The following is a 72089-nucleotide window of genomic DNA, read 5'->3' on the forward strand; positions in this document are numbered from 1 at the left end:
ATATTCTATCCCCCTCGCTATGAAGGCCAGCATCCCATTCGCCTTCCTGATCACCTGCTGCACCTGCAGACTGGGTTTTTGCGACTCGTGCACAAGGACCCCCAGGTCCCTCTGCACAATAGCATGCTGCAGCTTTTCGTCCTTTTAAATAGTAATCCCTCCTATTATTATTTCTGCCAAAGTGGATAACCTCACACTTGCTAACATTATACTCCATCTGCCAGGTCCTCGCCCACTCGCTCAGCCTACCCAGATCCCTCTGCAGACTTTCCACACTCTCCTAGGAGAGAGGTAAGTAGGGGATTAAATCCATTTAATCCACACTGAATATTTCACAGCGAGTTATGGAAAATGCTTCATTTATATATTATTGGAACTCTGGTCAGCTTTGAACGGTTAGAGAAATATTGACGTTTTGGACACAGAGGGAGCATACAGCTCTCACACTCAATGTTGTAAGCGCTCAGCACACACCTCACTTCACTCACCTTTGTTTGATTTATTGATTGAATTTATTATCGTGCACTGATACAGTGAAAAATATTATTTTCCTGCGCACAAAGCATACCATTCATAGAGTACATAGGGGAGAAGGACAGGAGAGGGTGCAGAATGTAGTGTTACAGTCACAGCGAGGGTGTAGAGAAAGATCAACTTAATGCGAGGTAGGTCCATTCAAAAGTCTGACGGCAGCAGGGAAGAAGCTGCTCTTGAGTCGGTCGGTACGTGACCTCAGACTTTTGTATCTTTTTCCCGACGGAAGAAGGTGGAAGAGAGAATGTCCGGGGTGCAGCGGACATGCCAAATTTCCTTCGCCTCCTGAGAACGTAGAGGTGTTGGTGGGGCTTTCTTAACTGTAGTGTCGGCTTGGCGGGGGGGACCAGGACAAGTTGTTGCTGATCTGAACACCTAGAAGCTTGAAGCTCTCGATCATTTCCATTTCATTCCCGTTGATACACAGGGGCATGTTTCCTGAAGGCCGTTACTATTGCTTTATGTGCAAATCGCTTCAGTCACACCAGTGGAGGGGTGGGTGGGGGACTACGCGGATGGAAATCAGCAGAATGTGGCAACCCCTGGGTACCTGGGCAACAAAATATCTCAGGGTGGGGGCGCACGCTTCTCAGACTGCAGTTGGTCCCCTGCTGAGTTAAGAGGGAGTTGGAAAAGCTGGTGAAGGAGAAGGGAATAGAATAGAGGAATTATTGGGAGGAGGAGAATGGAGAAGGTGGGCTGCATCTCTGCAATACATTTGATGTCATTTCTACCGTGTGTGTGTGTGTGTGTGTGTGTGTGTGTGTGTGTGTGTGTGTGTGTGTGTGTGTGTGTGTGTGTGTGTGATAGAGAGACTGTGGAAGTGTTGATGTTAATAAATGTAATGTTGCCCCTGTGAGCTGCCACAGTGGATGAACAGAACATTCATTGTTGAGAAGGCACCTTGTGCCAAAAATAATTAAATTAGGTCTCATATTTAATTTCATCTTGGAAAGTTGTTGCTAACTCTGAACTTTGAGCCGCGAATGTCATCCCTGCTCATTCAGCTAGTAAAACTGGCTGAAAGTTTGGCTTCCGTGCATCAGTTTTGGTTTAAACGCTGTAGGAAAGATGAACGTTTAATAATTGGATAAAATTCCCCTGTATCCATCCCTGTTAATGTATGACCAGCGGATGAGCAACTGTTAAGACACGTCAAATTCTGACGTTTACCAGCTGAAGGGGAATCCGAAACTGCCTGTAACCCATTTCTGAACTCAGAAAATTGCTGATGGTTACAGAATGAAAGGAGTCCATTCAGCCCATCGCTCTCTGGATGAGATACGCTGCTCCTTCCACTTAGCACCTACGTTAGCCTCCTGACAAGGTCTACCAGGACTAGGGGGCACAGCCTCAAGATAAAGGGGGGGCGGTTTAGATCGGAGTTGAGGAGGAACTTCTTCTCTCAAAGGGTGGTGAATCTCTGGAATTCTCTGCCCGTTGAAGTGGTGGAGGCTGCCTCGCTGAATATATTTAAGTCACGGGTAGATAGGTTTCTGATAGACAGGGGAATTAAGGGGAGAAAGCGGGAAAGTGGAACTGATCCACGACAGATCAGCCATGATCTTATTGAATGGCGGGGCAGGCTCGAAGGGCTAGATGGCCTACTCCTGCTCCTATTTCTTATGTTCTTGAGGTTTGTCAGTTCACGGTGGCAGAGTGGTTAGCACCGCTGCCTCACAGCGCCTGGGAACCGGGTTCGATTCCCGGCTTGGGTTTGTGTGGAGTTTGCACGTTCTCCCCGTGTCTGCGTGGGTTTCCTCCGGCTGCTCCGGTTTCCTCCTACGCCCCAAAGATGTGCAGGTTAGGTGGATTGACCGCACCAGTATCGGGGGGATTAGCAGGGTAAATGTGTGCTGTTACGGGGATAAGGCCTGGGTGGGGTTGTGGATGGGACAGACTCGATGGGCTGAATGGCCTCCTCCTGTGCTGATTCCATGATTTCTACTTAATTCAACACTCAAAGAGTATGATTGGATTATAGAATTCCTACAGTGCTGAAGGAGGCCATTCAGCCCATTGAGTCTGCACCAATAACAACCCCACCCAAGCCTTGTTCCTATAACCCTTTTACTCTTGCTGGTCCCTAAGGGGCAATTTAGCATGGCCAGTGCACCTAATCCAAACATCTTTGGACTGTGGGAGGAAACCGGAGCACCCGGAGGAAACCCGCACAGACACGGGGAGAATGTGCGGACTCCGCACAGACAGTGACCCGAGCCGGGATTCGAACCCGGATCCCCGGCGCTGTGAGGCAGCCGTGCTAACCACTGTGCTGCCTTCAATCTCCTAGGCTGCACCTTCCCAATGCTACAGTGCTCTATCTGAGTGGAGTTACTTCTGTTGGTTCTTTAAACTTTAACTGTTTAACTCGGAGCACTTTGTTTACTCTTGAATTCTGAGCAGTATCTCGGTCTCATTCTCTTAATTTCTGTCGTCTTAAGACATTCTTTCTGTCCCAGTTCCCTGGTTATCTGGACTGTAGCTGGTTCCTTGGAGAATTTGCAGTCCCTATCCTCTCCAGTCTTTCGTCTGGCAGAGTTCAAAGTTGTTCGCTCCCCTGCCTTCAACTGCAACATATCCAGCTGAAACTCAAACTTAAAACCTTTTCTACCTTTCCTGCCTTACAAGGGCCTCCAGTTGCTAAGCAACCACTGCTACTGCTATTTATCCTTCATACTGTAACCCTCTCTCAGCACAATAGAATCACAGTGGCACTTGAAACCAATCCCCACATATAGAAGCACCTTTGAATGAACCTAAGTAAGCTTTTATCCTTCCAGACACAGAAACAATAATTTAAACACACTCAAAATTATAGCTTATTTCTCATGTTTACAGATACACATTTGGTTTGATTTGATTTATTAGTCACGTGTATTGGGATACAGTGAAAAGTATTGTTTCTTGTGCGCTATACAGACAAAGCATTCCATTCATAGGGGACAAGGAAATGAGAAGGTGCAGAATATAATGTTACAGTCGTAACTAGGGTGTAGAGAAAGATCAACTTAATATTAGGTAGGTCGTTTCGAAAGTCTGATGGCAGCAGGGAAGAAGCTGTTCTTGACTCAGTTGGTACGTGACCTCAGGAGTCAAGGGACGTCAAGGAATTAGCTCAGCAACAAAGGCCTACAGCACCGCGATACTCACTACCCTCCTGTACACCTGTGAAACATGGACTGTGTATCGAAGCCATGTAAGACAGCTCAATCATTTCCACATGACCTGTCTTCGCAGAATATTACACATCCGATGGCAAGACAAAGTACCAGACACTGAAGTTCTCTCTAGAGCAAGTCTACCATCAGTCCACACACTGCTGATGAGAGTGCAGACCCCGTTGGCAAGGTCATGTCACCCGTATGCCAGACCAGCGCAAACCCAAGCAGTTCCTTTTTGGGGAACTCTCTGCTGGAAGACGCTCACATGGAGGGCAGAAAGAAATGTTACAAAGACACACTCAAGGCCTCCTTGAAGTCACTTGACAAAGACACGACCACCTGGGAAACGTTGGCACAAAACTGCCCTATTTGGCGCTGCCTTGTCCACAAGGCCTGCCAAGCTCACCAAGCAAGGTGTATTGCTGAAACACAACTTAAACACGAGCTGCGCAAGTCCAGAGCCACCAGCGCAATAACTACAGTGTCTACACAAGCCTGCCCAATATGTGCCAGGACATTCTATGCCCAAATTGGCCCAATTTTCGGACACACCACAACCACCTCAAAATGATTGATGGTGTCGAGGTCCGCATCAACGTCGATGGACAAACAACAACAACGTGACCTCAGACTTTTGTGTCTTTTTCCCGACGGAAGAAGGTGGAAGAGGGAATGTCCGGGGGTGCAAGGGGGTCAGGGGGGGTGGATGTCAGGGGGGTGGGGGTTGGTGGGGTGGATGTCGGTGGGGTAGACACAGGGAGGGTTGACTGGATGCCTAGCTGTTCGGGCAGCACTGTAACACGGTGGTTAGACCTGCTGCCTCACAGCGCCAGGGGCCCCGGTTCGATCCCAGCCTCGGGTCACTGTCTGTGTGGAGTTTGCACATTCTCCCCGTGACTGCGTGGGTTTCCTCCGGGTGCTCCAGTTTCCTCCCACAGTCCGAAAGACGTGCTGGTTAGGGTGCATTGACCCGAACAGGTGCCGGAGTGTGGCGGCTAGGGGAATTTCACAGTAACTTCATTGCAGTGTTAATGTCGGCCTTACTTGTGACAATAATAAATAAATTTTACTTTACTCCCCCATGTTCTAGCTCCACCTATTTATTCTCCTGCCATATGAATGGTATGCTTTATCTGTATAGCGCGCAAGAAACAATACTTTTCACTGTAGCCCAATATATGTGACAATAAATCAAACCAGACATCCCAATGTCTAACCTACAGCAAGACCCCCACCATCAACTGATTGAGTTGAGGGTGTGTGTGTGTGCGCGAGAGAGCGTGTGTGTGCGCGAGAGAGCGTGTGTGTGCGCGAGAGAGCGTGTGTGTGCGCGAGAGAGCGTGTGTGTGCGCGAGAGAGCGTGTGTGTGCGCGAGAGAGCGTGTGTGTGCGCGAGAGAGCGTGTGTGTGCGCGAGAGAGCGTGTGTGTGCGCGAGAGAGCGTGTGTGTGCGCGAGAGAGCGTGTGTGTGCGCGAGAGAGCGTGTGTGTGCGCGAGAGAGCGTGTGTGTGCGCGAGAGAGCGTGTGTGTGCGCGAGAGAGCGTGTGTGTGCGCGAGAGAGAATGAGTGAGTGTGAATGAGTGTGTGAATGCGAGTGTACCCTACAGTACAAAAAGAGGCCATTTGTCCCATCGATCCCAGCCAGGCCCTATCCCCACAACTCCACGTAATTACCCTGCCCATCTCTCTTACGCACAGGGAAAATTTAGCACGGCCAATCCACCCAACCCGCACATCCTCGGAGTGTGGGAGGAAAACCCACGCAGACATGGGGAGAATGTGCAGACTCCACAGGTGGGGGTCAGTGGGGTGGAGGTGGTAGTCGGTGGGGCTGGGGTGGATGGGGTGGGGTGGGGGGGGTTCGGTGGGGTAGGCAGAGGGAGGGTTGACTGGATGCCTAGTGACCCAAGGCCGGGAATCGAACCCGGGTCCCTGGCGCCGTGAGGCAGCAGTGCCAACCACTGTGGCACCGTGTTGCTCTCCCAGGCGTTCCAGGGCAATTGGGGGGGGGGGGGTCAACCTCTTCTCACTAAAGTGAGAGCCACCAGCCCGGTTTTTAATCATCAGTACGAGGGTACACTCAAGTTGACTCATTGGATCAGGAAGACTTTCAGTCACCCGCTCCGTTGAGCTCTCGCACGCACAGGTTGGTCTGTCTCAGGCGCTGAGTCTGCCCGTGGCTGTCAGATCTGACTGAGGCTTGTGGGCTAGGCCCAGTAACACACAACCCCCTTCCCAGTAAATCACCGGAAGAAAGCACTGAGAGTTCAGCCAAAAGTCACATTTCCTCCCTTCCCTTCCCCTCGCCTGGCTCTTTCTACCCATCACTGATCGGGGAGCGCGCGTGTGTGGTGTCAACAGCTAGGCCCTGGAGGATCACCATTCGGTAACGGAATGTGAATCCTTTTAACAAAGGATTTCTCTCTCTCTCGGTAACGCGATGTCGAAGATTTCGGAAAGAAGCTTCCAGAGAGAGGCAGGGACAGAGCGAGGGATGGTTAGATAATAAGAGAAATGCAGAGAGACAGATAAAGGGAGGGAGAGATAGTCACAGACAGGCCCTGAAGAAATGAGTGTGGCCTCTGTCGGGGTCCAGTCCACCTAACCTGCACATCTTTGGACACTAAGGGACAATTTAGCATGGCCAATCCACCTAACCTGCACATCTTTGGACACTAAGGGACAATTTAGCATGGCCAATCCACCTAATATGCACATCTTTGGACACTAAGGGACAATTTAGCATGGCCAATCCACCTAATATGCACATCTTTGGACACTAAGGGGCAATTTAGAATGGCCAATCCACCTAACCTGCACATCTTTGGACACTAAGGGACAATTTAGCATGGCCAATCCACCTAATATGCACATCTTTGGACACTAAGGGACAATTTAGCATGGCCAATCCACCTAACCCGCACATCTTTGGACACTAAGGGGCAATTTAGCATGGCCAATCCACCTAACCTGCACATCTTTGGACACTAAGGGGCAATTTAGCATGGCCAATCCACCTAACCTGCACATCTTTGGACACTAAGGGGCAATTTAGAATGGCCAATCCACCTAACCTGCACATCTTTGGACACTAAGGGGCAATTTAGCATGGCCAATCCACCTAACCTACACATCTTTGGACTGTGGGAGGAAACCGGAGCACCCGGAGGAAACCCATGCAGACACGAGGAGAACGTGCAAACTCCACACAGACAGTGACCCAAGCTGAGAATCGAACCCGGGTCCCTGGCGCTGTGAGACCATGCCAACGTCTTTCCCCAGAGAGCAATGTGGAACTTGTTGCTGAGCACGGATTTGAATGTTCTACGTATGTTCTGTGTTGGCAGAGAGTACTGTAGATAAATAACATAGACTGGGGTGGGGGGAAAATCAGGTTAATAGATTGGGGGAAAAGAATAGAAGGCACGCAGATGAGATTGCGGGCAACGGGGGAGATGTTTAAGTTTTTACTCATTAGTCATGAGCAGGCTTACATTAACACTGCAATGAAGTTACTGTGAAAATCCCCTAGTCGCCACACTCCTGTTAGGGTACACTGAGGGAGAATTTAGCACGGCCAATGCACCCTAACCCAGCACGTCTTTCAGACTATGGGAGGAAACCCATGCAGACACGGGGAGAACATGCGACCTCCGCACAGGCAATGTTGGGGATTGAACCTGGCGCTGTGAGCCAGCGATGCTAACCACTGTGCCCCCTGGGGAGGGAGGTAGGTGACAGGATGGGGTTTGTTGGGATTTCCTTATTTTGGGGTGGAGGGCAATGCTGTGGTGCGGCGGGGGTTGCGTATCTGCCTCTGAGCCAGACGCTCCGGGGGTTCAAATCCCAACCCAGGACTTGGCGCCTGAGGATGGTGGGTCCGTATCACTGCCAAACAGGTCAACCTGCCGATGGTAAGAGCCGGAGAGACTCCTGGCCAGCCACGTGACGGAGAGGCCCCCCCCCTCCGGAGCCTCCACCATCACTCTGTCCAGCTCCAAACTACATCAAGCACGTACAAACACAACCAGAATAGGGCAGACCAGCACAACACTCAGACACCGAGTGCTGGCTCTTAGCCGGATGTAATTCTGGTGGCCTCCACACGGAGCGCTGTTGGACAACATCCATCGCCATGAGAGATAAACATAGAAAAATAGGAGTAGGAGGAGGCCATTCAGCCCTTCGAGTCTGCTCCACCAATCATTATGATCACCCAACTCAATATCCTGAACCAACACCCCCCCCCTTCTGCCCCCCCCCCCCTCAATATCCTTTGATCTCCTTTTGCCTCGAATGCCATATCTGGCTTCTGAAGACCGGAATCTCGTCACCACTCGCGCCGGTGGGATTGTTCCCATACGGCCTCTGGTGACTGGACGATTGGCTGGCCGCCAGATTCTCCCACCCGGCTGCAGTGGGAGTGTGGTGTGGACTGTCGGGGGGCCCCCCCCCCCCCCCCTCAGTGTTTTGGCCTCAACCGCTTCCTGCGGTGGTAAATCCCCCCAGTCTGACCACTCTCTGGGTGAAGAAATGTCTCCCCATCTCTGTCCTTAATAAAACCATAAGAGATAGCAGCAGAATGAGGCCACTCGGCCCATCGAGTCTGCTCCGCCATTCAATCATGGCTGATATTTTTCTCATCCCCATTCTCCTGCCTTTTCCCTATAACCCCTGATCCCCTTATTGATCAAGACCCTATCTATCTCTGTCTTAAAGACACTCAATGACCCGGCCTCCTCTGTGGCAAAGATTCCCACTCTCTGGCTGAAGAAATTCCCCCTCATCTCTGTTTAAGGATCATCCCTTTAGCCTGAGGTTGTGCCCTCTGGTTCTAGTTTTTCCTACTAGTGGAAACATCCTCTCCACGTCCACTCTATCCAGGGCCTCACAGTATCCTGTAAGTTTCAATAAGATCCCCTCCTTATCCTTCTAAACTCCAACGAGTACAGACCCAAAGTCTTCAACCCATTCCTCATACGACAAGCTCTTCATTCCAGGGATCATTCTTGTGAATCTCCTCTGGACCCTTCCCAAGTCCAGCACATCCTTTCTTAGATACGGGGCCCAAAACTGCTCACAATACTCCAAATGGGGTCTGACCAGAGCCTTATACAGCCTCAGAAGTACATCCCTGCTCTTGTATGCTATCCCTCTTGACATGAGTGCTAACATTTGCCTCCCTAACTGCCGATTGAACCTACACGTTGAGAGAATCTTGAACAAGGACTGCCAAGTCTCTTTGCGCTTCCGATTTCCTAAGCATTTTCCCACTTTGGAAAATAGTCTATGCCTCCATTTCTCCTTCCAAAGTGCCTAACCTCACACTTTTCCATATTCCATCTGCCACTTCCTTGCCCGCTCTTCCTAACCTGTCCAAATCCTTCTGCCGTTCCCCCCCCCCCCACTTCCTCAATACTAACTCTCTCTGTCCGTGAACCCACAGACTGTGACCCCCTGGTTTGGGCAACCCACCCCATTTGCTCTCTGGACATGGACGGGGTCCTGGGGGGGGGGGCATTTGCCCATTTGCAGATAGGAGGTGGGGGACTCCCAGGGTAGGAATTTACCCTCCCCCAAACTTGGCCGAGGGAGAGAATAACTCGAGAGGAAAAGCAACCACAGAAACACAAGAACAAAACTGCAAAACAATCTCGCACGGATTAAGTCCATTTTCAGCGAGATAAGAGGGTAATAAATCTCGTTTCCTTTGGTCGGGGAACTGTCGGTGTGATTCACCAGGTGGTTGCCAGCTTGTCTGCCTTCCTCTCCTGCGTTACTCCCTCGCCTCAACTGCGCGCTCTCCCCGTGAGTCAGCAGACAGGAGGGAATGGCTCGCCCAGATAAGCCAGGCTGCGGATTCCACCGTCTCTCATCCCGAGGATCAGTCAACATCCGTCCAGATGAGTGGGGGGGTGGGGGGACGTGGAGGTTAGTCGGTCACGGTCTGTGTGTGTGGAGCTGGGTGGTTGGGATTTGACGCTATCCTCCGCAGCGCAGGAAAGGCCCCACCAGGGTTTAATTTCGGAGGGTGGGCTGCGTTTGCGAGGTTTGTGTTACCTTGGGTAAAGGGAATGGAGGATTTATCTCGGATGGTTTAAAGAGGTTATGGGGAAGGTGGAAAAATTATACAGAATGTTACAGCGCAGTACAGGCCCTTTGGCCCTCAATGTTGCACCGACCTGTGAAACCAATCTAAAGCCCATCTGACCCACACTATTCCAATATCATCCATATGTTTATCCAATGACCATTTAAATACCCTTAATGTTGGTGAGTCCACTACTGTTGCAGGCAGGGCATTCCACACCCTTACTACCCTCTGAGTAAAGAACCTTCCTCTGACACCTGTCCTATATTTATCACCCTTCAATTTAAAGCTATGTCCCCTCGTGCTAGCCATCTCCATCCGAGGAAAAAGGCTCTCACTGTCCACCCTATCTAACCCTCTGATGATCTTGTATGCCTCTATTAAGTCACCTCGTAACCTTCTTCTCTCTAATGAAAACAGCCTCAAGTCCCTCAGCCTTTCCTCAGAAGGCCTTCCCACCATACCAGGCAATATCCTGGTAAATCTCCTCTGCACCCTTTCCAACGCTTCCACATCCTTCCTATAATGCGGCGACCAGAACTGTACGCAATACTCCAAGTGCGGCCGCACCGGAGTTTTGTACGGCTGCAACATGACCTCATGGCTCCGAAACTCAATCCCTCTACCAATAAAAGCTAAAACACCGTACGCCGCCTTAACAACCTTATCAACCTGGGTGCCAACTTTCAAGGATCTACACACATGTACACCGAGATCTCTCTGCTCACCCACACTATCCAGTATCTTACCACTAGCCCAGTACCCTGTACTTCCTTCCAAAGTGAATCACTTCACACTTTTCCGCATTAAAGTCCATTTGCCGCCTCTCAGCCCAGCTCTGCAGCTTATCTATGTCCCTCTGCAAACTGTAACATCCATCCTCACTGTCTACAACTCCTCCGACCTTAGTGTCATCCGCAAATTTACTAATCCATCCTTCTACACCCTCATCTAGGTCATTTATAAAAATGACAAACAGCAGTAGCCCCAAAACAGATCCTGAGGTACACCACTTGTAACTGAACTCTAGGATGAATATTTCCCATCAGCTAGCCAATTCCTGATCCAAACTGCTAAATCACCCTCAATCCCATTCCTCCGTATCTTCTGCAATAGCTTACCGTGGGGAACCTTATCAAATGCTTTACTGAAATCCATATACACCACATCAACTGCCTTATCCACCTCTTTGGTCACCTTCTCAAAGAACTCAATAAGGTTTGTGAGGCACGACCTACCCTTCACAAAACCGTGTTGACTATCCCTAATCAATTTATTTCTCTCTAGATGATTATAAATCCTATCCCTTATAATTCTTTCCAAAACTTTGCCCACAACAGAAGTAAGGCTCACCGGTCTATAATTCCCAGGATGGCCTCTACTCCCTTTCTTGAACAAGGGGACAACATTTGCTATCCTCCAGTCTTCCGGCACTATACCTGTAGCCAATGAAGATCAAAGCCAAAGGCTCTGCAATCTCCTCCCTAGCTTCCCAGAGAATCCTAGGGTAAATCCCATCCGGCCCAGGGGACTTATCTATTTTCATACTCTCAAGAATTGCCAACACCTCCTCCTTACAAACCTCAATCCCGTCTAGTCTAATAACCCGTATCTCAGTATTGTCCTCGACAACATTGTCTTTTCCCTGTGTGAATACTGACGAAAAATATTCATTCAGTGCCTCTCCTATCTCTTCAGGCTCCACGCACAACTTCCCACTACTGTCTCTGATGGCCCTAATCTTGCCCTCATCATTCTGTTATCCCTGACATACCTATAGAAAGCTATAGGATTTTCCTTGTTCCTACTTGCCAAAAACGTCTCATGTCCCCTCCTGGCTCTTCTTAACTCTCTCTTTAGCTCCTTCCTGGCTAATTTGTAACTCCCCAGTGCCCTAACTGAGCCTTCACGTCTCATCTTTACATAAACCTCCTTCTTCCTCTTCACCAGAGATTCAACTTCCTTAGTACACCACGGTTCCCTCGCTCGACCACTTCCTCCCTGCTTGACAGGTACATATTTATCAAGGACTCGCAGTAGCTGCTCCTTGAACAAGCTCCACATTTCAGTTGTGCCCATCCCTTCCACATCCTGTGCATCCTAAAGCTTACCTAATAAGAACATAAGAAATAGGAGCAGGAGTAGGCCATCTAGCCCTTCGAGCCTGCCCCGCCATTCAATAAGATCATGGCTGATCTGAAGTGGATCAGTCCCACTTTCCCGCTCTCTCCCCATAACCCTTAATTCTCCTGTCTATCAGAAACCTATCTACCCGTGACTTAAATATATTTAGCGAGGCAGCCTCCACCACTTCAACGGGCAGAGAATTCCAGAGATTCACCACCCTTTGAGTGAAGAAGTTCCTCCTCAACTCTGTTCTGAACTGCACCCCCCTTATCTTGAGGCTGTGCCCTCTAGTCCTGCTATCCTTTCTAAGCGGGAAGAATCTCTCTACCTCTACCCTATCCATCCCTTTCATTATCTTATACGTCTCTATAAGATCCCCCCTCAGCCTTCTAAACTCCAACGAGTACAGACCCAGTCTATTTAGTCTCTCTTCATAGTCCAACCCCCTCATCTCCGGTATCAGCCTAGTGAACCTCCTCTGCACTCCCTCCAAGGCCAAAATATCCTTGCGCAAGTGCGGCGACCAAAACTGCACACAGTACTCCAGCTGCGGCCTCACCAGTGCCCTGTACAGTAGCAGTAAGACCTCCCTACTTTTATATTCTATCCATTTCCTTTCCTCCAGCTATAAATCTTGCCCTGCAGTATATACCTATCCCTTTCCATCGCTAATGTAAACGTAACCGAATTGTGGTCACTATCACCAAAGTGCTCACCTACCTCCAAATCTACCTGGTCTGGTTCATTACCCAGTACCAAATCCAATGTGGCCTCACCTCTTGTTGGCCTATCTACATACTGTGTCAGGAAACCCTCCTGCACACATTGGACAAAAACTGACCCATCTAAAGTACTCGAGCTGTAGTGTTTCCAGTCAATTTTTGTAAAGTCCCCCATAACAATTACCCTGTTATTTTCGCTCCTATCCAGAATCAATCTTTACCTATACATCTCTGGAACTTTTCGGAGGCCTATATATTGTTTGAGTGAGTTGGGAGGAGGGCGTTAGGGTGGTGGGGTGTAATCCAGAACCATAGAATTCCTACGGTGCAGGAAGAGGCCATCCAGCCCATCGAGTCTGTACCAACTCTCCGGAAGAGCATTCCAACCAGGGCCTCCCCTCTGCCCTACCCCCAGAACCTTCCACATTTAGCATGGCCAATCCATCTGACCTACACATCTTTGGGCACTAATGGACAATTTAGCACAGCCAATCCACCTAACCTGTACATCTTTGGACACTAAGGGGCAATTTAGCATGGCCAATCCATCTAACCTACACATCTTTGGACACTAAGGGGCAATTTAGCATGGCCAATCCACCTAACCTACACATCTTTGGACACTAAGGGTCAATTTAGCATGGCCAATCCATCTAACCTACACATCTTTGGACACTAAGGGGCAATTTAGCATGGCCAATCCACCTAACCTACACATCTTTGGACACTAAGGGTCAATTTAGCATGGCCAATCCCCCTAACCTACACATCTTTGGACACTAAGGGGCAATTTAGCATGGCCAATCCACCTAACCTACACATCTTTGGACACTAAGGGGCAATTTAGCATGGCCAATCCACCTAACCTACACATCTTTGGACACTAAGGGGCAATTTAGCATGGCCAATCCACCTAACCTACACATCTTTGGACACTAAGGGGCAATTTAGCATGGCCAATCCACCTAACCTACACATCTTTGGACACTAAGGGGCAATTTAGCATGGCCAATCCACCTAACCTACACATCTTTGGACACTAAGGGACAATTTAGCATGGCCAATCCCCCTAACCTACACATCTTTGGACACTAAGGGGCAATTTAGCATGGCCAATCCACCTAACCCACACATCTTTGGACACTAAGGGGCAATTTAGCACGGCCAATCCACCTAACCTACACATCTTTGGACACTAAGGGGCAATTTAGCATGGCCAATCCACCTAACCTACACATCTTTGGACACTAAGGGGCAATTTAGCATGGCCAATCCACCTAACCTACACATCTTTGGACACTAAGGGGCAATTTAGCATGGCCAATCCACCTAACCCACACATCTTTGGACACTAAGGGGCAATTTAGCACGGCCAATCCACCTAACCTACACATCTTTGGACACTAAGGGGCAATTTAGCACGGCCAATCCACCTAACCTACACATCTTTGGACACTAAGGGGCAATTTAGCATGGCCAATCCACCTAACCTACACATCTTTGGACACTAAGGGGCAATTTAGCATGGCCAATCCACCTAACCTACACATCTTTGGACACTAAGGGGCAATTTAGCATGGCCAATCCACCTAACCTACACATCTTTGGACACTAAGGGGCAATTTAGCATGGCCAATCCACCTAACCTACACATCTTTGGACACTAAGGGGCAATTTAGCATGGCCAATCCACCCTAACCTACACACCTTTACGCACATTCTCCGCTGCGCTACCGTGCCGCCCAAGTCCTAATCCCCCTGACACTAAGGGGCAATTTATCATGGCCAATCCACTTAATCTGCAAATCTTTGGTGCCCATCTCTAATTGCCCCTTGAATGTGCGTCTCACTCGGTCCTTTCGGAGGGCAGTTACATAGAGTCACGTGTAGGCCAGACCGGGGTAAGGACGGCAGATTTCCTTCCCTAAAGGGAACCAGATGGGTTTTTTTTCCGACAATGGTTTCATGGCCATCCGTGGATTCTTAATTCCAGGTATTTTTTATTGAATTTGAATTTCGCCGGTGGTGTGATTCGAACCCGGGTCCCCGGGAACAATAGTGAGCTTCTGGATTACCAGCCTAGTGAGAGACCAACACCACCTCTCTGTGACGGGGCACAGTGCCCTGTGTTCAATCTGCCCTCCAGTCACACAGCGCTGGCAATGTTAGCTCTATGTTAGCTCAGTGTTAGCACACAGTCAGAGCAGGAGCAGAAGGAGTGGTTGTGTTTATTAGGATTCACTGTCTGACGGGTTAGGAATTTGAAGAATGCTTGTCTCTGGAGGTGCGGGCTTGTCCAGGCAGTGCCTGGCATGTAACGTGCCCCATTGCAGCGCTAACCCTGGCATAGTGTGAAGAGCTCCTCTGCGGTGCAGTACAGACCAGCGGGCAACGGGCTGGGTCACAGGGTCTGCCAGGAATAACATCAGGGTTGAGCCTCCATCCCTAACCGGCCTTCCCAATCCCCGGGACACCAATCCCTGGTCGCTTTCACGTATGCCAGACACTGGGAAAATCCTTCCGCTCCCAGACTTTGCTTCCCCAGGGGCTGGAGGACAAACAGAGAACAACACAGCACAGGAAACATAAGAACATAAGAAATAGGAGCAGGAGTAGGCCATCTAGCCCTTCAAGCCTGCCCCGCCATTCAATAAGATCATGGCTGATCTGTCGTGTCTCAGTTCCACATTCCTGCCCTCTCCCCATAACCCTTAATCCCCTCGCTTATCAAAAACCCATCAACCCGCTTCTTAAAAATATTTAGCGAGGCAGCCTCCACCACTTCAACGGGCAGAGAATTCCAGAGATTCACCACCCTTTGAGTGAAGAAGTGCCTCCTCAACTCCGTTCTAAAACGCCCCCCTTTTATCTTGAGGCTGTGCCCCCTAGTCCTACTATCCTTTCTGAGCGGGAAGAGTCTCTCCACCTCTATCCTATCCATCCCATTCATCATCTTGTACGTCTCAATGAGATCTCCCCTCATTCTTCTAAACTCTAACGAGTACAAGCCCAGTTTATTCAGCCTCTCCTCATAGCTCAACCCCCTCAACTCCGGTATCAGCCTAGTAAACCTCCTCTGCACTCCCTCCAAGGCCAAAATATCCTTGCGTAAGTACGGCGCCCAAAACTGCACACAGTACTCCAGCTGCGGCCTCACCAATGCCCTATACAGCTGCAGCAAGACCTCCCTACTTTTATATTCAATCCCCCTCGCTATGAAGGCCAGCATCCCATTCGCCTTCCTGACCACCTGCTGCACCTGCAGGCTGGGTTTTTGCGACTCATGCACAAGGACCCCGAGGTCCCTCTGCACCGTCGCCTGCTGCAGTTTTTTGCCCCGTAAGTAATAATCCTTTCTACCATTATTCCTACCAAAGTGGACCACCTCACACTTGCCAACATTAAATTCCATTTGCCATTTCCTGGCCCATTCGCCCAGCCTATCTAGATCCTTCTGCAGACTCTCCACACCCTCCGCACAATTTGCCGTTCCCCCAATCTTGGTGTCATCAGCAAATTTCGACACCCTACACTCGGTTCCCTCCTCCAGATCATCTATGTAAATGGTAAATAGCTGAAACAGGCCCTTTGGCCCTACAAAGCCCGCGCTGCCCATTTTAACACTCAGTGAGTGCCTCCTCCCCATCCTCCTCCTCCTACCTACCACTTTCGTCCGCATCTCGTGGACTCCACAATAAAGGGGGTACAAATTTAGAGAATTATACGTGCGACAGATTAAGGGAGGTCTAATTTAGGGTCAATTTGTTAACACCAATCAGGCTAAAAAGGACGTTTTTGGGGTGTGGGAGGAAACCGGAAAAAACCCACGCAGACACGGGGAGAATGTGCAAACTCCCACATAGACACCGACCCAAGCCGGAGATCCAACCCGGGCCCGTGTAACTGCATAGCAGACAGTGATAGTCACTGAGCTGTGGTGTTGCCCGTCAGTTGGTCCAGTTTAAGCGTACACTAACGACGTGAAGCACTGGGCAACTCTCGAAACATCCAAGAGCAACCCCTCAAAACCCTTGCCCGTTTAATTCAGACTTCATCGGAGAAGCAGAGGTCACCGGTGTTGACATCTCACCAAATATCTCTTACTTTCCAAACCTTCTGCCCATCCCTATTGCTGGAATCCCCTCCGAAGGCGCGGCCCTCCGAGATATCTGCCCTCCTCCACTCCTGGCCTCCTACCCGTTGTCCATTCCCGTCGCTCCGCCATTGGTAACCGGCCATGGGTTTCATCCTTAAACCTTGTGGGCGGGACTGTGCGTGCTCCCCAAGACCCCCCCAACCGAGCTCAATGGATCTTCAATTGGCCTAATTTTCCATCTCAGCTGCTGCGATTCCCGGGCGATGGGAGAATTTGTGGCCTACCCCTCTCCCCTTCGCCCTCTGCTTCTGAAAGCCCCCTCCTTAATCAAGCTTTGGCCTCCACCCAATATCTCAGGAGGCCACTGAATAGCAAAAGCCAACTCGCGCTGGAATTTTACCACCTCGCCAACCCGAGGCTGGTGAGTTCTCGCCCGAGGCGAATGGGGAATGCCGTTCTGAGAACCTTGTCCACCTCGCTGGCACAATACCAGACTAAATGTCAGATTATAAGCTTATCCCAATTTGATGATCGTTTGTCTGGGCCTCAGTGCTATTGGATGATTAGTCCAAGCCCTGGTTTGGCTGTTTCATAGAACACCACAGCACAAACAGGCCCTTCGGCCCACAAGTTGCGCCGATCCTATCCCTACCTACCAGGCCTATCTATAACCCCCAATCCCGTTAAATCCCATGTACTCATCCAGAAGTCTCTTAAAAGACCCCAGCGAGTTCGCCTCCATCACCACCACCGATTCCACTCACTCACCATCCTCTGAGTGAAAAACTTACCCCTGACATCTCCTCTGTACCTGCTCCCCAGCACCTTAAACCTGTGTCCTCTCATAGCGACCATTTCAGCCCTGGGAAATAGCCTCCGAGAATCCACCCTATCTATACCTCTCAACATCTTATAAACCTCTATCAGGTCGCCTCTCAACCTTCGTCTCTCCAGGGAGAAGAGGCCCAGCTCCCTCGACCTATCCTCATAAGGCATGCCTCCCAATCCAGGCACCATCCTTGTAAATCTCCTCTCAATAACTTCCACATCCTTCCTGTAGTGAGGCGACCAGAACTGCGCACAGTACTCCAAGTGGGGTCTGACAAGGGTCTTATAAAGTTGCAGCATTACCTCCCGACTCCTAAACTCAATCCCTCGATTAATGAAGGCCAGTACACCATACGCCTTCTTGACCACATCCTCCATCTGCGAGGCCGGTTTAAGAGTCCTGTGGACCCGGACCCCAAGGCCCTCCTGATCCTCTACACTGCTAAGGGTCTTACCCTTGATATTGTACTCCTGCATCCCATTGGACCTGCCAAAATGGACCACTACACGTTTATCTGCGTTGAAGCCCATCTGCCACTTCTCCGCCCAGCCTTGCATCCCATCTATGTCCCGCTACAACCTCTGGCATCCATGATTCAGTCATGACTCTGTGCGACGGACAGGAGAGAGCTGAGAGAGATGGGAGTTGTAGCCAACGGAATGATGGGGGCAGGGCGATGAAGGTTCGTGGGTCGCGGGGATTGGGCTACGAGTGGGGATTGAGCAGACGGAGGGCTGGACTTGTCGATCGTTCCTACTGGAGAACCCACCCCACCCCACCCCGGCAGGAGACTGGAAAGTCACTCAGCGGGCAATGTGAGCCCCCTCCCTGGCTGGGGTCACTCGCCGCTGTGGGGGTTGGGGATGGGGGGAGGAGTATCACACCCTGGGCCTGTATACCTTGGAGTTTTAGAAGAAGGAGGGGGAAGCTGATAGCCACATGTCAAATCCTTAAGAATAGAGAATGGGGTAGTAGGTGGGGGAAACTGAGGGCTCAAAATGATAGAGCAACCCCGTTCTGGTTACTCTGGAAGAATCATAGAGTCCTTACAGTGCAGAAAGAGGCCACTCGGCCCATCGAGTCTGCACCAACTCTCTCCCTTACCCAGCCCCTTTCCCCCACCCTATCCCCCTAACCCTTCACATCTCTCATCGCCAATCAACCCAACCTACATATCTTTGGACCGATGTAAAATCATAGAATCTCTACAGTGCAGCAAGAGGCCATTCAGCCCATCGCGTCTGCATCGACTTTGTCTGACGGAGTATCTTACCCAGGCTCTCCCCCACCCCCCATCACCGGATCCCCCACACGTGTACCTTGGCTAATCCCACCGAGCCTGCACACCTTTGGACACTGGGGGGATAATTTCACCCCAAAGAGTGCAGCACGAGGGGAGGCGGTGGGTAGTGGCATTGTCACCCGGCTAGTCATCGAGAGACTCCAGGCCAATTCGACCCGGGTTCGAATCCCGTCGCGGCAGATGGTGGAATTTGAATTCAATAAAAAGTATCTGGGGTTAAGAATCTACTGATAACCCGTTGTTGGAAACCTAGTTCCCTTTTGGGAAGGAAATCTGCCGTCCTTACCCCGGTCTGGCCTACATGTGACTTCAGAGCAAGGGGGTTGACTCTTTACTGCCCCTCTGAAATGACCGAGCGAGACACTGAGTTCTAGGGCAACTAAGGATGGGCGACAAAGATAAATGGGTTAGATTGATTGGTCGTTGCCTCTAAATCGGGGGATTGGGATTGTAAGAATGTAGGGTTATGGGGATAGGCCCCGGGTGGGATCAGTGCAGGCTCAATGGGCCAAATGGCCTCCCCAGGGGCGGCACAGCAGTTAGCACTGCTGCCTCACAGCACCAAGGACCCGGGTTCAATCCCTTGGGTCACTGCCTGTGTGGAGTTTGCACATTCTCCCCGTGTCTGCGTGGGTTTCCTCTGATTTCCTCCCACAGTCCAAAGATCTGCGGGTTAGGTGGATCGGTCGTCTTAAATTGTCCCTTAGTGTCCGGGGGGCCTAGCTTGGGGATAGGGCCTGGGTGGGATCGTGGCCGGCGCAGACTCGATGGGCCGAATGGCCTCCTTCTGCACTGTCGATTCTATGAAATGCTGGGATTGGAAAGGACGAGACTTGGGATGTCCTTGGGGCTGGCACAGATAAGCTGGGCCGAAAGGCCTCCTTCTGGGCTCAGCAATCATAGAACCCTACAGGGCAGAAAGAGGCCCTTCGGCCCATCGAGTCTGCACCAAACACAATCCCACCCAGACCCTACCCCCTTCTTATACCCACTAATCCCTCTAACCTACTCATCCCTGGGCACTAAGGGCCAATTTCTCAGCATGGCCAATCAACCTAACCCGTGCATCTTTGGACTGTGGGAAGAAACCGGAGTACCCGGAGGAAACCCACGCAGACACGAGGAGAATGTGCAAAACTCCACACAGACAGTGACCCGAGCCGGGAATCGAACCCAGGACCCTGGAGCTGTGAAGCAGCGGCGCTAACCCACCGTGCCGCCCCCATGTGCCGTCGTTTCTCGATGGTGGTGTTAGGGGTTGTCCTGAGGCCAGACAGGCAATGTTTGGAAACCCAGTTACTTGGCGTTGAGTGCGACTGACCCCTTTCGAGTGGCAGTGCCCAGGGGAGCTGATCTGGGCCGGCCTACAACACAGGCTATTCCCTAAGTCAGGCTTCGTCACAGAGTTGGCCTCTATAGAGCGAATCCCGGCCTACGGCTAGGCTTCAATCTCAGGGAAGCTGCCAATTTCCAATCATCACCTGCACTGTCCGTTTTCAGACTTATTGTTTTTGGCAGTTACCTTTCTCTTTTAATGTAATTTCCTTCTTTATACTTCACTCGAGGGATTTTTCGGCCTCCCCCTCACCCTGCCTCACTGACCCTTGTGCAGGGGTGAGAGGTCACGAGTGGGTCTCCATAGTTATTTTTCGGCCATTTCTCAGCCTCGGACACCCGTGGGCTGTTTGGTCACGGAAGGCGGCAAGAACGGACTGATTACCGGGCGTGAGGCCACTGGGTATTGGGCCGTGGGCAAGATTTTGGGGCGAGGGCCTGAGTGGGACACAGCTTTCGCTTCTCGGGTCGTTGACCGCGCTTCATCTCAAAAAAAAACCCTCCCCCATCTACGTTTAACTCTCACAATAGAACATAAGAAACAGCGACAAGACTAGACCAGACGGCCTGTCAAGCATGTTCTGGCATTCAGTGGAATCCTGGCTGATTGAGGAGATCCAACTGAGGTAGGCAAGGTGATGAAAAGTGTGGATAAAATAGAAATGGAGGGGATGCTTCCTCTCGTGGGGCATTCTGGGACGAGAAGTCTTGGGATAAGGGGTAGCAAATTTAAAACAGAGTTGAGGAGAAACAAAGTGCGGTGGATGCAGGGACAGTGAGTAAAATTAAGGAGGAGTTTGACATTTTTAATTGGGAATGGGTTGAAGGATTATGGGGAGAAGGCAGGAAAATGGGGATGAGGAGCATATCAGCCATGGGGACGGCACAGTTAGCACAGTGGTTAGCACTGCTGCTTCACATCTCCAGGGACCTGGGTTCGATTCCCGGCTCGGGTCACTGTCTGTGTGGAGTTTGCACATTCTCCCCGTGTCTGCATGGGTTTCCTCCGGGTACTCTGGTTTCCTCCCACAGTCCAAAGATGTGCGGGTTAGGTTGATTGGCCGTGCTAAGAAATTGCCCCTTAGTGCCCAGGGATGGGTATGTTAGAGGGATTAGTGGGTATAATATGTAGGGATATGGGGGTAGGGCCTGGGTGGGATTGTGTTCGGTGCAGACTCGATGGGCCGAAGGGCCTCTTTCTGCACTGTAGGGGTTTTTATGATCTTCTATCGGCCATGATCGAATGGCGGACAGGACTCGATGGGCCAACTGGCCTAATTCTGCTCCCCTATCCTCCGAACATTTGAACTCCATTTTACCGCCCCATATCCCACAATTCCCTGACAGACCAAAAACCCCTCTGTCCCTCAGCCTTTAACGATAGGACGCCCGCAATCCTCCGGGGTAGAGAATCCCAGAGACTGACAACCCTTCGAGTGAAGAGATCGCTCCCCATCTCGGCCCAAAATGGCCGACCCCTTGTCCTGAAACCGTGACCCCCTCCCTCCCACCAACCCCCAGCCAGAGGGGGGGGAAAGAAAACCCTTTCCCGTGTCTACTTTTCAATGAAATTTCCTCTCGTAAACTCCATTGGCCCAATTTACTCAACCTCTCATCAGAGCAACTCTCCTCCCCCCACCCCGGGGGGGGCCGATCGAGTGAACCTTCGCGAGTACACCCTTCCTCACTCATGGAGACCAAAGTCGCTGACCTCACCAGATCCCTGGGTACAGCCTCAGCGAGACTTGTCCGTCCCTGCACCCTAACCTCATTGCAACAAAGACTAACATGCCATTTGCTTTCTCAACTGTTTGATGTACGGACAAGTGAGAATCCCATGGAATTAACATTCTTGGCCAAAGTGACTTCTCCACATTATATCCCACGGCCTTGCCGCCCACTCACTTAATCGTCTTTTTCTGTTGTAGAAGTTCATTAATAGGATATGGGCGTCGCTGGTTGGGGCATTGCCCATCCCAAACTACCCCTTGAACTGTGTGGCTGAGTGAGCCATTTGCAAGGTTACCATATTGCTGTGATTTTGTTGTCATGCGTAGGCCAGACTGGGTAAGAACTAGGAGCCATCTAGCCCCCTCGAGCCTGCTCCACCACTCACTAAGACCATGGCTGATCTTTTCGTGGACTCAGTTCCACTTACTCACCCCGCTCACCCTTAATTCATTTACTGTTCAAAAATGTACCTATCCTTGTCTTAAAAACATTCAATGAGGTAGCCCCAACTGGGCAGGGAATTCCACAGATTCACAACCCTTTGTATGAAGAAGTTCCTCCTCAACTCAGTCCTAAATCTGCTCCCCCCTATTTTGAGGCCATACCCCCTAGTTCTGGTTTCACCCTCCAGTAGAAACCACCTCCCCACTTCTATCTTACCTATTCCCTTCGTAATCTTATATGTTTCTATAAGATCTCCCCCTCATTCTTCTGAATTTCAATGAGTATAGCCCCAGTCTACTCACTCTCTCCTCAGAAGGAGGGGAACCTGTGGATGTGGTGTTTTTAGATTTCCAGAAGGTGTTCGATAAGGTGCCTCACAAAAGGTTGCCGCAGAAGGTTAGGGAGTTGGGGGTAAGGTGTTAGCGTGGATAGAACATAAGAACGTAAGAAATAGGAGCAGGAGTAGGCCATCTAGCCCTTCGAGCCTGCCCCGCCATTCAATAAGATCATGGCTGATCTGTCGTGTCTCAGTTCCACATTCCCACCCTCTCCCCATAACCCTTAATCCCCTCTCTCATCAAAAACCCATCAACCCGCGTCTTAAAAATATTTAGCGAGGCAGCCTCCACCACTTCAACGGGCAGAGAATTCCAGAGATTCACCACCCTTTGAGTGAAGAAGTTCCTCCTCAACTCTGTTCTAAACCGCCCCCCCCTTTATCTTGAGGCTGTGCCCTCTAGTCCTACTGTCCTTTCTGAGCAGGAAGAGTCTCTCCACCTCTATCCTATCCATCCCATTCATCATCTTATACGTCTCAATGAGATCTCCCCTCCTTCTTCTAAACTCTAACGAGTACAAGCCTAGTTTATTCAGCCTCTCCTCAAAGTTCAACCCCCTCAACTCCGGTATCAGCCTAGTAAACCTCCTCTGAACTCCCTCCAAGGCCAAAATATCCTTGCGTAAGTGCGGCGACCAAAACTGCACACAGTACTCCAGCTGCGGCCTCACCAATGCCCTATACAGCTGCAGCAAGAGGATTGGCTGTCTAATAGGAGGCAGAGAGTTGGTGTCAATGGGTGCTATTCGGATTGGCGGTTGGTGACTAGTGGAGTGCCCCAGGGATCGGTGCTGGGGCCTCAGCTATTTACCATTTATATAGATGATCTGGAGGAGGGGGCTGAGTGTAGGGTGACGAAATTTGCTGATGACACCAAGATGAGTGGAAAAGCAAATTGTGCGGAGGGTGTGGAAAGTCTGCAGAGGGATCTGGATAGGCTGAGCGAGTGGGCAAGGACCTGGCAGATGGAGTACAATGTTAGCAAGTGTGAGGTTATCCACTTTGGCAGTAATAATAGTAGGAGGGATTACTATTTAAAGGGCAAAAAGCTGCAGCATGCTACGGTGCAGAGGGATCTGGGGGTCCTTGTGCATGAGTCGCAAAAACCCAGCTTGCAGGTGCAGCAGGTGGTCAGGAAGGCGAATGGGATGTTGGCCTTTATAGCGAGGGGGATAGAATATAAAAGCAGGGAGGTCTTGCTGCAACTGTACAGGTGAGGCCGCAGCTGGAGTACTGTGTGCAGTTTTGGTCACCGCACTTGCACAAGGATATATTGGCCTTGGAGGGAGTGCAGAGGAGGTTCAGTAGGCTGATACCGGAGATGAGGGGGTTGGACTATGAAGAGAGACTAAATAGACTGTGTCTGTACTCGTTGGAGTTTAGAAGGATGAGGGGGGATCCTATAGAGACGTATAAGATAATGAAGGGGATGGATAGGGTAGAGGTAGAGAGATTATTCCTGCTTAGAAAGGATAGCAGGACTAGAGGACACAGCCTCAAGATAAAGGGGGGGCAGTTTAGATCAGAGTTGAGGAGGAACTTCTTCACTCAAAGGGTGGTGAATCTCTGGAATTCTCTGCCCGTTGAAGTGGTGGAGGCTGCCTCGCTAAATATATTTAAGTCACGGGTAGATAGGTTTTTGACAGACAGGGGAATTAAGGGTTATGGGGAGAAAGCGGGAAAGTGGAACTGATCCACTTCAGATCAGCCATGATCTTATTGAATGGCGGGGCAGGCTCGAAGGGCTAGATGGCCGACTCCTGCTCCTACTACTTATGTTCTCATAAGCCAACCCTCTGAACTCCGGAATCAACCTAGTGAGTCTCCTCTGCACCCCCTCCTGTGCCAGTATATCCTTTCTCAAGTAAGGAGACCAAAACCGTACACAGTAACTCCAGGTGTGGCCTCACCTTATACAGCTGCAACATAACCTCGCTGTTTTTAAACTCTATCCCTCTAGCAATAAAGGACAAAATTCCATTCGCCTTCTGAATTACCTGCTGCACCTGCAAACCAACTCCTTGAGATTCCTGCACTAGGACACCCAGATCCCTCTGCACCGCAGCATGCTGCAATTTTTTAACCATTGAAATAATAGTCCATTTCGCTGTTATTCCTACCAAAATGGATGACCACACATTTACCAACATTGTACTCCATCTGCCAGACCCTCGCCCATCACTCAATAAGTACAAAGATATTAGTGTTATTAGTAAGAATATTAGTGAACCAGATGGAATTCTAATGGCAATGGTTTCATTATTTTTACTGAGTTCTTATGAATGATTTTTATTGAATTCAAATTTCACCATCTGCCATAGAGATATTCTGCACGGAAATAGACCCTTCGGTCCATCTCGTCCATGCTGACCCAGTTTCCCAAACTGAACTAGTCCCATTTGCCTGCATTTGGCTCCCTATCCCTCCAAACCTTTCCCATCCACGTACCAAATGTCTTCTTAAAAAGCCAAGGGGGAGGCCTCAAGGGAAGGCGATGGCCCAGTGGCATTATCACTAGACTATTAATCCAGAAACTCAGCTAATCTTCTGGGGGACCCGGGTTCGAATCCCGCCACAGCAGATGGTGGAATTTGAACTCAATAATAAAGAAAATCTGGAATTAAGAATGTCGGAAAAACCCATCTGGTTCACTAATGTCCCTTTAGGGAAGGAAATCTGCCGTCCTTACCCAGGTCTGGCCTACATGTGACTCAAGAGCAAAGTGGTGGACTCTCAACTGCCCTTCCAAGGGCAACTAGGGATGGGCAATAAATGCTGTGATGGGGAGATGCCGGCGTTGGACTGGGGTAAACACAGTAAGAAGTTTCACAACACCAGGTTAAAGTCCAACAGGTTTATTTGGTAGCAAACACCTTCAGAGCGCTGCCCCTTCATCAGATGAGTGGGGAGTTCTATTCATAAACAGGGCATATAAAGATACAAACTCAATTTACCAAATAGTGTTTGGAATGCGAGTCTTTACAGGTAATCAAGTCTTAAAGGTACAGACAATGTGAGTGAAGAGAGGGTTAAGCATAGATTAAAAGGATGTGTATTATCTCCAGACAGAACAGTTAGTGAGATGTTGCAAACCCAGGCAAGGCGTGGGGGTTACAGATAGTGCGACATGAACCCAAGATCCCTGTTGAGACCATCTCATGTGTGTGGAACTTGGCTATCAGTCTCTGCTCAGCGACTCTGCGCTGTCGTGTGTTGTGAAGGCCGCCTTGGAGAATGCTTACCCGAAGGTCAGAGGCTGAATGCCCGTGACCACTGAAGTGTTCGCCAACAGGAAGGGAACACTCCTGCCTGGTGATTGTCGAGAGGTGTTCATTCATCCATTATCGTAGCGTCTCCCCAGTGTACCATGCCTCGGGACACCCTTTCCTGCAGCGTATCAGGTAGACAATGTTGGGCGAGTTGTAAGTGTATGTACTGTGTACCTGGTGGATGGTGTTCTCATGTGAGATGATGGCACCGTGTCGATGATCCGACATGTCTTGCAGAGGTTGCTGTGGCAGGGTTGTGTGGTGTTGTGGTCACTGTTCTCCTGAAGACTGGGTAGTTTGCTGTGGACAATGGACTGTTTGAGGTTGTGCGGTTGTTTGGAAGCAAGAAGTGGGGGTGTGGGGATGGCCTCGGCGAGATGTTCATCTTCATCAATGACAATGTTGAAGACTCCGGAGAAGATGTTGCAGCTTCTCTGCTCCGGGGAAGTACTGGACGATGAAGGATACTCTGTCCACCGTGTCCCGTGTTTGTCTCCTGAGGAGGTCGGTGTGGTTTTTTGCTGTGGTGCCTCGGAACTGTCGATCGATGAGTCGAGCCATGCCAAGTCAGCCTTGTTCTATGAAAGGGAAATGGTATTTGGTAAGTTTATTCCAGTTCTTCGAGAATACAACTCATTAGAATTGATCAGCTATGATCGTAATGAATGGTGGAGTAGACTCAAAGGGCTAAATGGCCTCCTCCTGCTCCTATCTGCTATATTTCCATTAGATTTGATTTATTATTGTATTGGGATTGTTTGTTGCACACTATACAAAGCATACCATTCACAGAGCAGGAAAAGAGAGGGTGCAGAATGTAGTGTAGGGTATTGAGAGAGATCAACTTAATAGGAGGTCCATTCAAAAGTCTGACAGCAGCGGGGAAGAAGCTGTTCTTGACTCGGTTGGTACACATCCTTGGACTTTTGCACCTTTTTCCCAACAGAAGAAGGTGGAAGAGAGAATGTCCGGGATGCGTGGGGTCCTTATTACACTGGCTGCTTTTGCCGAGGCAGTGGGAAGTGTAGACAGAGTCAACGGACGGGAGGCTGGTTTGTGTGATGGATTGGGGCTACGTTCACAACCCTTTGTAGTTCCTTGCGGTCTTGGGCAGAGCAGGAGCCCAGACCGAGCTGTGATACAAACATAACAAAGAACAGTACAGCACAGGAAACAGGCCCTTCAGCCCTCCAAGCCTGTGCCGCTCACTGGTCCAATACATTTGTTTGTATCCCTCCGTTCCCAGTCTGCTCATGTGTCTATCCAGGTAAGTCTTAAACGATGCCAGCGTGCCTGCCTCCATCACCCTACTTGGCAGCGCGTTCCAGGCCCCCACCACCCTCTGCGTAAAAAACATCCCTGGATATCGGAGTTATACCTCGCCCCCTCTCACCTTGAGCCCGTGACCCCCTCGTGTTCGTCACCTCCGACCTGGGAAAAAGCTTCCCGCTGTTCACCCTCTCTATACCCTTCATAATTTTGCACACCTCCGTTAGGCCTCCCCTCGTTCTCCGTCTCCAACGCAACCAGAAAGAATGGTGTATCCGCAGAATTGTAGCGGACATGCCAAATTTCCTTAGTCTCCTGAGAAAGTAGAGGCGTTGGTGGGGCTTTCTTAACTGTGGTGTCAGTGTGAGGGGAACCGCGGCAGGTTAGGCCCATAAAGGAGAACCTGTGGATGTAGTGTACTAGGATTCCTAGCTGGCGTTCGATAAGGTGTCGCACAGAGGGCTTAAGAGAAAGGTTACGGCCACCCGCTGCGGTGAGCGGAGGTTCGGCTGGGAGCCGAAGTTCACTGCAGCGGGAGCGTGGCCTGGATGGCTGGTACGATTGCCCCCAAAGAGGGGGTGGGGTATGGACCGTGCAAAGCTCTGTTGAGCTCAGGCGGGATTTTCCAGACTCGGGGAGGATGCAGCTGGAAAATCCCACCCAGAAAGCCTCACGTCTAAATTTGATGACTGTACAAAGCCAAGTGGGAATGTGAGCTGTGGGCAGGATGTGGAGAGACTGCTAGACGATGGGGGGAGGTGGTATTGTCACTGGATTAGTAATCTAGTGACACACAGGGTAACGCCCGGGGACCCCGGGTTCAAATCCCACCCCCCCCAACAGCAGATCGTGGAATTTGAATTCAATAAAAGAAAATCTGGAATTAAATGTTGAGTTTGAGGGACTCGGTGAGGAGGTTTGAGGGACGTGATGGGGGGAGGGTATTTGAGGGACGTGGTGGGAGGGGCTTGAGGGAGTTTGAGGGATTTGGTGAGGAGGTGCGAGGGAGTTTGAGGGACATGATGAGGGATAGTGCGAGGGATTTGGTGAGAGGGTTCGAGGGTCTTGGTGAGGGGGGTTTGAGGGATTTGGTGAGGAAGTTCGAGGGAGTATGAGGGTCTTGGTGAGGGGGGTTTGAGGGATTTGGTGAGGGAGTTTGAGGGATTTGGTGAGGGAGTTTGAGGGATTTGGTGAGGGAGTTTGAGGGATTTGGTGAGGGAGTTTGAGGGATTTGGTGAGGGAGTTTGAGGGATTTGGTGAGGGAGTTTGAGGGATTTGGTGAGGGAGTTTGAGGGATTTGGTGAGGGAGTTTGAGGGATTTGGTGAGGGAGTTTGAGGGATTTGGTGAGGAGCTTTGAGGGATTTGGTGAGGAGGTTCGAGGGAGTGTGAGGGGAGTTTGAGGGATTTGGTGAGGGGAGTTTGAGGGATTTGTTGAGGAGGGTTTGAGGGACATGGTGAGGGGGGTTTGAGGAAGTTTGAGGGATTTGGTGAGGGGGTTCGAGGGAGTTTGAGGGACATGGTGAGGGGGGTTTGAGGGACATGGTGAGGGGAGTTTGAGGGACATGGTGAGGGGGGTTTGAGGGACATGGTGAGGGAGTTTGAGGGACATGGTGAGGGGGGTTTGAGGGACTTGGTGAGGGATAGTGTGAGGGATTTAGTGAGGGAGTTTGAGGGACATGGTGAGGGATAGTGTGAGGGATTTAGTGAGGGGGTTTGAGGGACATGGTGAGGGATAGTGTGAGGGATTTAGTGAGGGGGTTTGAGGGACATGGTGAGGGGGGTTTAGTATCTGGGAAAGGTGATCCTGTTGATCACACTGTGGGAACCCGGGGTAAACGCGGAGAGTTCTGACCCTGTTCAGAGTCTGTGGTTCGCCCAGACTGAGCCTCTCTGGGTAAAGGTCCAATGGTCCTTTCAGTGACCCTCCAAGTTCAACAGTCCCAGACACGTGTCCCCCCCTTTCACTCGTGTCTGAATCACCCCCACCCCCTCCTCCAGCACCAGCCCACGGGGCCTCTGCGATTCACCAGCCTCGAGAACCCACCTGACTCACCCTGATGTGGCACAGAACCGCCAGCCAGACACCCCATACCAGGGCAGCTGGGTGAGGGGGAGCTCACCCTGACCTCCCCTCAGACAGTGAGTCAACCCCCTTCACTCAAACACATCCTCCAGGGAGTTAGACAACCTCGACATCGAGGGAGGGAGGGAGAGGGGGGGGGAGAGAGAGATAGGGAGGAAGAGAGAGAGAGAGAAAGAGGGAGGAAGAGAGAGAGAGAGAAAGAGGGAGGAAGAGAGAGAGAGAGAAAGAGGGAGGAAGAGAGAGAAAGAGGGAGGAAGAGAGAGAGAGAGAGAGAGGAGGAAGAGAGAGAGAGAGAAAAGAGGGAGGAAGAGAGAGAGAGAGAAAGAGGGAGGAAGAGAGAGAGAGAGAAAGAGGGAGGAAGAGAGAGAGAGAGAAAGAGGGAGGAAGAGAGAGAGAGAGAAAGAGGGAGGAAGAGAGAGAGAGAGAGAAAGAGGGAGGAAGAGAGAGAGAGAGAAAGAGGGAGGAAGAGGAGAGAGAAAGAGGGAGGAAGAGGGAGGAAGAGAGAGAGAGAGAGAAAGAGGGAGGAAGAGAGAGAGAGAGAGAAAGAGGGAGGAAGAGAGAGAGAGAGAAAGAGGGAGGAAGAGAGAGAGAGAGAAAGAGGGAGGAAGAGAGAGAGAGAGAAAGAGGGAGGAAGAGAGAGAGAGAGAAAGAGGGAGGAAGAGAGAGAGAGAGAAAGAGGGAGGAAGAGAGAGAGAGAGAGAAAGAGGGAGGAAGAGAGAGAGAGAGAGAAAGAGGGAGGAAGAGAGAGAGAGAAAGAGGGAGGAAGAGAGAGAGAGAGAGAAAGAGGGAGGAAGAGAGAGAGAGAGAAAGAGGGAGGAAGAGAGAGAGAGAGAAAGAGGGAGGAAGAGAGAGAGTGAGAAAGAGGGAGGAAGAGAGAGAGAGAGAAAGAGGGAGGAAGAGAGAGAGAGAGAAAGAGGGAGGAAGAGAGAGAGAGAGAAAGAGGGAGGAAGAGAGAGAGAGAGAAAGAGGGAGGAAGAGAGAGAGAGAGAAAGAGGGAGGAAGAGAGAGAGAGAGAAAGAGGGAGGAAGAGAGAGAGAGAGAAAGAGGGAGGAAGAGAGAGAGAGAGAAAGAGGGAGGAAGAGAGAGAGAGAGAAAGAGGGAGGAAGAGAGAGAGAAAGAGGGAGGAAGAGAGAGAGAGAGAAAGAGGGAGGAAGAGAGAGAGAGAAAGAGGGAGGAAGAGAGAGAGAGAGAAAGAGGGAGGAAGAGAGAGAGAGAGAAAGAGGGAGGAAGAGAGAGAGAGAGAAAGAGGGAGGAAGAGAGAGAGAGAAAGAGGGAGGAAGAGAGAGAGAGAAAGAGGGAGGAAGAGAGAGAGAGAAAGAGGGAGGAAGAGAGAGAGAGAAAGAGGGAGGAAGAGAGAGAAAGAGGGAGGAAGAGAGAGAGAGAGAGAAAGAGGGAGGAAGAGAGAGAGAGAGAGAAAGAGGGAGGAAGAGAGAGAGAGAGAGAAAGAGGGAGGAAGAGAGAGAGAGAGAGAGAAAGAGGGAGGAAGAGAGAGAGAGAAAGAGGGAGGAAGAGAGAGAGAGAGAGAGAGAAAGAGGGAGGAAGAGAGAGAGAGAAAGAGGGAGGAAGAGAGAGAGAGAGAGAGAAAGAGGGAGGAAGAGAGAGAGAGAGAGAGAAAGAGGGAGAAGAGAGAGAGAGAGAGAGAAAGAGGGAGGAAGAGAGGGAGAGAGAGAGAAAGAGGGAGGAAGAGAGGGAGAGAGAGAGAAAGAGGGAGGAAGAGAGAGAGAGAAAGAGGGAGGAAGAGAGAGAGAGAAAGAGGGAGGAAGAGAGAGAGAGAGAGAGAAAGAGGGAGGAAGAGGAGAGACAGAAAGAGGGAGGAAGAGAGAGAGAGAAAGAGGGAGGAAGAGAGAGAGAGAGAGAGAGAAGAGGGAGGAAGAGAGAGAGAGAGAGAGAAAGAGGGAGGAAGAGAGAGAGAGAGAAAGAGGGAGGGAGAGAGAGAGAGAGAGAAAGAGGGAGGAAGAGAGAGAGAGAAAGAGGGAGGAAGAGAGAGAGAGAGGGAGGAAGAGAGAGGGAAAGAGAGGAAGAGAGAGGGAAGGACAAAGAGAGAGAAAGAGAGACAGATGAAGAGAGGGAGAGATGGCAAAAGAGGAGGAGGGAGGGGAGAGAGAGGGGGGAAGAGGGTGGAAAAGAGAGGGAGGGAGGGCAGGGAAAAGAGAAGATGGGGTAAGGGAGAGGGAGAGGGGAAGAGAGGGAGGAAGAGAGGGGAGAAGAAAAGACAGAGGGAAAGAGAGAGGGGGGAAGAGAGAGAGAGATGGAGAGAGGCAGAAAGAGGGGGAGAGAGTGGGAGAGAGGAAGTGAGGCGGATAGTGTGTCACGGATGACTGGCTCCCTATGAGAACGTGAGAAGGAGCTGAGTTAATCTTGCCCGGGGAGGAGATAGGCAGAGTAACTCACTGTGGAATTCCGAAAATCTTTGGGTTATAAACAAAGCTGTGGTTGCCCGAGCTTCCCAGATTCTTGGAAAGAATTTGTGTCAGATTAGTGGAAAAACATGTTCTTTCCAGACTGTTTTTGCAGGCGGGAAGGATTCAGTTGGAAAGGGATTGGAATCTGTCATAACCCCAGCAAAAATCCCTCTGCTCCGAGCCCAGGAGTTACTGTCAGGACTGGGACCCAGGGGCAGCCGCTTCCCTGCTCACAGTCCCAGGGTTCAAATCCCACCCCAAGCACAGAAACCAAGGATGGAGTACTGCCCTGCGGGGGTGCTGTCCTTCAGATAGAATCATAGATTCCCCACAGTGCTGGAGGAAGCCATTCGGCCCCTTGAGTCTAGCACCAGCTCTCTCACATATCATCCTGCGCAGGCCCTATCTCCATAGTCCCACACAACTGCCATGGCCAATCCACCTAACCGACACATCTTAGGACACTAAGGGGCAATTTAGCATGGCCAATCCCCCTAACCGACACATCTTAGGACACTAAGGGGCAATTTAGCATGGCCAATCCACCTAACCTGCACATCTTTGGACACTAAGGGGCAATTTAGCATGGCCAATCCACCTAACCTGCACATCTTTGGACACTAAGGGACAATTTAGCATGGCCAATCCACCTAACCTGCACATCTTTGGACACTAAGGGGCAATTTAGCATGGCCAATCCACCTAACCTGCACATCTTTGGACACTAAGGGGCAATTTAGCATGGCCAATCCACCTAACCTGCACATCTTTGGACACTAAGGGACAATTTAGCATGGCCAATCCACCTAACCTGCACATCTTTGGACACTAAGGGGCAATTTAGCATGGCCAATCCACCTAACCTGCACATCTTTGGACACTAAGGGACAATTTAGCATGGCCAATCCACCTAACCTGCACATCTTTGGACACTAAGGGGCAATTTAGCATGGCCAATCCACCTAACCTGCACATCTTTGGACACTAAGGGCAATTTAGCATGGCCAATCCACCTAACCTGCACATCTTTGGACACTAAGGGGCAATTTAGCATGGCCAATCCACCTAACCTGCACATCTTTGGACACTAAGGGACAATTTAGCATGGCCAATCCACCTAACCTGCACATCTTTGGACACTAAGGGGCAATTTAGCATGGCCAATCCACCTAACCTGCACATCTTTGGACACTAAGGGGCAATTTAGCATGGCCAATCCACCTAACCTGCACATCTTTGGACACTAAGGGACAATTTAGCATGGCCAATCCACCTAACCTGCACATCTTTGGGCACTAAGGGGCAATTTAGCATGGCCAATCCACCTAACCTGCACATCTTTGGGCACTAAGGGGCAATTTAGCATGGCCAATCCACCTAACCTGCACATCTTTGGACACTAAGGGCAATTTAGCATGGCCAATCCACCTAACCTGCACATCTTTGGACACTAAGGGGCAATTTAGCATGGCCAATCCACCTAACCTGCACATCTTTGGACACTAAGGGGCAATTTAGCATGGCCAATCCACCTACCTGGCACATCTTTGGACACTAAGGGGCAATTTAGCATGGCCAATCCACCTAACCTGCACATCTTTGGACACTAAGGGACAATTTAGGATGGCCAATCCACCTACCTGGCACATCTTTGGACACTAAGGGACAATTTAGCATGGCCAATCCACCTAACCTGCACATCTTTGGACACTAAGGGGCAATTTAGCATGGCCAATCCACCTACCTGGCACATCTTTGGACACTAAGGGGCAATTTAGCATGGCCAATCCACCTAACCTGCACATCTTTGGACACTAAGGGACAATTTAGGATGGCCAATCCACCTACCTGGCACATCTTTGGACACTAAGGGACAATTTAGCATGGCCAATCCACCTAACCTGCACATCTTTGGACACTAAGGGACAATTTAGCTTGGCCAATCCACCTAACCTGCACATCTTTGGGCACTAAGGGACAATTTAGCATGGCCAATCCACCTAACCTGCACATCTTTGGGCACTAAGGGACAATTTAGCTTGGCCAATCCACCTAACCTGCACATCTTTGGGCACTAAGGGACAATTTAGCTTGGCCAATCCACCTAACCTGCACATCTTTGGACACTAAGGGGTAATTTAGCATGGTCAATCCACCTAACCTGCACATCTTTTGGACTGTGGGAGGAAACCCATGCAGACACGGGGAGAATGTGCAAACTCCACACAGACAGTGGCCCCAGGCCGGAATTGAACCCGTGTCCCTGACAGTCTGAGGCAGCAGCACTCACCACTTCAACCAGGTGCGAAATGCTTTGGAACGTCTGTTCTACAGAGAGCTGGCATGACGTCAATGGGCTGAAGGGCCTTGAGTGCAGCGCTAGCTCAATGAATGGACGGTGCAGCAGCGAGAATCTGCGCTGCCTCTGACATTCTGGATGTGAGTAACCTCCAGCAGCCCGCTTGGATTGTGAGTCAGGAAGTGAGTGGAGCATTCCAGAATATTCCACCAGGAATGGGGCTCGGGGGAGGTGTGAGAGAGAGGGCTGAAGTGGCGTTGTGGGTGGGGTGATGGGAGGGGGGTGGCGGGGGGGGTGGTGCAGGAGGGCTGGTGGTTCTGTGGTTGGCGCTGTTTGAGGTGGTTGCCTTCAGATGCCTTTCACTGACCAGTACCCGCGCTTCAAAGGCATGCTGGGAAAATGGCCCTGTGTCAGAGGCATGCTGGGAAATTGGCCCTGTGTCAGAGGCATGCTGGGAAATTGGCCCTGTGTCAGAGGCATGCTGGGAAATTGGCCCTGTGTCAGAGGCAGGCTGGGAAATTGGCCCTGTGTCAGAGGCATGCTGGAAAAATGGCCCTGTGTCAGAGGGCAGGCTGGGAAAATGGCCCTGTGTCAGAGGGCAGGCTGGGAAAATGGCCCTGTGTCAGAGGGCAGGCTGGGAAAATGGCCCTGTGTCAGAGGGCAGGCTGGGAAAATGGCCCTGTGTCAGAGGGCAGGCTGGGAAAATGGCCCTGTGTCAAAGGCATGTGGGAAATTGGCCCTGTGTCAGAGGCATGCTGGGAAATAGGCCCTGTGTCAGAGGCATGCTGGGAAATTGGCCCTGTGTCAGAGGGCAGGCTGGGAAAATGGCCCTGTGTCAGTGGCATGCTGGGAAATTGGCCCTGTGTCAAAGGCATGCTGGGAAATAGGCCCTGTCTCACAGGCATGCTGGGAAATAGGCCCTGTGTCAGAGGCATGCTGGGAAATCGGCCATGTGTCGCGCAGGATACCCAGTCTCTAACCTGCTCTGGAAGCCACTGTATTTATATGGTTGGGTCCAGTTCAGTTTCTGATCAGTGGTAACCCCAGGAATTTGATGGTGGGGGGGATTCAGTGATGGTAACACCACTGAATATGAAAAGGGCTATCATTAGATCCTCCCTTGTAGGAGATGGCCATCGCTTGGCACTAGCATGAACGTTACTTGCGTGAGGATAATCTGTCTTTAAGAAATATATTTTAGCCATGTTTCTGTGCTGAATGTGTTTAATAGTCCCTTCCATTTTATCAGAGAAGTTTTGCCTGAATCAAGCAGTGCTGTATTGTTACTGCAGCAACATAACTGATCTTAATGGATTCAGGGTTTGTTAACTCTGCATTAGTTCAGATTATTGCCCCAGGATGTTGCAGAATGGGGTTGATTGACAGGGAAGGTCATATGACTGGGTACAGCAATGCTTGAACAGAGAACTCGAGGCAGTCTGCTTAGGGGATTTTTAGAGAGAGGTCACTCTCTCCGCATCACTTGTTCTGTCTGGAGAGATTCTGCTAAGAAATAAGCCTGTTTCTCTGAATTCTACTGTTTAGGTGTGTGGAGCTTCCTCTGTAGGTTGTTGCATCGTCCATCATCACCGATGAGGACCTCAACACCATTAGTCATTTTGAGGCTGGCTGTGGTGTGTCTGAAGATCAGGCCAATTCAGTCATGGAATGTCCTGGCACATATTGGGCAGGCTTGTGTAGACACTGTAGTTGTTGCGCTGGTGGCTCTGGACTTGCGTAGCTCGCGTTTAAGTTGTGTTTCAGCAATACACCTTGCTTTGTGAGCTTGGCAGGCCTTGTGGATGAGGCAGTGCCAGGTAGGGCGGGTACAACACACTCCCTAAAACCAACTCCTTAGTCCCAGTGTGATGGCCTTCCATCTCCTCCTAAGTCTATCTATGTTCTTCTTTCTCCTTCCTTGGCTCAGGGTCTTGTGGCATCCTGGGACATTTTTACCACGTTAAAGGCACTATATAAATGTAGATGGGTGACATACACCCACATACCCCCCCTCCCCCCCCCCGCAGATAGACTACTACTCTAGTGCTAGACTACGATGGCCTTGTGATATTATCATGGGACTATTAACCCAGACACTCGGCTAATGCTCTAGGGACCGGTAGCACGATGGTTAGCAATGCCTCGCCAGAGACACAGTCATTGCAGTGTTAATGTAAGCCTACTTGTGACACCAGTGTACAAATAAGGGGGTTCGAATCCCGCCATGGCAAGCGGTGAAATTTGAATTCAATAAAAAAAATCTGGAATTAAGAATCTAATGAGCATGAAATCATTGTCGGAAAAACCCATCTGGTTCACTAATGTCCCTTGAGGGAAGGAAATCTGCCGTCCTTACCCGGTCTGGCCTACATGTCAGGCTAGAGAAGGCGAATGGGACGCTGGCCTTTATAGCGAGGGGGATAGAATATAAAAGCAGGGAGGTCTAGCTGCAACTGTACAGGGCACTGGTGAGGCCGCAGCTGGAGTACTGTGTGCAGTTTTGGGCGCCGCACTTACGCAAAGATATTATGGCCTTGGAGGGAGTGCAGAGGAGGTTCACTAGGCTGATACCGGAGATGAGGGGGTTGGACTATGAAGAGAGACTAAATAGACTGGGTCTGTACTCGTTGGAGTTTAGAAGGATGAGGGGGGATCTTATAGAGACGTATAAGATAATGAAGGGGATGGATAGGGTAGAGGTAGAGAGATTCTTCCCGCTTAGAAAGGATAGCAGGACTAGAGGGCACAGCCTCAAGATAAGGGCAGGGCAGTTTAGATTGGAGTTGAGGAGGAACTTCTTCACTCAAAGGGTGGTGAATCTCTGGAATTCTCTGCCCGTTGAAGTGGTGGAGGCTGCCTCGCTGAATGTATTTAAGTCACGGGTAGATAGGTTTCTGATAGACAGGGGAATTAAGGGTTATGGGGAGAGGGCGGGAAAGTGGAACTGATCCACTTCAGATCAGCCATGATCTTATTGAATGGCGGGGCAGGCTCGAGGGGCTAGATGGCCTACTCCTGCTCCTATTTCTTACGTAGAGCAATGTGGCTGACTACTCTCCAAGGGCGGGGGAATAAATGGTCCAGACAGCAATGCCCACGCCCCACGAATGAATAAAAAGAAATGCAGGCAGAGGTACAGACACACACCCACAGGGGGATGCAGATACTCAGTCATAGTCTCGCTGACATAGAAACCCTACAGTGCAGAAAGAGGCCCTTCGGCCCATCGAGTCTGCACCGAACACAATCCCACCCAGGCCCTACCCCCATATCCCTACATATTATACCCACGAATCCCTCTAATCTAAGCATCTTAGGGCACTAAGGGGCAATTTCTTAACATTGCCAATCAACCTAACCCGCACATCTTTGGACTGCGGGAGGAAACCCACCCAGACACGGGGAGAATGTGCAAACTCCACACAGACAGTGACCCGAGGCCGGGAATCGAACCCAGGACCCTGGAGCTGTGAAGCAGCAGCGCTAACCCACCGCGCCACCCCAGTCTAACTCTCCGCGCAGACTCCAAAGGCAAACTGGGTGACACATTTCAAGATTTTATTAAAATCTTGCTCATTTCCTCTTTAATTTCCGCTTCTGGTTTTCAGGGGAAGCTTATTCAAATCGACAGACGAATCTGCTCACAAACCTGCCTTGGGGTTGTGCTCGCACGCACGCACTCCTTGAACTCAGTTGCCCTGCGGGGCTGTGAGTCAGTGCTTGATGAGGAAGTGAAAAAGCGCCCCCCCCTCCTCCTCCCCTACCCCTTGCCTCCCACTCCCATCCCCAACTACCCTGGCAGCTTCCGAACCCAGTTCCTGGAACAGCCTGAGGCCCCGGTGGAAGCCTGAGGCAACCAGGGATGGGCAATAAATGCTGGGCCAACCAAGGTCCCGCTGGATGTAAGGGAGGAGGGGAGATATCCCCAAAATCCTGGCCAATAGTTACCCCTCAATCAGCACCATGAAGATGATTATCCAATCATTGTGGGATCTTGCTGTGCACAAATTAACTTCCTGTTATTAGAACGATGGCCACACATCGAAAGTGTTGAGTTTGAGACGAGGGAAGATACTTTCACTCTCACTGATATAACTCTATTCCAGTCTGGGTGGGGGAGGGTGGGGGGGACAGCAAGGGGAGGGTGGGGGGGGGGCGGCAGGAGGAGAGTGGGGCAGGGGCGTTTGATTAGGAGGGTGGCCCGTGGAGACCCCTTTCCAACATGGCGTCAATTAGGTCATAGAGTCCTTACAGTGCAGAAGGAGGCCATTTGGCCCATCGAGCCTGCAACGATCCCGCCCAGGCCCAATCCCCGCAACCCCATACATTTACCCTAGCTAGTGCCCCTGACGCTAAGGGGCAACTGTAGCTTGGCCGATCCACCCAACCCGCACATCTTTTGGACTGTGGGAGGAAACCCACGCAGACACGGGGAGAATGTGCAAACTCCACGCAGACAGTGACCCGAGCCGGGAATCGAACCCGGGGTCCCTGGCGCTGTGAGGCAGCAGTGAGACGGCTGTGGAAGAGAGTAAAGTTAAAGTTTCTTTATTAGTACCACAAGTAAGGCTGACATTAACACCGCAATGAAGTTACGGTGAAAATCCTCCGGCCCCCACACTCTGGTGCTTGTTCTGAGGGAGAATTTAGCACGGCCTTAACGAGTAGGTCTTTCGGGAGGAAACCGGAGCATCCGGAGGAATCCCACTCGGACACGGGGAGAACTGTGCCACCGTGTCGGTCAGTGGCGAGAAGGGCCCTGGACGGCCTTCCTGTCCCTCCGCCAACTCAGCTTCTTAAGCGGGCACTGAATTTCCAGTTGGAATGGCGAGGGGTGAAAGGTCAGAGCGTGACAAGTTCTACTTCCGCTTAGAAAAGTGGATAAAGGCCAAGATCTTTGGGCGATGGGTGGAGAAGGAGGGGGGGTTTCGGGGGTGGGGGGGGGGGTGTAATTGAGCATTAAGGGTAAAATAATAAGCAGTGGTAGGGAATTTAGCGAGCTCCTGTTACACCCTCTCATATCTGCTCCTCCTGCCCACACCCGACCGTCGTTTCACCTCTTGTTATTCTTTTCTCCACCAAAAACAACATGGGGGGCGAGGGTTGGGGGGGGTGGTGGGGAGGCTGACAGGCCTCAGTGACGATGAAAGGACCTGCCTGAGGGAGAGGCTGTGAGGGCTCATTGTGAGAGACAGGCCTTTCAAGTGGGGCCTTGGCGAATCAGAGGCTGTCAGTCCGATGCTCCCCCCTCCCCGTCCATTCCCCCCCCTCCCCCATCCCCACCCGTACACACACACACACACAGACACACCTAGACTAGGCCGAAAGCCTTACCTCAATGATCGCATTGGTCCCTGCAGGCCCTCCGAGGAAGGCCCCGTCCTCATCACCGTGGCGACACATCCGCCTCATTCAAATGTGAAATAGGAGCAAGGCGTTTTCAGGGATTCAGGGGTGCTATTTCTAAATAGCTCTCTAGTTCCGGCACAGTGGGTTAGCATTGCTGCCTCACGGCGCCAGGGACACAGGTTCGATTCCTGCCACGGGTCACTGTCTGTGCAGAGTCTGCACATTCTCCCCATGTCTGGGTGGGTTTCCTCCGGGTGCTCCAGTTTCCTCCCACAGTCCAAAGATGTGCGGATTAGGTGGATTGGCCATGCTAAATTGCCACTTAATGTCTCAAGATATGCAGGTTAGATGGATTGGCCATGGTAAATTGTCTAGTGTCCAAAGATGTGTAGGTTAGGTGGATTGGCCATGCTAAATTACCCCTTAGTATCCAAAGATGTGAAGGTTAGGTGGATTGGCCATGCTAAATTGCCCCTTAGTGTCCAAAGGTGTGTAGGTTAGGTGGATTGGCCATGCTAAATTGTCCCTTAGTGTCCAAAGATGTGTAGATTAGGTAGATTGGCCATGCTAAATTGCCCCTTAGTGTCCAAAGATGTGTAGGTTAAGTGGATTGGCCATGCTAAATTGCCCCTCAGTGTCCAAAGATGTGTAGGTTAGGTGGATTGGCCATGCTAAATTGCCCCTTAGTGTCCAAAGATGTGCAGGTTAGGTGGATTGGCCATGCTAAATTGTCCCTTAGTGCCCAAAGATGTGTAGGTTAGGTGGATTGGCCATGCTAAATTGCTCTTAGTGTCCAAAGATGTGTAGGTTAGGTGGATTGGCCATGCTAAATTGCTCTTAGTGTCCAAAGATGTGTAGGTTAGGTGGATTGGCCATGCTAAATTGCCCCTTAGTGTCCAAAGATGTGTAGGTTAGGTGGATTGGCCATGCTAAATTGCTCTTAGTGTCCAAAGATGTGTAGGTTAGGTGGATTGGCCATGCTAAATTGTCCCTTAGTGTCCAAAGATGTGTAGGTTAGGTGGATTGGCCATGCTAAATTGCCCCTTAGTGTCCAAAGATGTGTAGGTTAGGTGGATTGGCCATGCTAAATTGCTCTTAGTGTCCAAAGATGTGTAGGTTAGGTGGATTGGCCATGCTAAATTGCTCTTAGTGTCCAAAGATGTGTAGGTTAGGTGGATTGGCCATGCTAAATTGCTCTTAGTGTCCAAAGATGTGTAGGTTAGGTGGATTGGCCATGCTAAATTGCCCCTTAGTGTCCAAAGATGTGTAGATTAGGTGGATCAGTTTTGGGAAATGTGTAGGATTAGGGGGATAGGGTGGAGGGAGAGGGCCTGGATGGGATGCTCCATCAGAGAATCAGTGCAGACTCGAGGAGCCAAATAGCCTTTCTGCACTGTAGGGATTCTACGGTTCTGGACTATCCCCCCCCCCCAACCCCCTTGTACATCCTTGGACACCATGGGGCAATTTAGCACAGCGGATCCACCTAACCCGCACATCTTTTAGACGGTGGGAGGAAACCGGAGGAAACCCCACGGGGAGAACGTGCAGACTCCCACACAGACAGTGACCCCGAGCCGGGAATCGAACCCGGGTCCCCGGCGCCGTGAGGCAGCAGCGCCAACCCGCTGTGCCACCGTGATGCCTCTATTTTCTTGCTGAGTGTGAAACGGGGCTTATTGAATATTTTCAAGCCAAACAGATTTGTCGTCAACAAGAGATGGGGGGGGGGGTGGGGCGAGGGGGGGTGAAATTCAAGGGTCAAGGGTTCTGGAGTTAAGACCCCACGATCAAATTAGCCACAATCTTACTGAAGGGGGCAGAACAAGCTCGAGGGGGGGCGACTCCTTCGAACCACAGAAAAGTTACGACACAGAGAGGAGGCCATTCAGCCCACACATGTTATCCCAAGGACCCCCCGGGTGCCCATTCTAACCCCACCTTCCTGCACCCAGCCCTTCTGTTCCTTATGAGAGCGCCACACATCAATGGCGAGCTTCTCTGTGGGGGGGGGTTGGCACAGTGGGTTAGCACTGCTGCCTCACGGCGCCAGGGTTCGATTCCCGGCTCGGGTCCCTGTTGGCGCGGAGTCTGCACCTCCTCCCCGTGTCCGCATGGGGTTTGCCTCCGGGTGCTCCGGTTCCCTCCCACAGCCCGTGCTGGTTTAGGAGCCCTGCTCCCTCGGTGTACCCCAAACAGGCGCTGGAGCGTGGCAACTCGGGGTGGGGGGGGGGATTTTCACAGTCACTCCATTGCAGTGTTAATGTAAGCCTTACTTGCGATGAATAAATGTACTTTCTCGCTCAGTTGTCTGCTAAAATGGACAGTTGAGACGCTAAAAAGAATAAGGGTGGCATTTTAGTGGGTTTGTTGATCTCAGTTGGCACTTCCTGGTCTTCGGACAAGCGGGACTGGAAAATCCCACCCTAAACTTTTCCTCCAGCGTGTCCAGCTGGCTAACATTTTGATGCGCACCTTGGACACCAATGAAACTCTTATCAAAACGAATGTCCCCTTTCGGGGAGGAAATCTGCCGTCCTTACCCTCCCCGGCCTGTGTGTGACCCCAGAACTCTCTGAGCTACCCCTGCCCGAGCGAGACACTCAAGATGGGCAATTAGGGACGGATAGCGACTGCTAGGCCCAGCCAGCGACGCCCACGTCCTCCGATCGTGTCCGATAAAACGTCAAGCCGTCGTTGGACGGTGCTCTTGAACTCTTCAAGGATGAGAATTCCTGGCCGCATTCCCACAAAGACCGCAAAATCCCACCCAAATATGGTTTTGAGAGATTTTTTTTGGTGGTAGTTTGCTTGAGTTTGCCTCCAGAATTAGAACGTTTGACAGGAAGTGGTAGCCAGCGGTTACCCCACTTGGAGCCTGTGGCCTTGTTGCCCACTCAGACTGCCACTTACTGCTCACCACTGTGCAATTTAAAAACTCCAAACTCCGACTAACACCGAACCGCACTCCGCACTGACCCAGTGTGGCTTGAAAAAGCTTCACAACCCTCCCTTTCTTCCCTAATTAACCCCCCCCCCGCCCCCATCGTCTTCTCCTCTGCCTCACTCCCCCTCCCAGGACCCCCAAACTGCCTCCCTCGGCCCTCCCCGTCAACGGAAAGCACGAGGGACTCCCCAACGTCCAGTCGCCAAAGAGTGAGGGGTCACTCCGGCCCGGGGTCACTCCAAATCATTCATCAGGACTATTACTGGGTAAATATTGGATAGGACACCAGAGAGAGAGCGTCCAACCCCTCTCCAAACTCCCTCACTACCGCATTCCACTGTCAGCCGAGATTGGGTGTTCAAATATCTAAAACTGGGCTTGGATTCACAAGGTACGGTACATCCAAGCCCGGTATTCCAAATCAAGGTGTCGTGTGCTGTATATCAGGGTGCTGTGTATATCGGGATGTGGTGTATATCAGAATGTGGTATATATCGGGGGGTGCGGTGTATATCGGGGGGTGCGGTGTATATCGGGGGGTACAGTGTGTACCAGCATGTGGTGTATATCAGGGATGGTGTATATCAGCGTTCTATGTATACCTGGGGTGCGGTGTATATCAGGGGTGTGGTGTATACCAGGGGGTGTGTATATCAGCGTTCTATGTATACCCGGGGTGCAGTGTATATCAGGGTGCGGTGTATATCAGGGGTGCGTATATCAGCGTTCTATGTATACCTGGGGTGCAGTGTATATCAGGGGTGCGTATATCAGCGTTCTACGTATACCCGGGGTGCGGTGTATATCAGGGGTGCGGTGTATATCAGAACGTGGTGTATATCGGGGGTACAGTGTGTACCAGCATGTGGTGTATATCAGGGGATGGTGTATATCAGCGTTCTATGAATATTGGGGTGCGGTGTATATCAGGGGTGCGGTGTATATCAGGGGTGCGGTGTATATCAGCGTTCTACGTATACCCGGGGTGCGGTGTATATCAGGGGGTGTGTATATCAGCGTTCTATGTATACCCAGGGTGCGTTGTATATCAGGGTGCGGTGTATATCAGGGGTGCGGTGTATATCAGCGTTCTACGTATACCCGGGGTGCGGTGTATATCAGGGGGTGTGTATATCAGCGTTCTATGTATACCCAGGGTGCGGTGTATATCAGGGGTGCGGTGTATATCAGGGGTGCGGTGTATATCAGCGTTCTATGTATACCCGGGATGCGGTGTATATCAGGGGTGCGTATATCAGCATTCTATGTATACCTGGGGTGCGGTGTATATTAGGGGTGCGGTATATATCGGCGTTCTACGTATACCCGGGGTGCGGTGTATACCCGGGGTGCAGTGTATATTGGGGTGCGGTGTATACCCAGCAGCATTTATTTTGTCGGAAATGTTTGTATTTTGTATTTATTCTGTGATGTTACGCTGGGGAAGGTTGATATTTGTGTCGTGTGTGTGTGTGAGACATTGCAGCTGATGAAGTGTGTGGGGAAACTTCAAGTATTCGGAACGCGCTCGTGCGCTAACGGAGACACTGAGGTCAATAAGGGCAGGCCAAAAATAACTCCGACTTCTTCAGATGAGTGGGGGGGGGGGGTGGGTGGGCAACGTAGCAATAATCGCCTCCGCCGTGTAGCTCCCAGCAGACTTGCTTTGCTTCACAAGTACTCCAACGTGTTCTGTGTTTATTTGAGTTCCCGGCTCCGAGGAGCTCTGACTGTCGATCGGTAACCGGGTGCGTGACGTGCTCGGGCACAGGGCCCGATCTGCAGCAGGGCGCACGCCCGCCTCTCGCACCCCCCCCCCCCCCCCCCAACCAGGACCTCGGGGTGCTGGCCACCGAGAGGGGTGGTGGGGTACGTGTATCACCCTTGAGTAAGCATACACACACACACACACACACACACACACACACACACACACACACACACACACACACACACACACACACACACACACAGCCCGAGTGGGTGGGGAGGGGGGAGGTACTGGCGTTGGGAGAAGGCCCTGTCAAATATCCCACATTCCTGTGGTTCTCGGAATTCCATCCAAGAACAGGAGCAAAAGCATCGGGAAAAATATTAACAAAGCAAGAAGAGTTCAAATCTAATGGATCCCGTTGCTCAGTAGGGGTTGAGTCTGCCTGACTGGTGTGCCCCTTAATGGGGGGGGCGGCAGTGGGCGAGTGGTATCATCGCTGATAATCCAGAAACTCGGCTAACATTCGGGGGGACCCGGGTTCGAATCCCGTCTCGGCAGACGATAGAATTTGAATTCAGTTTCAAAAAAAAAATCTGGAATTAAGAATCTACCTGATGATCCATCGTCAGGAAAATCCCGCCTGGTTCCCTCCTGTCCCCTTTCGGGAAGGAAATCTGCCATCCTTACCCCGGTCTGGCCTACGTGTGACCTTGTGAGTGCCGTTCAGGAAGGCAGTGACCGAGTTGTATTCTCGCTTGGCTATTAATCCAGGAACTCAACAAAGAACAGTACAGCACAGGGAACAGGCCCTTCGGCCCTCCAAGCCTGCGCTGCTCACGCGCCCAACTAGACCGTCCGTTTGTATCCCTCTATTCCCAGTCTGTTCACGTGGCTATCTAGATAAGACTTAAACCATCCCTACATGTCCGCCTCCACCACCTTGCTTGGCAGCGCGTTCCAGGCACCCCCCACCTCCCTCTGACATCCCCCCCCCGACATCTGTGTCCCCCCCTTAACCTTGAACTTGTGACCACCTTGTGTTCGTCACCTCCAACCTGGGAAAAAGCTTCCCACTGTTCACCCTATCTAATGCCCTTCACAATTTTACACACCTCTGTTAGGTCTCCCCCTCCGTCTTTCCAGGGAGAACAGCCCCAGTTTGCCCGATCTCTCCTGATAGCTAAGACCCTCCGTACCAGGGCGACATCCTGGTAAACCTCCTCTGTACTCTCTCTCCAAAGCCTCCACGTCCTCCTGGTAGTGTGGTGACCAGAACTGGACGCAAGGTTCCAAATGTGGCCTAACCGATGTTCTATATAACGTCACATGCCAACTTTTATACTCCATGCCCCGTCCAATAAAGGCAAGCATGGCACATGCCTTCTTCACCACCTGTGATGCCACCTTTGGGGATCTGTGGACTTGCACACCCAGGTCTCTCTAATGTTAACACAGCACATTGTGTTAACTCAGAACGTTAACTCAGCTAACGTTCTGGGAGACCCGGGTTCGAATCCCGGTGGAATTTGAATTCAAGAAAAAAATCTGGAATTACGGATCTACTGAAGACCCATTGTCGGAAAAACCCATCTGGTTCCTTTAGGGAAGGAAATCTGCCGTCCTTACCCCGGTCTGGCCTACATGTGACTCCACAGTTGAATCTCAACTTCCCCTAGGGAGGGGCAATAAATGTTGGCCCAGCCAGCGATGCCCACGTCCCACAAAAAAAGCCTCCAAGAGGCTCCTCCTTTTGGCTAACTTCCAATTCAGCTTCACATATAAGTTTAAAGTTTATTTATTAGTGTCGCAAGTAGGCTTACATTAACACTGCAATGAAGTTACTGTGAAAATCCCCTAACGTTACGTCCAATGTTGCGTCTCCGAGATGCCACGGCGCTGGTAGGGTTGAGCGACAGAGGTTTAGCGCCCAAATATTCACCACCTTGCCCGCCCAGCCCAAAAGCCCTCAGCGTGGGCTGCCATTCGTCGAAAAGAACCCCATCAAACTGGCACTGCCACTGAGATTGGGTTGGGTTGGAGTCTGGGCAGTGGGCAGTCCAACTGGAGGGGGGGGGGGGGGGTCTCTCTGGGTCGGCCCCTCGAGGGGAATCGGCTCCGTGTCTGGGCGGGTGGCCCACCGCAGGAGGGAGGCGGAGAGGTCAGGGGTGAGTCAGAGGGCGGGCGGTCAGAGATATAAAAAGAAGGGGTCACGGGGTGGGGGGGTTGAGTCGGGGGGGGTGGGGTGCGGTGGGAAATGGAAAGATCAGGGGGAGGGGCGGTCAGACGGTCGAGGGATGTGGCCTGCCCTCTGAAATGGATGGGTCAGTACAACATTGAGGGCCATGGGGCCGGCACTGTGCTGTTCTACGTTCGATGATTCATTGCTGTGACTCTGGACTGAGTGAGGAGGGCAGAATTCCTTCCCTAAAAGGACACCGGATGGGTTTTTCCAACAATGGACATCATCTTTTAAACATTTCATTCTTGGGACATGGGCACCATTGGCCAGGCCAACATTTATTGCCCATTCCTAGTTGCCCCTTGAGGAGGTACTGCCTTCTTAATACAACTGAGTGTCTCACTTGGCCACTTCAGAGGGTAGTGAAGAATCAACCACATTGCTGTGCCTCTGGAGTCGCACGTACCATAGAAGATTACAGCACAGAAACAGGCCTCCTTGTCTGTGCCGAACCATTTTTTGCACTGACCTACACTTGGACCCTATCCCCCCACACCCCTCTCATCCATGAACCCGTCCAAGTTTTTCTTAGAAGTGGCCCCGCATTTATCCGGCAGCTCATTCCACACTCCCACCACTCTCTGCGTGAAGAATCCCCCCCCTAATATTCCCTTTAAATGTTTCTCTTTTCACCCTTAACCCATGCCCTCTGGTTTTTTTTCTCCCCTAGCCTCAGTGGAAAAAGCCTGCTTGCATTCACTCTATCTATACCCATCAAAATCTTATACACCTCTATCAAATCTCCCCTCATTCTTCTACGCTCCAGGGAATAAAGTCCTAACCTATTCAATCTCTCTCTGTAACTCAGCTTCTCGAGTCCTGGAAACATCCTTCTCTGCACTCTTTCAACCTTATTTACATCCTTCCTGTAACTAGGTGACCAAAACTGTACACAATGCTCTAAATTTGGCCTCACTAATGCCTTATACAACCTCACCATCACACTCCAAATTTTATACTCGATACTCCTATACTGTAGGCCAGACGGGGTAAGGACAGCAGATTTCCTTCCCTAAAGGACATTAGTGAACCAGATGGGTTTTTCCGATAATGGTTTCACAGTCAAGAGATTCCTAATTCCAAGTATTTTCTATCAAATCCTGGTCCCCTTTATTTACTGGTGTTGCAAATAGGCTTACGCTATAATGAATGGAACCCGGGTCTCAGTAGCACTACTGCCTCGCAGTGCCAACCATTGTGCCACCAGTCCCCCAGAACAGTAGCTAGGTTTCTGGATTAATAGACTAGTGATAATACCCAAGGCCATTACCTCCCCTGTTCTCCTCAGAGGGAGTGCAGAGGAGGTTCACTAGGCTGATACCGGAGATGAGGGGGTTGGACTATGAAGAGAGACTGAATAGACTGGGTCTGTACTCGTTGGAGTTTAGAAGGATGAGGGGGGGATCTTATAGAGACGTATAAGATAATGAAGGGGATGGTTAGGGTAGAGGTAGAGAGATTCTTCCCGCTTAGAAAGGACAGTAGGACTCGAGGGCACAGCCTCAAGATAAAGGGGGGGTGGTTTAGAACGGAGTTGAGGAGGAACTTCTTCACTCAAAGGGTGGTGAATCTCTGGAATTCTCTGCCCGTTGAAGTGGTGGAGGCTGCCTCGCTAAATATATTTAAGTCACGGGTAGATAGGTTTCTGATAGACAAAGGAATTAAGGGGAGAAAGCGGGAAAGTGGAACTGATCCACTTCAGATCAGCCATGATCTTATTGAATGGTGGGGCAGGCTCGAAGGGCTGGATGACCTACTCCTGCTCCTATTTCTTATGTTCTTAGACTTTTAATTCCAGACTCTATTTGTCGTTGCGGGATTCGAACCCGGGTCCCCAGAACGTTAGTTGAGTTTCTGGATTAATAGTCTCGCGATAATACCTATCGCTCGATTATTAATCTAGTGATTAATCTACGCAATAGACATTGCCCCCCCACTCCTGCCCCTTAATTCCAGATTCTTTTTATATCAATTCAAATTTCACCGTCTGCCGTGGCGGGATTCGAACCCAGAGCTTTACCACGGATTAGCTAGTCCAGTGATAATACACTGAACAAAGAAGAGCGCAGCACAGGAAACAGGCCCTTTGACCCTACAAGCCCGCGCTGCCCTTTTTAACACACTCGGTGAGTGCCTTATTCAAGTCTATCGTCGATCGCCGACATTTTTGTCTACCTCGAGTGGAACTCCACAATAAAGGGGGTGAAAATTTTGGGGAATTGTATGTACATAAGAAATAGGAGCAGGAGTCGGCCATCTAGCCCTTTGAGCCTGCCCCGCCATTCAATAAGATCATGGCTGATCTGAAGTGGATCAGTTCCACTTTCCCGCTTTCTCCCCATAACCCTTAATCCCTCTGTCTGTCAGAAACCCGTGTCTTAAATATATTTAGCGAGGCAGCCTCCACCACTTCAACGGGCAGAGAATTCCAGAGATTCACCACCCTTTGAGTGAAGAAGTTCCTCCTCAACTCCGTTCTAAACTGTGCAGCACCCCCTCCCCCAGGTTAAGGGCACCAGATTAAGGGAGATCCAATTCAGGGACAATTTGTTACACCAATCAGCCTAAAAAGCACGTTTTTGGGGTGTGGGAGGAAACCGGAGCACCCGGAGAAAACCCACGCAGACACGGGGAGAATGTGCAAACTCCCACAGACACCGGCCCAAGCCGGAGATCCGAGCCAGGTCCCTGTATCTGCACAGCAAACAGTGATAGTCTCCGAGCTGTGGTGTTGCCCGTCAGTTGGTCCAGTTTAAGCGTCCACTGACGACATGAAGCACTAGGCAACTCTCGAAACATCCAAGAGCAGCCCACGCACACGACCCACCCCATGTGTGCCCCTCGTTGGACAACGAGGCGGACTGAATCGCCTGTGGGTGTAAAAAGGAGACATCAACGGACGTACAAGACTGTGGCCCCCAAGTAGGTGGCTAACTATCCACTCGACACTCTCTGCCTGACCTTTCCTCGTCTGTGGGCTCAGTCATGCAGCCTGCCCTTCTCTGCGGGAACTGTAACCTCCCTCACACCGAGACACATTCCCGAATCAGTCATTAACTCAGGGGGAGAAAAGATATAGACCAGCAGGAGAGAAAGAACGTGCGTTGATAACGATTTTTCTCATTCGATTACGGGATCACTGGCACTTGTTCCTGCCTGATTGCCCCTTGAGAAGGTGGGGGGGGTGAGCTGCCTTCTTGAACCCCCTGCAGCCCCTGTGGTGTAGGCACACCCCGAGGGAGGGGGCTCCATTTATATAGCGCCGTTCAGAACGTCGCCTTGCAATGAAGTATTTTCCGAAGTGCGGGGTAACGTGCGGCATGGGGGCAGCCGATACGTACACAGCAAGCTCCCACAGGCAGCAAATTTTCTTTTATTCATTCGCTGGCTGGGCCAGTATTTATTGCCCATCCCTAGTTGCCCTGGGGGGGGGGGAGCAGTTGAGAGTCAACCCCGTTGCTGTGGCTCTGGAGTCCCATGTAGGCCAGACCGGGGTAAGGACGGCAGATTTCCTTCCCTAAAGGGACATCAGTGAACCAGGTGGGTTTTCCAACAATGGGTCGTCACTAAATCCTTAATCCCAGATATTTTTTATTGAATTCAAATTCCATCTGCTGTGGGTGGGATTCGAACCCGGGTCCCCCAGAACATTAGCTGAGTTTCTGGATTAATAGACCAGCGATAATCCCACCAGGCCTGGTTATTATTATCCAGGATTAATAAGACTCTATTAATCCAGGATAATACCACCATTCAGTTAATGACTGAACAAATAAGGAATTCATTACAAGGATCTACAGAGTAGCAACATGTATAAAGACCAGTATTTCTAATTCCTCGTTTTAACAATTTCTTCCTTCTGGATGTGCCCCCACACCCCCACCCCCATCCACAATAGCCCACTTCCTGTCCACAATAGCTCACTTTCTGTCTAAATAGCCCATTTTCTGTCTACAAAAGCTCACTTCCTGTCTATAGTAGCCCACTTCCTGTCTACAGTAGCCCACTTCCTGTCTATAGTAGCCCACTTCCTGTCCACAATAGCCCAGTTCCTGTCCACAATATCCCACTACAGGTCGATAATAGCCCAGAAAATCCCACTTCCTGTCCATAGAATCTCTCTTCCTGTCCACAGTAGCCCCCTTCCTGTCCACAGTAGCCCCCTTCCTGTCCACAGTAGCCCCCTTCCTGTCCACAGTAGCCCCCTTCCTGTCCACAATTCTAGCTTATCTGTGTAAGTCGTGCTGGTCGAGGGCTGATCCTTGACCCCAGAGCAACTGGGGGAAGTCCCCCCCATTCTTATTTTGAAAGTTTGTCATTGTGATCTTTTCCATCCAGCCAGGGGAGCCTCAGATTAAACTGAGAAATGTCGAAAATAGGAGTGGGAGGAGGCCATTCGGCCCCTCAAGCTTGCTCAATATGACCAATTGGGGTGAAGGGGATCAAAGGTTCTGGGGGGAAGATGGTGTCAAACTGTCGAGTTGGATGATCAGCCATTATTATACGGAATGGCAGAACAGGATTGATAGGCCGAATGGCCTCCTCCTACTCCTATTTTCTATGTTTCATCGCTCATCTTCTGTCTCAACATTGTACCCCCCACCCTCTCTCTCCCTATAATGATGCACTGTCAGAGTCTTAATGAGTGAACAACCAAGGATTTATTTACAAGGGTCTAGAGAGTAGCAGCATGTAGACAAGACCAGCTCAGACCAGTATTCTTAATTCCCCATTTTAACAATTTCTTCTTTCTGGGTGTGCCACCCCACCCTCCATCAACCCCCCAACCCCCCCCCAACCCCCCACCACCCCCCAACCCCCCACCACCCCCCAACCCCCCACCAACCCCAACCCAACATCCACAATAGTCCATTTCCTGTCTACAATAGCCCACTTCCTGTCTACAATAGCTCAATTCCTGTCCACAATATCCCATGTAATAACTCTCCATCCACCTGACGAAGAGGGAAAGCTTGTAAGTTTACTATCAAATAAATCGGTTGGACTTAAACCTGGTGTTGTCAGACTTCTTACTGTGTTTACCCCAGTCCAACGCCAGCATCTCCACATCATGACACTATCCCACTACAGGTCTATAATCGCCTACTTTCTGTCCAGAAAATCCCACTTCCTGTCCAAAAAATCTCTATTCCTGTCCACAATCGTCCACTTCCTGTCTGCAATAGCTCACTTGCAGTCTACAATAGCTCACTTCCTGTCCACAGTAGCCCACTTCCTGTCCACAATGGCCTGCTTCCTGTCGATGTCAGCTCCCTTCCTGTCCTCACGGGCCTGTTTCCTGTCCCAATTTCCAAGCCCAGGGAAGATAGATAGTTGGCCAAGGGGTGGTGTGACATCAACGAAACGTTTGCCCACAACCCAATCCCTGCAGAATTGAACGAAATATCCGCGCTCCTCCGCCACTTTCCTTGCGTCTATTTGATGATGAGCCCCAAACCTACAAGACGACAGGACATGGTGCGGGTAAAACATGCCCCCCAGGTCTTGCAGGAACAAGTTCAACAACTCTCCTCCCTGTTGCTGTCTTCATTCCAGGAAATAATCCTCGGCAAACAGTTACGAGCCAGCGTCCCTGCTGTGTGTTTTGGCTGACTCAGGTTCTGCAGGGGTGGGTGATGGACAAGTTCAATAATTGATGATGTTTGCTGCCCCCAACTTTCAGCTCAAACTCTTGTCTGGTTCTCAGGGTGTCGGCTGCGATCTAGTCTCCTGTGTGAAATATCTTTATTGGCCCAGAATCTCCCTGACAAAAATCTGACTCAACCCTGTTGCCAGTTGATTACTCCAAAGACTATCTTATCAGGAAGGAATTATTGCTTCCCTTTAGATTTACGAAGAAAGTCAGTTCTGAAAAACAGAAACAAAACACAATCGGTGTCAGTGTCAAACACTCCCCAGGACAGGTACAGCACGGGGTTAGATACAGAGTAAAGCTCCCTCTACACTGTCCCCATCAAACACTCCCAGGACAGGTACAGCACGGGGTTAGATACAGAGTAAAGCTCCCTCTACACTGTCCCCATCAAACACTCCCAGGACAGGTACAGCACGGGGTTAGATACAGAGTAAAGCTCCCTCTACACTATCCCCATCAAACACTCCCAGGACAGGTACAGCACGGGGTTAGATACAGAGTAAAGCTCCCTCTACACTATCCCCATCAAACACTCCCAGGACAGGTACAGCACGGGGTTAGATACAGAGTAAAGCTCCCTCTACACTGTCCCCCCCATCAAACACTCCCCAGGACAGGTACAGCACGGGGTTAGATACAGAGTAAAGCTCCCTCTACACTGTCCCCCATCAAACACTCCCAGGACAGGTACAGCACGGGGTTAGATACAGAGTAAAGCTCCCTCTACACTGTCCCCCATCAAACACTCCCAGGACAGGTACAGCACGGGGTTAGATACAGAGTAAAGCTCCCTCTACACTGCCCCCCATCAAACACTCCCAGGACAGGTACAGCACGGGGTTAGATACAGAGTAAAGCTCCCTCGACACTGTCCCCCCCATCAAACACTCCCCAGGACAGGTACAGCACGGGGTTAGATACAGAGTAAAGCTCCCTCTACACTGTCCCCCCCATCAAACACTCCCAGGACAGGTACAGCACGGGGTTAGATACAGAGTAAAGCTCCCTCTACACTGTCCCCATCAAACACTCCCAGGACAGGTACAGCACGGGGTTAGATACAGAGTAAAGCTCCCTCTACACTGTCCCCCCCATCAAACACTCCCCAGGACAGGGACAGCACGGGGTTAGATACAGAGTAAAGCTCAGTAAATTTTACTTTTTTATTTGATTTATTAGTGTCACAAGTAGGTTTACATTAACGCTGTGGTAAGGATGATATGGTCACATTGCTGCGCTGTGGGATCTTACTGTTTGGAAAACCCACAGCCCACAAATTGTTGCCTTAAAACAGCAATTTCATTTCTTGTGCGGAGTAACACGAGTTCTCTATCTATGCAATCTCCTCCAGTCCCACAACTCTCCGAAATTCCTGCGCCTCCAGTGCTGGCCCTCTTTAGCCCATCGAGTACAGGAATCAGAGATTAATCTCCAGGACACTGCTGTGTGCCACCCTGGAGAAAAATCCCAGGGAGATTAAAAAAGACTGTGCTTTTCCTCGTCGTTTTCACAGAACACAATCCCTGCAGTGCAGGCGGAGGCCATTCAGCCCATTGAGTCTGCGCCGACAACAATCCCACCCTGGCCCTATCCCCTTAACCCTATGTATTTACCCTGCTTATCGCCCCAACACTAAGGGACAATTTAGCATGGCCAATCCATCTAACCTACACGTCTTTGGACACTAAGGGACAATTTAGCATGGCCAATCCACCTAACCTGCACACCTTTGGACGCTAAGGGGCAATTTAGCATGGCCAATCCACCTAACCTGCACATCTTGGGACACTAAGGGGCAATTTAGCATGGCCAATCCACCTAACCTACACATCTTTGGACACTAAGGGACAATTTAGCATGGCCAATCCACCTAACCTGCACATCTTTGGACACTAAGGGACAATTTAGCATGGCCAATCCACCTAACTTACACATCTTTGGACACTAAGGGACAATTTAGCATGGCCAATCCACCTAACCTGCACATCTTTGGACACTAAGGGGCAATTTAGCATGGCCAATCCACCTAACTTACACATCTTTGGACACTAAGGGACAATTTAGCATGGCCAATCCACCTAACCTACACATCTTTTCAGTATAAGAGGAAACCGGGGCACCCGGAGGAAACCCACGCAGACATGGGAAGAACATGCACACTCTGCACAGACAGTGACCTGAGGATGGAACTCGGATCCCTGGGGCCCATAAACGTTACTTTTCCCCAGATAGAAAATATTGAAAATGGGGAGTTGGGGGGGGGGGGGGGGGGAGGGCTGATTGGCTGACTGCCCAGCATCATCCCATTGGGTAATGAATGAGTCTCTGCGCTTTCCGATTGGTGTAGGAAGGCCGTACGTCACACGGGTGGACGTGTTGGCTGACTAATGGCTGGAGGGTGGAGGGGTGGGTGCGCCTGATGATTAAACCTCCAGGAACACGGCTAATCCCCGATGACAATCCTTGCCTGCAGGCCAGAGGCCTGCGATTCTCTCCCTAAATCTTTCCCTCGTCTCTCTCAAGAGTGTCAGCCGGGGCCCTGGTAGCTCTCTATTTGGTTCAAACCCCGTGTGGTGACACCCCCCCTTGAAAAGCAGCCCTCTTAAAGGCACCCTGTCACTGCTGAGGCGGCGAAGGAGGCCCTTAGGAGTGTGGTTCCTTTAAATGTTGGTGGTGTTGGGTTGGGGGGGGTGCAGGGTTGCTACTAAACAGCTGCGTTGTCCAGACGGCCGCAATATGATTGTTGCTGTGTGGCCTGGTCATCTTGTTTATTGATGTGGGATCTGATGTTGGGGGGGGAACGGTAGCTATAGTGAAGATCTCACCACACGCTCAGTACTCTTTGGAATGCCTCAGACACTGACGGGATGGAAGGGTGAGCCTTCCCATGGGCTCCTCGGGGGGGGGAGGGTGATATTCAGGGGGGAGGTTATCTTCCCTCTTGCTCACTTTTTCCATTAACACTTTCTCTCTGTCAGATACCACCCACAGTGCTCTGTCTGTAGCCTCTGTGACCCAGACGGTCTGGAGCTGTGCCTGCCTTCCCGCTGAACAGCTCCCTCGCACTCGATCCGCAGAGAGTAGACTCTTCGTTCCACCCCCTCAAAGCTCCTCGATGAATTTCCCAGACTTGGCAGAGAGAGAGAGATCCTGCTCTCTCCCACCTCCCCATTCCCACAGGGTGGTCTCTCCCGCCAGGCCAGAGGGCCAACAGGAGCTGACTTTAACACTGAAAACAGGCCCCATACACTCTCACACTCACACTGTCACACTCACACTGTCACACTGTCACACTGTCACACACACACTCACACTGTCACACTCACACTGTCACACTCACACTGTCACACTGTCACACACACACTCACACTGTCACACTCACACTGTCACACTCACACTGTCACACTGTCACACTGTCACACACACACTCACACTGTCACACTCACACTGTCACACTCACACTGTCACACTGTCACACACACACTCACACTGTCACACTCACACTGTCACACTCACACTGTCACACTGTCACACACTCACACTGTCACACTCACACTCACACTGTCACACTGTGACACTGACACACTCACACACAGACTCATTCACTCACTCACACACACACACACACATTCACATTCACACACACTCACACGCTCAGACTCATACATACACTCACACACTCACACACACACACTGTCACACTCACACTCAAACACACACACACACACTGTCACACTCACTCACACACACACACTGTCACAGTCACACACACACACACTGTCACACTCACACTGTCACACTCACACACACACTGTCACACACACACACACACACACACACACCACACTGTCACACTCACACTGTCACACTCACACACACACACACTGTCACACTCACACACACACACACTGTCTCACACACACACACACACACACACACACTGTCACACTCACACTGTCACACTCACACACACACTCACATTCACACACACGGTCAGACTCATACATACACACACATACACACTGCCACACTCACACACACATACTCTCTCTCACTCACTCACTCACTCACTCACTACACACACACTGACACACTCACTCACTCACTCACACTCTCACTCACTCACACTCTCACTCACTCACTCACTCACACACTCACTCACTCACACTCTCACTCACTCACACTCTCACTCACTCACACTCACTCACTCACACACACACACACACTCAGACTCATACACACACACACTCTCACACACACGCGCACACTCACACTGACACACTGAGACTCACACACACACTCACACTCACATACTGAGAGTCACACACACACTCACACTCACTGAGACTCACACTCACACTCTCACATACTCACACACTCACACTCACTGAGACTCACACTCACTCTCACAAACTCACACACACACTCACACTCGCACACTCACACACACTCTCACACTCACTCACACACAGTCACACTCACACACACTCACATTCACACACACTCAGACTCATACACACGCATACTCTCACACACACATACACACACACTCACACTCACACACACACGCACACTGTCACACACACACACACTCACACTGACACACTGAGAGACACACACACACTCACATTCACACACTCAGACTCACACACACGCACACTCTCACACACTCACACTGAGACTCACACACACACACTCACACACTGAGCTCACACACACTCTCACTCACTTACTGAGACTCACACATACGCTCACACTCACACACAGTCACTCACACACACGCTCACACTCACACACACACATTGTCAAAAGGACCGTTCCCCCCTATGCTTAAACCTGATCTATAACCTATTTGGGAAACTAATTTAAATCTGTGTGGGGTCACATTGGTTAGACCCACCATCACCTGGTTGAATAGCTCTTGATTCTCGATCGAACACCATCTTCTGTCCCAACTGGGACATTTCCATAACTAATAAACAGGTGCAGTCTCACCAACCCTCCCGGATCAGCCTGGAGTGTCCAGGGATCAGTGCTCACTCTCCCAGGACACACTGCCGTGTGAGATAACCAATCAGGAGATTAAAAACAGTTTGTCTTTTTGTCATTTTCTTTAATATTTTTCTTTATATAAAAAGTTTGAAAATCAGGCTGATTGGCTGATGTTTAAACGTCATCCAATTGGGTAATGAGTCTTTTTGCTTTCCAATTGGGCAGCATGGTGGCACAGTGGGTTAGTGCTGCTGCCTCACAGCGCCAGGGACCCAGGGTTCAATTCCAGCCTCAGCTCACTGACTGTGTGGACTCTGCACATTCTCTCTGTGTCTGTGTGGGTTTCCTCCGGATGCTCCGGTTTCCTCCCACAGTCCAAAGATGTGTAGGTTAGGTGGATTGGCCATGCTAAATTGCCCCTTGGTGTCCAAAGATGTGCAGGTTAGGTGGATTGGCCATGCTAAATTGTCCCTTAGTGTCCAAAGATGTGTAGGTTAGGTGGATTGGCCATGCTAAATTGCCCCTTGGTGTCCAAAGATGTGCAGGTAGGTGGATTGGCCATGCTAAATTGCCCCTTAGTGTCCAAAGATGTGCAGGTTAGGTGGATTGGCCATGCTAAATTGCCCCTTAGTGTCCAAAGATGTGTAGGTTAGGTGGATTGGCCATGCTAAATTGCCCCTTGGTGTCCAAAGATGTGCAGGTTAGGTGGATTGGCCATGCTAAATTGCCCCTTAGTGTCCAAAGATGTGTAGGTAGGTGGATTGGCCATGCTAATTGTCCTTAGTGTCCAAAGATGTGCAGGTTAGGTGGATTGGCCATGCTAAATTGCCCCTTGGTGTCCAAAGATGTGCAGGTTAGGTGGATTGGCCATGCTAAATTGTCCCTTAGTGTCCAAAGATGTGCAGGTTAGGTGGATTGGCCATGCTAAATTGCCCCTTAGTGTCCAAAAATGTGTAGGTTAGGTGGATTGGCCATGCTAAATTGCCCCTTAGTGTCCAAAAATGTGTAGGTTAGGTGGATTGGCCGTGCTAAATTGCCCCTTAGTGTCCAAAGATGTGCAGGCTAGGGATTTAGCAATGGAAATATAGGGGGGTCAGAGGGATATGTTGTTGGCTGTGGGGATGGGTGGGATGCTCTGTCAGAGGGCTGGTATAGAGACAATGGGCTGAATGGCCTCCGTCTGCACTGTAGCGATTCTATCGGTCTGTGTTTGGCTGACTCTCTGCTTCATCCGGCTTCAGATTCAAGTCAAAAACTGAGTGCAGGATTTCTGACCCTTTGCGGCTTCTGTTTCTCTCTCCAGAGGGGGCCGGGAGAGTTGGGTAATGAACATTGGCCGTCGCCAGTGATGCCCACATAGCCCGTGTGTGAATAAAAGCACTCTTCCTGACGAAAGGCGGAGCTTTTTAAATATCCTGGAGCTGTGAGCGGTCTCAATCGGCCTGGGTGTTTTCCTTCCAGACATATGTTAAACTCGAGACAACCTCAGCCCTTTGCCCCAGAGAAGCTCAGTCCCTCACTGGCTGCAATCCTAACCTCGTGAAACCGCCTCCCCCCCCCCCACCCCGACTCCCTCATTCATTCGTCTCTCCGAGGGGGGGGTGCCTCCCAAAACACGCTGCTCGGACCCCGGAGAGAAACACTGCGGATCGGTTTGGAACCGGGGGATCGCAAACCGGAGAGGGGAAGGAGAAGCGAAACGAAATCGAGAGAAGCGCAGCCAGGGTCTGGTCTCTCACGCGGGCGGTGGGGGGGGGGTGGGTCAGGCACTGCTGCCTCAGGGACCCCGGGTTCGATTCCCGGCTCGGGTCACTGTGCGCGGAGCCAGCACGCTCTCCGCGCGTTCCCTCCGGAAAGACGTGCTGGTTAGGGCGCGTTGGCCCGTGCTAAATTCTCCCTCGGTTTGGCCAAACGGGAGGCTGGCGACCAGCGGATTTCCCACAGCAACTTCATTGTGGTGTTAATGCGACAGGAATGAATAAACTTTCTATCTGTCTGGACGGTCACGCGCAGTTGGAGTAAAACAAAACGCCCACCTTTTGGAGCGCAGAACAGAATAACGTCCCCTCTCATCAAACCACCCACCCAATCTCACTCACTAATGGGCTCAAAGGGAACCAAAGCCATCTGTAATGGACAAGAAGGTTCCATCGTGAGGCCACGCAGTTCAACGGGAAAGAATTATTTTTAGATAGACAGTTCGCCGTTTCCCACAGTCTGGGACAAGAGGAGGTAAACAAAACAGCTTGTTTACCATTGTTCCCAGATCCTGGCTTACACTCAATTGTTCCACATCATGGCTTTACACAGATATCTGAATAGAACTGAGAGGTTTATACAAAATTATCCTTGATGTAAACCACCCCGAGCCCCTCCATTAGATTCCAGTCTGTAACTCACTCCCGGGTATCTGTTATTCTATATATAAACCACCCCTTGATTAGATTCCAGTCTGTAACTCACTCCCGGGTATCTGTTATTCTATATATAAACCACCCCGAACCCCTCGATTAGATTCCAGTCTGTAACTCACTCCCGGGTATCTGTTATTCTATATATAAACCACCCCGAACCCCTCGATTAGATTCCAGTCTGTAACTCGCTCCCGGGGTATCTGTTATTCTATATATAAACCACCCCGAGCCCCTCCATTAGATTCCAGTCTGTAACTCACTCCCGGGTATCTGTTATTCTATATATAAACCACCCCGAATCCCTCGATTAGATTCAGTCTGTAACTCACTCCCGGGTATCTGTTATTCTATATATAAACCACCCCGAACCCCTCGATTAGATTCCAGTCTGTAACTCACTCCCGGGTATCTGTTATTCTATATATAAACCACCCCGAACCCCTCAATTAGATTCCAGTCTGTAACTCACTCCCGGGTATCTGTTATTCTATATATAAACCACCCCTCGATTAGATTCCAGTCTGTAACTCACTCCCGGGTATCTGTTATTCTATATATAAACCACCCCGAACCCCTCGATTAGATTCCAGTCTGTAACTCACTCCCGGGTATCTGTTATTCTATATATAAACCACCCCGAACCCCTCGATTAGATTCCAGTCTGTAACTCACTCCCGGGTATCTGTTATTCTATATATAAACCACCCCTCGATTAGATTCCAGTCTGTAACTCACTCCCGGGTATCTGTTATTCTATATATAAACCACCCCGAACCCCTCGATTAGATTCCAGTCTGTAACTCGCTCCCGGGTATCTGTTATTCTATATATAAACCACCCCGAACCCCTCGATTAGATTCCAGTCTGTAACTCGCTCCCGGGTATCTGTTATTCTATATATAAACCACCCCGAACCCCTCGATTAGATTCCAGTCTGTAACTCGCTCCCGGGTATCTGTTATTCTATATATAAACCACCCCGAACCCCTCGATTAGATTCCAGTCTGTAACTCGCTCCCGGGTATCTGTTATTCTATATATAAACCACCCCGAACCCCTCGATTAGATTCCAGTCTGTAACTCGCTCCCGGGTATCTGTTATTCTATACATAAACCACCCCGAACCCCTCGATTAGATTCCAGTCTGTAACTCGCTCCCGGGTATCTGTCATTCTATATATAAACCACCCCGAACCCCTCGATTAGATTCCAGTCTGTAACTCGCTCCCGGGTATCTGTCATTCTATATATAAACCACCCCGAACCCCTCGATTAGATTCCAGTCTGTAACTCGCTCCCGGGTATCTGTCATTCTATATATAAACCACCCCGAACCCCTCGATTAGATTCCAGTCTGTAACTCGCTCCCGGGTATCTGTCATTCTATATATAAACCACCCCGAACCCCTCGATTAGATTCCAGTCTGTAACTCGCTCCCGGGTATCTGTTATTCTATATATAAACCACCCCGAACCCCTCGATTAGATTCCAGTCTGTAACTCGCTCCCGGGTATCTGTTATTCTATATATAAACCACCCCGAACCCCTCGATTAGATTCCAGTCTGTAACTCGCTCCCGGGTATCCGTTATTCTATATATAAACCCCCCCGAACCCTCGATTAGATTCCAGTCTGTAACTCGCTCCCGGGTATCTGTTATTCTATATATAAACCACCCCGAACCCCTCGATTAGATTCCAGTCTGTACCTCACCCCCGGGTATCTGTTATTCTATATATAAACCACCCCGAACCCCTCGATTAGATTCCAGTCTGTAACTCACTCCCGGGTATCTGTTATTCTATACATAAACCACCCCGAACCCCTCGATTAGATTCCAGTCTGTAACTCACCCCCCGGGTATCTGTTATTCTATATATAAACCACCCCGAACCCCTCGATTAGATTCCAGTCTGTAACTCACCCCCCGGGTATCTGTTATTCTATATATAAACCCCCCGAACCCCTCGATTAGATTCCAGTCTGTAACTCGCTCCCGGGTATCTGTTATTCTATATATAAACCACCCCGAACCCCTCGATTAGATTCCAGTCTGTAACTCACTCCCAGGTATCTGTTATTCTATATATAAACCACCCCGAACCCCTGGATTAGATTCCAGTCTGTAACTCACTCCCAGGTATCTGTTATTCTATATATAAACCAACTTAAATTTCTCAGTTAAGTCCCAGTCTGCTGTGGTGGGATTCGAACCCTTGTGATTTACCCTGGGTCTCTGGATTACTAGCCCAGTGACTATAATACTACACCGCCAACTGACATGTCCTTCTACTCCTTCCCCGTTGTGTTTATTCAGCTTCCCTTGAAACATATCTATTCCTGGCCATTCACCCAGCCCCGCCACCCCCCCCCAGGCCCCGGCCCCCTCCCATCCCCCACCTCACCCCCCCCTCCCATCCGCCTGGCCTCCCCGCTGTGTTAGCGAGTTCCACATTCTAACCCCTCTCTTGGTGAAGAATGTCCTCGAGTTCCCCATTGGATTTATTGCTTACTGTCTTCATTTCTTGACCCCGAGTTTTGGTCTGGCTCACAAATGGAGGCATCTTCTCCACATTTATCCTGAAAAAGTTTTTCAAAACCTCAAAAGTGGGGTGGGTGGGGGGTGGGTGGAGGGGGGGGGGGGAATGGGGGTGGGGTGGGGGGGTGTGTGGGTGGGGTGGGGGGGTGGGCTGGGGTGGTGGCGGGGCGAATGGGGTGGTTGGGGTGGGGGGGTGTTGGGGTTGGGGGGGGTGGGGTGGTGGGGGTTGGGGTGGGAGGGGTGGGGTGGGGGGGGTGGTGGGGGGAATGGGATGGTTGGGGTTGGGGGGGGGGGGGTGGGGTTGGGGGGGTGGGGTCACCACAAAAGACATACCACTTTTGAGAAAGTTGCCATGAACACACAAACTGAAGAAGTCCAAGTGAAGGCCTATGTTGCTGATTGATAATCAACTTTTCCAGATTGGGCCTCAATCTGAGCATTTTATAGAGTAGGCCTCAATCTGAGCGTGTTCTGGAGCAAGCCTTTAGATTGTTCCGTATATCAGCTTCAATCTCAGTATATAGCTTCAATCTGAGCCTGTTCTGAAGTAGGCCTCAATCTGAGCCTGTTCTGGAGTAGGCCTCAATGAGCCTGTTCTGGAGTAGGCCTCAATCTGAGCCTGTTCTGGAGTAGGTCTCAATCTGAGCCTGTTCTGGAGTAGGCCTCAATCTGAGCCTGTTCTGGAGTAGGCCTCAATCTGAGCCTGTTCTGGAGTAGGCCTCAATCTGAGCCTGTTCTGAAGTAGACCTCAATCTGAGCCTGTTCTGGAGTAGACCTCAATCTGAGCCTATTCTGGAGTAGGCCTCAATCTGAGCCTGTTCTGGAGTAGGTCTCAATCTGAGCCTGTTCTGGAGTAGGCCTCAATCTGAGCCTGTTCTGGAGTAGGCCTCAATCTGAGCCTGTTTTGGAGTAGGCCTCAATCTGAGCCTGTTCTGGAGTAGGCCTCAATCTGAGCCTGTTCTGGAGTAGGCCTCAGTCTGAGCCTGTTCTGGAGTAGGCCTCAATCTGAGCCTGTTCTGGAGTAGGCCTCAATCTGAGCCTGTTCTGGAGTAGGCCTCAATCTGAGCCTGTTCTGGAGTAGGCCTCTGAGACTGTTCTGCCATCTGTATCTCCACATGCCTGACTTGGTTCAGTAATTCCTGAGGAAGTTGACGTTCCCCGTTCTGGCTTCTCCCCCCACGGGGTTAACGGTTTGTTTGCTTTTGAAAAATAACGGCGTCGTTGCCATGACAACCGGACTGCTTCACTGATTAATCTGAGGGAGATATTTCACTCGGACATTCCAGTCAGGTTACCCCTGGGCCTAAGATTAGACCGTGAGCTCACTCCCAGCCTGGGTAATTACAGTAATAGTCCCACAGCTGACTCAGGAGCTGAACTCTGTGGAACGGGAGCGGGAGGAATGGGTCAGACGCTGTGATCTCAGGATACATGGAAGCAGTTTGCTCAGGAGACTCCCCGACTCCATTTGTGGTCATTCTGAACAAGACAAGGACAAAATCTACACTGCACAACGCGTACTGTACACTGCACAACGTGTACTGTACACTATATGCTGCATAATGCGTTCTGTACACCGTACACTGCACAACGTATACTGTACACTATATGCTGCACAATGCGTGCTGTACACTGTATACTGCACAACACGTACTGTACACCGTACACTGCACAATGCGTACTGTACACTGCACACTGTGTACTGTATACTGTATACTGCGCAACGTGTACTGTGCACTGTATACTGCACAATGCATACTGTACACTGTGTACTGCACAATACATACTGTACACTGTATACTGCACAATGTGTACTGTACACTGTGTACTGCACAACGTGTACTATACACTGTATACTGCACAATGTGTACTGTACACTGTGTACTGCACAACGTGTACTATACACTGTATACGGCACAATGCGTACTATACACTGTATACTGCACAATGCATACAGCACACTGTATACTGCACAATGTGTACAGCACACTGTATACTGCACAACACGTACTGTACATTGTATGCTGCAAATGCGTACTGTACACTGTGTACTGCACAATACGTACTGTACACTGTATACTGCACAATGCGTACTGTACATTGTGTACTGCACAATGTGTATGATACAGTGTATACTGCACAACTGTACTGTACAATCTGTATTGTACAATACGGACTGCACAACATATTGTACACAGCATATACAGTGCAACATATATTGTACACAGTGTATACTGTACGATGTGTACTATACAATAGATAATGCACAATGTATGTTGTGCAAAGTATCGTCACAATGTGTACTGTACCATGTATACTGTACCATGTATGCAGTGCAACATATACCATGCAATGTGCATTGTACATCATATACTGTACCACATATACAGTAGATAGTGTATACTGTACAATGTGCACTGTGCAGTATGCACGGTACAATGTATACTGTACAATATGTTATATATTGTGTTCTGTACAACATTTACTGCAAAATGTACTCTCCGCAACATATACTTTAGAGAAGGCAGGTGATCTGGCTGGTGCTGTGTTGTGGGATCTTGCTGTGCAGTCAGTTGGCTGCTCTGTTATTCTTACCTGATGTGGAGATGCAGGCGTTGGACTGGGGTAAACACAGTAAGAAGTCTGACAACACCAGGTTAAAGTCCAACAGGTTTATTTGGCAGCACGAGCTACTTTAACCTGGTGTTGTCAGGCTCCTTACTGTTCTTATCTGAAAACAGAGACCACACTTCAAAAATATTTAGCTACAGGTGCCGGCCCAGCTGAGCCTGTTTGGGAGTTGAGCCTCTGAGCTTTTCAGAGTGTGTGTCTGCTTCTGATGTAGGCCTCTGAGTCTGTCCGAGAGTAAGTCTTCGTTTGAACCTGTTGCAGAGTAAAGCTTTGAGCCTGTTCAGAGTATGAGCCTGTTCTGGAGTAGGCCTCAATCTGAGCCTGTTCTGGAGTAGGCCTCAATCTGAGCCTGTTCTGGAGTAGGCCTCAATCTGAGCCTGTTCTGCAGTAGGCCTCAATCTGAGCCTGTTCTGGAGTAGGCCTCTAATCCTGTTTGGAGTAGACTTCTGAGACTATTTGGATCAGGCCTCTGAGCTTGTTTTGAGTCGGCCTCTGAACCTGTTTGGATTAGGCTTCTGAGCCTGTTTGGAGTAGGCCTCTGAACCTGTTTGGAGTAGGCCTCTGAACCTGTTTGGAGTAGGCCTCCAATCTTGTTTGGAGTAGGCCTCTGAGCCTGTTTGGAGTAGCCCTCTGAGCCTGTTTGGAGTAGGCCTCTGAAGCTTTTTGGAGTAAGCATCTGAGCCTGTTTTTTTATCAGCCTCTGAGCCTGTTTGAAGTCGGCCCCTAACCTGTTTGGATTAGACCTCCGGGCCTGTTTGGAGTAGGCCTCCGAGCCTGTTTGGAGTAGGCCCCCGAGCCTGTTTGGAGTAGGCCCCCGAGCCTGTTTGGAGTAGGCCCCCGAGCCTGTTTGAAGTCAGCCCCTGAGCCTGTTTGAAGTCAGCCCCTGAGCCTGTTTGGAGTAGGCCTCCGAGCCTGTTTGAAGTCAGCCCCTGAGCCTGTTTGAAGTCAGCCCCTGAGCCTGTTTGGAGTAGGCCTCCGAGCCTGTTTGAAGTCAGCCCCTGAGCCTGTTTGAAGTCAGCCCCTGAGCCTGTTTGGAGTAGGCCTCCGAGCCTGTTTGAAGTCAGCCCCTGAGCCTGTTTGGAGTAGGCCCCTAAGCCTGTTTGAAGTCAGCCCCTGAGCCTGTTTGGAGTAGGCCCCCGAGCCTGTTTGAAGTAGGCCCCTGAGCCTGTTTGAAGTCAGCCCCTGAGCCTGTTTGGAGTAGGCTTCTAAGCCTGTTTGGAGTAGGCCCCCGAGCCTGTTTGGAGTAGGCCCCCGAGCCTGTTTGAAGTCGGCCCCTGAGCCTGTTTGGAGTAGGCCTCCGAGCCTGTTTGGAGTAGGCCTCCGAGCCTGTTTGAAGTCATCCCCTGAGCCTGTTTGGAGTAGGCCTCTGAGCCTGTTTGGAGTAGGCCTCTGAGCCTGTTTGGAGTAGGCCTCTGAGACTGTTCTGCCATCTGTATCTCCATGGCTTGGTTCGATAATGTCGAACACCCAAATGTATATAAAAAAAAATCGGTCCTCCGGCCCCTGGGGATGCAATAGGCGCTATATAAATGCGCAGCCTGTGTGGAATCAGGGGGAGGAGGGAAAGTGATGAGGAGAGTGGGAGTGAGACGGTTAAAAGCCGCAAGACCCCAGTGGGTTGCGTGAGGTCGGGGAGAGGGAAATTGAACTCAAGTTGGCTCTCCTCTTCAAAGCTTGAGGGAGATGGAAATGGAGATGTACAGAGTGATAAAGTTCTGAGTGTGTAACCGTCTGATGTGGTGTAGAATTATCCCAGCAAAAGCCTTGGAGGAGGAACCTCAGTCAGATCCCTAATTAACCACAGACCTTGAACTGATATCCATTAGTAAACACAGCGCTCCGAGACTGACTGAGTCACTCGCTGTTACGAGGTTAGACTGCGTTGACTAGCTTCCTAATAGCCCAACCTAAAGCGGGGGAGAATTAGATAAAAACAGCCTCAGATCCCAGTAAAACACTGGCTCCAATTATTACTGGTTTTCTTATAGAGCCTTAGCTAGGCCACATTTGGAATATAGTGTTCAATTCTGGTCGCCACACTACCAGAAGGATGGGGAGGCTTCGGAGAGGGTACAGGAAAGATTTCCCAGGATGTTGCCCCTGGTACGGAGGGCGTTAGCTGTGAGGAGAGGTCGGAGAAACTTGGTTTGTTCTCACTGGAGGTTGAGGGGGGGAGACCCTGGTAGAAGTCTACAAGATTATGAGGGGGCGGAGTGGAGAGTCAGAAGCTTTTTCCCCAGAGTCAATTACGCGGGGGGGCCGCAGGTTTAAAGGAGACGTACGAGGTAGGTTTCTTTACCCAGAGGGTGGTGGGTGCCCGGAACTCGCTGCCAGGGGGAGGTAGTGGAAGCGGATACGATAGTGAGTTTTGAGGGGCATCTTGACATGAATAGGATGGGGGTGGAGGGATATGGTTCCCCGGAAGGGTAGGGGGTTTTAGCTCAGTCGGGCAGCATGGTCGGTGTAGGCTTAGAGGAGCCAGAGGGCCTATTCCTGTTCTATAATTCTCTTTGTTGTTTGTTATCAGGTGTACAAATACCGGGCGAGGGTTGGTATAATGGGGGGGCAGGGTTCACTGACCTATCCTTTAGCCTCAGGACCCAGAGCTAGACGGTAATCGCCTTCCTGTACCCGCTGATCTGACCAGCATATACTTGCCGCACACGTTGTGGGTGAGGGGTTGGTGTGCCAGTCCTTTACTGTCCTGGGATCATCATCACGCGCCAACAGCAGCACCACTAGGCCCCCTCCCGCCCCCCCCTGCTGCCCCCCACCTCCATGTGTACCCCAATAGCGGGGTTTCCCCTGGCGGCAACTCCTTGACCTCGGCGGGGCTGGAAGATCCCACCAGCGAGCCAATGGTGAGCCAGCTCTTGGACTCTTAGAAGCCCTACAGGGCAGAAAGAGGCCCTTCGGCCCATCGAGTCTGTGCCGAACACAATCCCACCCAGGCCCTACCCCCCCATATCCCTACCCACTAATCCCCTCTAACCTACCCTGGGCACCAAGGGGCAATTTCTTAGCACGGACCATCAACCTAACCCGCACATCTTTGGACTGTGGGAGGGGCGGGGTAGGGAGAGAGAGAGCGGGGGGGTGATGAGGGTGTCGGGGGGGGGTGGGGGAGAGGCAGGGGGTGCTGATGAGGATGTGGGGGAACATTCCAGCCTACTCGCCCCCTCTCCCTGCATTCCGGATCTCTTCCCTGCACCCTAATGGCACAGTTAGGCAGACTCCCTCTCCGTGGCTAGTCATTCCCGGAACAGGTCTGTTGCCAGGGGGCTTATACCATGAGAGGTGCCACTCCATATCGAGCGTGGTTGGCCAGGAGTCTCTCCCGCTCTCACCGCCAGCCCTTGGCGTGTTTGGAAGGATTTTACAGGCTGCGTTATGGACCCGCCTTCCTGGCAACCAAGCCCTTGGATGGGACTCGAACCCAGAGCTCGTGGCTCAGAGTCTAACCCCGTTACACCACCAGAAGACTTTTCTCTGTGTGTGTGTGTGTGTGTAGACTCATGTATGTACCTGTTCACATGTTTGCATGCATGCATAGGCATATCTGGGGTGGCACAGTAGCACAGTGGGTTAGCACTGCTGCTTCACAGGGTCCTGGGTTCGATTCCCGGCTCGGGTCACTGTCTGTGTGCGGAGTTTGCACATTCTCCTCGTGTCTGCGTGGGTTTCCTCTGGTTTCCTCCCACAGTTCAAAGACGTGCGGGTTAGGTTGATTGGCTGTGCTAAGAAATTGCCCCTTAGTGTCCAGGGATGTGTAGGTTAGAGGGGATTAGTGGGTATAATATGTAGGGATATGGGGGTAGGGATTGGGTGGGATTGCAGACTCAATGGGCCAAAGGGCCTCTTTCTGCGCTGAAGGGTTTCTATGATTGTGTGTGTGTGTGTGTGTGTGTGTGTGTGTGTGTGTGTGTGTGTGTGTGTGTGTGTGTGTACATGAACACCAAGTATTTGTGTGTGAATGTACACTGCACACTCCAATATCCTTGTGTATATGTGACCCTGTTGTATCGACATCTTAGCCATGTTTGTACACAGGGTGTTTAGAATTCCTCCCTCTCCGTTATCCCTCATTCTATGTTTGCCAACTGGGATGAAATGTATCCCTGGAGGTTCCAACAGAGGAGATCCCCCACCATCCACTCTCCAGCCACTTGCTGCAGCTGTATAGGGCATTGGTGAGGCCGCAGCTGGAGTACTGTGTGCAGTTTTGGGTGCCGTACTTACACAAGGATATTTTGGCCTTGGAGGGAGTGCAGAGGAGGTTTACTAGGCTGATGCTGGAGTTGAGGGGGTTGAGCTATGAGGAGAGGCTGAATAAACTAGGCTTGTACTCGTTAGAGTTTAGAAGAATGAAGGGAGATCTCATTGAGACATATAAGATGATGAATGGGATGGATAGGATAGAGGTGGAGAGACTCTTCCTGCTCAGAAAGGACAGTAGGACTAGGGGGCACAGCCTCAAGATAAAGGGGGGGCGGTTTAGAACGGAGTTGAGGAGGAACTTCTTCACTCAAAGGGTGGTGAATCTCTGGAATTCTCTGCCCGTTGAAGTGGTGGAGGCTGCCTCGCTAAATATATTTAAGACGCGGGTTGATGGGTTTTTGATAAGAGAGGGGATTAAGGGTTATGGGGAGAGGGCGGGAATGTGGAACTGAGCCACGACAGATCAGCCATGATCTTATTGAATGGCGGGGCAGGCTCGAAGGGCTAGATGGCCTACTCCTGCTCCTATTTCTTATGTTCTTATGTTCTTATGAACAGTATCCCTCTATCCCCACCCTATTCATGTACTTGTCCAGACACCCCTTATAACTCACTACCGTATCCGCTTCCGCTGTCTCCCCCCGACAGCGAGTTCCAGGCACCCACCGCCCTCCGGGTAAAAAAATCTGCCTCGTACATCTGCTTTAAACCTTGCCCCTCGCACCTTAAACCTGTGCCCCCTCGTAACTGCCTCTTCCACTCTGGGAAAAAGCTTCTAACTCTGTCCGTGCCTCTCATAATCTTGTAGATTTCTATCAGGTCACCCCTCAACCTCTGTCGCTCCAATGAGAACAAACCAAGTTTCTCCAACCTCTCCTCATAGTTAATGCCCTCCAAACCAGGCAACATCCTGGTAAATCTTTTCTGTACCCTCTCCAAAGCCTCCCCACCCTTCTGGTAGTCTGGCGACCAGAATTGAACATTATATCCCAAATGCGGCCTCACTAAGGTTCTATAAAGCTGCAGCATGACTTGACAATTTTTAAACTCAATGCTCTGGCAAGCATGCCGTATGCCTTCTTGACTGCCTTCTCCATCTGCATTGCCACTTTCAGTGACCTGTGTACCTGTACATCCATATCCCTCTGCTTATCAATACTCTTAACGGGTTTTGCCATTTACTGTATATTTCCTATCTGTATTAGACCTTCCAAAATGCATTACCTCACGTTTATAAGAACATAATATAAGAACACAAGAAATAGGAGCAGGAGTAGGCCATCTAGCCCTTCGAGCCTGCCCCGCCATTCAATAAGATCATGGCTGATCTGTCGTGGCTCAGTTCCACATTCCCGCCCTCTCCCCATAACCCTTAATCCCCTCTCTTATCAAAAACCCATCAACCCGCGTCTTAAAAATATTTAGCGAGGCAGCCTCCACCACTTCAACGGGCAGAGAATTCCAGAGATTCACCACCCTTTGAGTGAAGAAGTTCCTCCTCAACTCCGTTCTAAACCGCCCCCCCTTTATCTTGAGGCTGTGCCCCCTAGTCCTACTATCCTTTCTGAGCAGGAAGAGTCTCTCCACCTCTATCCTATCCATCCCATTCATCATCTTATACGTCTCAATGAGATCTCCCCTCATTCTTCTAAACTCTAACGAGTACAAGCCCAGTTTATTCAGCCTCTCCTCATAGCTCAACCCCCTCAACTCCGGTATCAGCCTAGTAAACCTCCTCTGCACTCCCTCCAGGGCCAAAATATCTTTGTGCAGGTGCGGCGCCCAAAACTGCACACAGTACTCCAGCTGCGGCCTCACCAATGCCCTATACAGAAGGGTTAGTCACCAGAAGAATAGATTTAAGATAATTGGCAAAAGCACCAGGGGAGACTTGAGGACTTTTGTTTTACTCAGTGCGTTGCTATGTAATATCTGCTTGAAAGTGTGGTGAAACGGATTCAGTGATGGCATTCAAAAGCAATTTGGATAAATACTTGACAAGAAAAACTTACAGGGTTACAAGGATTCAGCTGGGAAGTGGGACTGGTTGGATAACTCTTTCAAAGAGCCAGCACGGGTGTGTTGAGCTGAGTAGCCTCTTTCTACGCTGTATGTTTTCATATATTTACAATAGGTTTTTAAATCGCTTCTTCCCACTGTCCAGATCACAACAACAAAAGGCAGTGATTCTGCTTTTGAAGAGTTTCTGAGCAAAAAGGTTCTGGCCTCAACGATCATACCTGTCTGCCCAGCTGCATGATCCTACAGGAGGTGGTCAATTAAGAGGTAACCTCCAAAAGTGCCATCCAATTAAAGAAGGCAGGCAGAATAGGTGCCTACTTAGCCCAGTTGAAGGGCCTTCAGTAATGTCCTGTTGCCAGAATACCAAGAGAGGTCAGCACTGCTATGACAGGCAAGAAATTGTGAGGGCATCCAAGGTGGACACATCTTTGGAAGGCGTGTGAAGTTATTAAAATTATCTGTGGCCAAAGTTGTTGGGCCATCATTGTGGAGAAGGAAAAAGTGGCTCCAAATAAAGGAAGCCTCTCTGGCTCCTGTGCCTGCAAGTGGGAGGCCACCTCCAGGGGCCAGACAGGCCTCACATGGGGCTTGTCTGCCGTCAATGAGATTCCAGCAACGTCTCTAACCTGACCTGTAAATGGCCAGTTAATTGCCACAAATTGGCTACCTGCTGCTGCTGTTTGTCTGGAATGTTCGGATAGAATGATGTATCACAAAAGATGCTGAAGGTTGGGAAATGTAACTTTATTGTATTCAACTTTCTGAATCATACTTCATTGTTTATAGTTAAAAGTTGGCTTCAATCACATGTACGTTTGAGATTACTAAATGTGTGTGTGTCTGTGTGCAAATGTATCTGTATCTATGTGTGCGTGTGTGTCAGTATCAGTGTGTGTATCTGTATCTATGTGTGTGTATGTGTGTATCTGTATGATGTGAGTGTGGGTGTGTCTTTATCTATCTGTGTTTGTGTGTATCTGTGTGTCAGTATGTGTGTGTGTGTATATAAGTATATGTGTTGATATCATCGTGTATCTGTGTGCGTGGTGTGTGTGTGTCTGTGTGTGTGCATGTGTGTGTGAGAGTGTGTGTGTGCTTGTGTACATCTGTCTATGGGTGACTGTCTGTCTGTGTGTGAGTGTCACTCTATCTGTGAGTGTCAGTCTGTCTGTGAGTGTCGCTCTGTGTTTGAGTGTCAGTCTGTTTGAATGTGGGTCTGTGTTTGAGTGTGGGTCTATGTGTGAGTGTCAGTCTGTGTGTGAGCGTGGGTCTGTGTTTGAGTGTTAGTCTGTGTTTGGGTGTGGGTCTGTGTTTGAGTGTCACTCTGTGTGTG

The sequence above is a fragment of the Carcharhinus amblyrhynchos genome, unplaced genomic scaffold, assembly GCF_965287045.1.
Source record: "Carcharhinus amblyrhynchos unplaced genomic scaffold, sCarAmb.v2.hapA scaffold_37, whole genome shotgun sequence".
Classification (NCBI taxonomy): Eukaryota; Metazoa; Chordata; class Chondrichthyes; order Carcharhiniformes; family Carcharhinidae; genus Carcharhinus; species Carcharhinus amblyrhynchos.